We start from the raw sequence: 71,894 nt of genomic DNA, 5'->3' as shown, positions 1-71,894 counted from the left end.
GACACACCCCAAAAATAATTAGCCAGGAACAAATCTCAGCAAAAAATCTCAGTGAGATACACAGGAATACTGAAAAACAATTCAGGATATGAATGAGAGATTTACCAAAGAGAGATATTTCATAAAAACGAACCAAACAGAAATTATGAAACTGAAGAATTCATGGAATGAAATACAAAATACATTCCAGAGCTTCAACAATAGACTAGATCAAAAGGAAGAAAGAATCTCACAAATTGGGGGCAGGTATTTTGAAATAATCTAATCAGACAAAAAGGAGGAAGAAGAAAAGAAGAAGAAGAAAAAGAAGAAGGAAGAAGAAGGAAGAAGAGGGAAGAAGAAGGAGAAGGAGAAGAAGAAGAAGAAGGAGAAGGAGAAGGAGAAGAGGAGTAAAGCCCAAGTGACATACGGGACACCATAAAGTGACCAAATACTTGAATTTTCAGTGCCCCGGAAGGCAGAAAGAAAATGAAAGCATTAAAAACTCCATTTAATGAAATAATAGATGAAAACTCTTCAGGTCTAGCAGGAGATTTAGACATCCAGATACATGAGGCTCAAAGAGCCTCAAACAGACACAATTCAAAAAGATTTTCTCTGTGGGACATTATAGTGCAACTGCAAAAAGTTATAGGCAAAGGGAAAATTCTAAAAAGAGGAAGAGAAAAGCATCCAGTCACTTATAAAAGAACCCCATCAGACTAATGAAGGATTTCTCAGCAGAAACCTTACAGGCCAGAAGAGAATGGGATGATATATTCAAAGTGCTGAGAGAAAAAACTTCCAGCTAAGAATACAATACCCAGCAAAGTTATCCTTCATAAATGAACAACAAGGTAAAGACACAACCTGTGAATGGAAAAAAATATTTGCAAACTCTTCATCCAACGGGGGACGAATATCCAGAATATACAAGCAACTCCAACAGTAAAAAACCAAATAATCCCATTAAAAAGTGGGCAAAGAGCATGAAGAGACATTTCTCAAAAGAAAACACACAAATGGTCAATAAGTACATGAAAAAATGCTCAACATCATGAATCGTCAGGGAAATGAAAATCAAAAATCAAAATAAGATATCATCTTACCTCAGAGTGTCTATAATTAAAAAGCCAAACGATAACAGATGCTGATGAGGATGTGGAGAAAAGGGAACCCTTATACACTGTTGGTAGGAATGTAAATTAGTACAGCCACTATGAAAAACAGTATGGAGATTACTCAAAAAACTAAAAATAGAACTAACATACGATCCAGCAGTCCCGCTACTGGGCATTTATTCAAAGGAAAACGAATCAGTATATCAAAGGGATACCTGCACTTGCATATTTATTGCAGCACTATTCACAATAGCAAAGATATGGAATCAACCTAAGTGTCCATCAATAGAAGAATGGATTTAAAAAATGTGGTATATATACACAATGGAGTATTATTTAACCATAAAAAAGAATGGATCCTTTTATTTTAAACAACATGGATGGAACTAGAGGTCATTACATTAAGCAGAGAAATAAGCCAGGTACAGAAATGTAAATTTCACCTGTGCTCACTCATTGAGGTAGAGAGTAGAATGATAGATACCAGAGACTGGGAAGGGTATGTGGGTGAGAGTGGAGTAGGGGAGGGAAGAGAGGTTGGTCAATGGGTACAAACATACAGATAGATAGAAAGTATAAGTTCTAATGCTCAGTAGCAGACTGGGGTGACTATAGTTAGCAACAATGTAGTGTGTATTTCAAAATAGCTAAAAGAGAGAACTTGAAATGTTCCAACACATGATAAATGATAAATATTCAAGATGATGGACACCCCAAATACCCTGACTTGATCATTACACATTCTATGCATGTAACAAAATATTACATGTACCCCATAAATATGTAACATGTATCAATAAAAAACTTGAATGCCTGGTAAACTAAGAGATCCATAATTCGGGGTAAGTAAAAGGCTGTGCTTTTTTTTTTTTTTTCCTCTTAAACAGAAAGTAATAAACTATGCTCTGGATCCAGCTAAGGTTAATCAATGACTGTACATAAAGTTTCAAAATTTAGCTTAAACCCTTGTCAAATGCACAGTCACAAAATGAGAGTAGAACAGAGCAACAGAAGATCTATAACATTTAGAGCAGGTGGGCTTGATTTATGAAGCAAAGAGTCCTGGGTTTCAATTGAGATCTAATCTTTGTCATTCACCAAATTCATGCGTCAAGTAATTGTGCCCAGGAATCCACTTTAAATCCTGGTTCTGACTGCCATGTTTAAATTTTCTCACATGGATTATTATTTTTTTTTCATGTTTACATTGAGAGGAAGAGGTTCTTTATTTTGAGGCAATAAGGAAGAAGATTTAAGTGTGACAAGATCTGATGCGGATGCTTTGATTTCAAGTGGTACCTCACACATAGGGCCATTATTTTAGTTGTGCCTTGTTTTGTTAACTGCCAGTGTTTTTCAAACCATAAACTAGAAACTATAACTATGAATTCAAACGTATGGGTATCCACAAAGTAAACTCAAGAGTTAGGTTAATCTTTGGGCTATTTTAGAGACAGTGGAGGGGAAGGATTCTTTCTTGAAATTTTTCAGAATACTGATCCAAGTGCTATGAGTCCCTAGAAAACTCCTCAGGAAGAAATCTTTCCTGACTGTTAGGTGTGAACTTATTGCTAACTCCTAATGTGTCCTCTAAAGGGGAGGCACCTCTAAACAGAGCACAACTACTGGCCTTTCTCTGCTCCTCACTCATTCCCTCCTTTTTAGGAGCAGGAATCAAGCATAAATGGGTCAAACTACCCTTTATTTTTTCTTCCAGGGATCTTCTACCTGTTCCAAAAAAACATGTGTTCTAATATGCTTTCAGCAATGAAGCAAACTTAGCAATAAAGGCTCCCTATGGGATAGGGGAAGTGAGGATGACGGTTCCCAGAACGGCTGTGACAGAGTGGCGAGTCTACCTAATTCTTTGGGTTCATTGTTATTACCATAACCCTAAGCTATGTCCTCCAATCTAGTTTTAATCTGTAATAACTCCTTATTTATCTCTTGGTTGGCTGAAAATTCAGCTGGAGGAAAAGGAGGCATATAAATTATGGATGCACTGAAACCCACTATCAATATGGAGTTCCTTCTAGTGCAGCACAAAGTTTTACTTGCTTAGCTACGTCAGTTAATGGCCTATGTAGGATTTTTAGGTAAAGGCAGGATTGCTTGACTACTATTATTCAGAAATAGTCCCAATTTTCCACTTTTTGCCTCTGTAGATATATCTGTAAATGTATATTTGTAAATAAAACTAAATTGTTAGCTTTTAACTGACATTTTAATAACCGAAGGTAGTCTTAATTACTAGTTAGAAGAGACAAAGTCCTAATGGAGGTAGAGCTTAAACTTCACCTTGAAGGACAGTAACATATAGCTAGAGGGAAACACAAAGAAGGAAAAGGAGGCTGGAGTTTTTCATAAATTTGATATATGGAAGAGAGAGTAAGGGACAAGGTAAATCTGAATTGGCATAGTAGGGCAGAAAGGTAAATCTGAATTGGCATAGTAGGACCCAGAATATGTGAAGTCTTGAAAGCTAACCCAAGGCCTTTATCCTACAGGCAATCAAAGAACCACTAAAAATTCTGGAACAGAGAAATAAAATGCCGAAAATAAAAAATTAGAAGGAATAAGTCAGTCACAGTGGCTCAAACCTGTAATTCCAGCACTTTGGGATGCTGAGGCAGGAGGATCGCTTGAGGCCAAGAGTTTAAGACAAGCTTGGGCAACACAGCAATACCCTGCCTCTACAAAAAAAAATTTTTAAAGTTGGCCAGGCATGGTGATGCATGCCTCTAGTCCCAGGTACTTGTGAGGCCGAGGCAGGAGGATCACTTACACCCAGGAGGTAGATGTTGCAGTGAGCCACGATCATACCACTGTACTCCTCGAGCCTGGGCGACAAAGCAAGAACCTATATTAAAAAAAAAATAAAAGGAGAAAGACTAATTTAATATTTTTTTAAAAAAAGCAAGATGGACAGAAGTAGCCAGAGAATCAATACAATTAAGCAAGAAGTCTGAAGTGATGACAGCCTCAACAAACCACCTTCCCTTCCATGTCCATGTGTCATCAAGTTTATTTAAAGTAAAACCTATGAATGGTCTGTATTTGGTCTGCTACTATGCACTCCTTGATCTGCCAAAATAGGATTTCCGCATCTGAAATGGTTCTTGCTAAAGTATCACTGACCTACTAGTCACCAACTCAAGAGGTGTTTTTTTTTTTTTTTCATTTATTATCTAACCAGAACAATTATTAGTAAGATGGGCCAGATACATAGTGGGTCATGCCTGTAAGCCTAGCACTTTGGGAGGCCAAGGTGGGAGGATCGCCTAAACCCAGGAATTTGAGAAAACCTGGGCAACATAGCAAGACGTTATCTCTGCAAAAATTTTAAAAAATAGCCAGGTATGGTGGTGCGTGCCTGTGGTTCCAGCTATTTGGGAGACTGAGATGAGAGGATGGCTTGAGTCCAGGAGGTCAAGGCTGCAGTGAGCCAAGATCACACCACTGCACTCCAGCCTGCTTGACAGAGCAAGACTTTCTCTCAAAAAAAGTAAAATAAAATAAGCAAGATGACTGACCACTCCCTCTTATTAGTTTGTTAGGGCTGCTGTAACAAAGTATGACAACCAAGTGGCTTAAACAAGAGAAATGTATTGTCTTACAGTTCTGGAGGCTTGAAGTCCAAAATCGAAGTGTGGGGAGGGTTGGTTTCTTCTGAGGACTGTGAGGGAAAGATCTGTTTCAGGCGCGTCTCCTTGCTTGTAGATGGCCGTCTTCATGTTCACATGGCATTCTCTCTGTATGTGCATCTCTGTAGCCACATTTTCCCTTTGTCTAAGGATATCAGTCATACTGAATTAGAGTCTACCCTAATGATCTCACTTTAACTTGACTGCACCTATAAAGACTCCACCTCCAAATAAGGTAACATCCTGAGGTATTGAGGGTTACAACTTCAGTACTTGAATTCTGGAGTGCACAATTCAACTCTTAACACCCTCCTTGAAATTTTACTCCCCTGGCGTCCTTAGGACTCTTTCTCGTACATCTTGGACCACTCTTTCTCATTCTCTTTTTCTAGATTCTTTTCCTCCACCTGCCCCTTAAAAGTTAATGCTTTCTATGGTTCTATACTCCTTTTTTTTTAGTTTCTGCTTTAAAAAATTTATTTTAGGTTTAGGGATACATGTGAAGGTTTGTTACATAAACACGTGTCATAAGGGTTTGTTGCACATATTAATACATCACCAGGTATTAAGCTCAGTACCCAATAGTTACCTTTTCTGCTCCTCTCCCTTGTCCCTCCCATCAAATAGACCCAGTATCTATTGTTTCCATCTTTGTGTTCATAAGCTCTTATTTAGCTCCCACTTATAAGTGATAACATGTGGTAACTGGTTTTCTGTTCCTGTGTTAGTTGGCTAAGGATGATAGCCTCCAGCTCCATCTATGTTACTGCAAAAGACATGATCTCATTCTTTTTTATGGGTGCATACTATTCCATGATGTATATGTACCACATTTTCTTTATCCAGTCTGTCATTGATGAGCATTTAGGTTGATTCCATGTCTTTGCTGTTGTGAACAGTGCTGCAATAAACTTATGAGTGCATGTGCTTTTATGGTAGAATGATTTACATTCCTCTGGGTATATCCAGTAATGGGATTGCTGGGTCAAATGGTAGTTCTGCTTTTAACTCTTTGAGGAATCACCACACCGCTTTTCATGATGGTTGAACCAATTTATACTTCCAGCAACAGTTTATAAGTGCTTCCTTTTATCTAAAACCTCACCAGCATCTGTTATTTTTTGACTTTTTAGTAATAGCCGTTTTGACTGGTGTGAGAGAGTATCTCATTGTGGTTTTGGTTCGTGTTTTCCTAATGATCAGTGATATTGAGCTTTTTTTTCATATGCCTGTTGGCCTCATGTATGTCTTCTCTTGAGAAAAGTGTGTTCGTGTCCTTTGCCCACTTTTTAATGGGGTTGTTTTTCTCTTGTAAATTTGTTTAAGTTCCTTATAGATGCTGGATATTTGACCTTCGTCAGATGCATAGTTTGCCAAAATTTTCTCCCATTCTGTAGGTTGTCTGTCTACTCTGTTGATAGTTTCTTTTGCTCTGCAGAAGCTCTTAAGTTTAATTAGATTCCATTTGTCCATTTTTGCTTTTGTTGTGATTGCTTCTGATGTCTTTGTCATGAAATCTTTGCCCATTCCTATGTCCAGGGTGGTATTGCCTAGGTTGTCTTCCAGGGATTTTATAGTTTTGGGTTTTACATGTAAGTCTTTAATCCATCTTGAGTTGATTTTTGTACACATTGTAAGGAAGGGGTGCAGCTTCAATCTTCTGCATATGGCTATTGTGCTCCTTCTGTTTTTATACCACATGCTATCCCTAGGGCTTCATGGCTGCATGCTTTTAACTGGCATCTGTATAGGGATGCCTCTAAAACTTGTATTTGAAGGCCAATATCTTGCCTATGTCTTACCTAGGCATATATATTCATTTATTAACCTAATACATATTTATTGAGTGCTTATGTGAGTTACACATTATTCCACACAGTAGGCAAAATAGACAATGTCCTTGTTCACATGGACATAAAGGGGGAGAAGTAAAATCTAATAAATATATAATATCAGATCATGATGAGCTATATTATACCCCAAAACAAGGCAAAATTAAGGGGATAGAGGGATGAATGCTATTTTAGATAGGGTTGTTAGGAAGTCCTCTCTGATGAGGTAGCACTAAAGAGACCTGTACCTCCAAAAGCTAAATGAAAACCTTTCACTGGATAACCCCCAAGCACCCCAAACTTTGTCAAGTTTCAGTCCAAAATGAAACTTGTTGTACACAACCCCCACTAATCTAATCTTCCTGTATTTCTGATTCTGGCCAGTGGCATAATCACTTTTCCAGAAACTTCTGAATCACAATTCTACTATATCCAATTAATTAGTCACTAAATCCTATCCATCTATCAATTTAACTTCTGAAATATCTCTCAAATATAAGCCTTTTTTTCTATCCCCACATTGACTACCTTGGTTCTTACCAATTCTCATGTAACCTATTACAATAACCTTTCTATACCCTGCTATACTACTAGCAAAGTAGCCTTTCTTAATGAAAATCTTGGCATGCCGTTCACCAGCTTGCACAGTCCTTTCACCCTCTCTTAACAATAGACTTCAAAGTACTCAACTTGATACTCACAATCTACTGGGATCTGCACCCCTTCAGCCTCAGTCCTCATTGCCAAGCCATTGCACCCTAAGTTCCAAAAGTGAACGGACCAAACACTGTTCCTGCCCAGAGGGTCTCCTACAAATGTTATCATTTAGCAAATACTTAGGTCATTTCTATGATGGTGCTTTCTTTCTCTCCCTATAGAACTATCTACTCCAACCTTTTCTTCCCACAAATCTGTAACACGTATCATATCTCACCACTATTCATTTCCACTTATTAAGTTGTCAGCTTCTTAAGGGCAGCACTCTAGTTACACCTTTGTAATCCTTTTATCTATATAATACCTGGTACACAATAAAAATTCTATAACTGAAACTACAAAACACTTGTGAAAGAAATTTTTAAAAATCTAAATAAATGAAGAGAGATTCCATGTTCATGGATTGGAAGATTCCACATGGTTAAGATGTCAGTTCTTCCTAACCTGATCTATAGATTTAACATAATCCCAATCAAAATCCCAGCAAGCCTTGTAGTACCTACCAATAATGAATGCAAATATTACATGTAAGGTAAAATACCTAGAATAGCCAACGCAATACTGAAGTAGAAGAAAAAAGTTGGAAGTCTCACACGTTCTGACTTTTTTTTTTTTTTTTTTTTAATGAGATGGAGCCTCCCTCTGTTGCCCAGGTTGGAATGCAATGGTATAATCTTGGCTCCCTGCAAGCTCTGCCTCCCGAGTTCACACCACTCTCCTGCCTCAGCCTCCCAAGTAGCTGGGACTGCAGGTGCCCCCCACCACGCCCGGCTAATTTTTTGTATTTTTAGTAGAGACAGAGTTTTGCCCTGTTAGCTAGGATGGTCTCGATCTCCTGACCTCGTGATCTGCCCATGTAGGCATCCCAAAGTGCTGGGATTACAGGCGTGAGCCACCGCACCCGGCCATGGTCTGACTTTAAAAATTACTATAAAAATACAGTCATCAAGACAGCATGATATTGGTGAAAGAAGAAACATAGATTAAAAAAACACACACACACAGCAGAGAGCCCAGAAACAAGCTACAAAGATAACCAACTGATATTAGACAAAGGAGCAAAGGCAATTCAAATGGAGAGAATGTCATCTTTGCAGCAGATGGTGCAGGAACAATTGGAAATCATATGCAAAAAAACTGAATGCAGACACAGATGTAAATATTCACAAAAATTAACTCAAAATGGATCATAGGCCAAAATGTAAAATGCAAAGCTATAAAACTTCTAGAAGAAAATATAGAAAGCCTTGGGTTTGGTGATAATTTTTATATACAACACCAAAAGCACAATCCATAAAAAAAAACTGGTAAGTTGAACTTATTACAATTAAAAACTTCTGCTCTGTGAAAGATACTGTTCAGAAAATATTTGTAAGACATATCTGATAAAGGTCTTGTATAAAAAACACACATAGTATTCTTTTTTTGTTTTATTTTGGTTTTTTGAGATGGAGTCTCGCTCTGTCGCCCAGGCTGGAGTGCAGTGGCATGATCTCGGCTCACCACAGCCTCCACCTCCGGTTTCAAGCAATTCTCCTGCATCGGCCTCCAGAGTAGCTGGGATTACAGGCAACTGCCACCATGCCCGGCTCATTTTTGTCTTTTAGTAGAGATGGGATTTCACTCTGTTGGCCATGTGGCTCTTGAACTCCTGACCTTGTGATCCGCCCACCTTGGCCTCCCAAAGTGTTGGAAGTCCAATTTTTAAATGGGCAAAAGATGTGTATATTTTATCACAATGAAAAATATGACTACATTTTCATCTACCTCTACATCTATATCCATGTTCTGTATCTAGTATTCACTAGGATTGTTCACAAGGTTTTGATTGTTTACAAGTTTTCTCTTTTTTGGGCCAATGGTAGAATTGCATCTTCCCACAGCAATAATCAGATATGGCCATTGCACTTGGTTTGATCACTGAAATGTAGGGGTAAGTATCATGTGCCATTCTTAAGCAAAAGCTTCCAGAGCAAACAGAACTTCCATATGTTCTGTTTTCCTTCTGGCGCAGCAACTGTCAAAGTTCTAGATAGTGGCTGCATTGACCTAGTTTAAGAAGAACAATTATGTATGAAAAAGAGCCCTCCGCCATACCTCAATGAACATTTAACATGAGTAAGAAGTAAACATCTTCCTAGAAGTTTGGGAGGCTGAGTGGGAGGATCACTTGAGCCCAGGAGGTCAAGGCTGCAGTAAGCCCTGATTGCACCACTGTACTCCAGCCTGAGCAACAGAGTGAGACCCTGTCTCAAAAAAATAAAAATAAAAATAAATGAAAAATAAAAATGTAAGAAGTAAACTTTTGATGTATTAAAGTAAAAAAAAGCCTGAACAAATGGTTTACCAATGATGATCTGAACGACAGTTTACTGATTAAAATATGTAGATGGTAAATTAACATAAGAAAATATACTCACCATTATTTGTCATTAGGAAACTGAAAAGTAACATATCACTACAAACCTGTTAATGGCTAAAATTAAAAAACTAGCAATACCAGTTGATGTGGAGCAATAGAAAGAAACTTTTTTTTTTTTTTTTTTTTTGTGAGACAGAATCTTGCTCTGTCACCCAGGCCGGAGTGCAATGATGCAATCTCAGCTCACTGCAACCTCTGCCTCCCAGTTTCAAGCAATTCTCCTGTCTCAGCTTCCCAAGTAGCTGGGACTACAGGCGCGTGCCACCATCCCTGGCTGATTTTTGTATTTTCAGTAGAGACGAGGTTTCACCATATTGGCTGGGCCGGTCTCGAACTCCTGACCTTGTGATCCGCCTGCCTTGGCCTCCCAAAGTGGTAGGATTACAGGTGTGAGCCACCACGCCCGGCCAGGAACTTATTCATTGGTGCTGGGAATACAAAATGGTACTTTTTGGATGACAATGTTTCTAACAAAGCTAAACATAATCTTACTATATGATCCAGTAATTGCACTCCTACCCATTTGCCTAGCTTATTTGAAAGTTTATGTCCACAAGAAAACCTGCATATGAATGCCTATAGCAGATTTATGCATAATAGCCAAAAGTTGAAAGCAACAAAAATGCCCTTCAATAAGTGAATGGAAAAACAAACTATGATAAATCTACAAAATGGAATATTATTCCTCAATAAAAAGAAAGGAGCTATCAACTTACAAAAAAGCATTAATGAATCTTCAATGACTATTACTAAGTGAAAGAAGCCAGTTTGAAAGGGTACAAGATATATGATTCCAACTATATACAATTCTGGAAAGCAAAACTATAGAGATGGTAAAATGATCAGTGGCTGCCAGGGGCTTGAGGCCAGGGGAGAAGTAAATAGGTGAAGCACAGGGGATATTTCAGGGCAATTAAACTACTGGATGATATTGTGATGGTGGATACATGGCATTAGGCATTTGTCAAAACCTAGAGAATTTACAGCACAGGAATAAACCTTAACATGTGCAAATAAAAAAAAATTCATTTAGGGGCTTAAGGGGCTCCCAGATAAATACAAAAAGTAACCAAAACTCTAACTGTATTACAAGTACATTTACAACCTCATTTAAAGGGGTTGGGGGAAAAGTGTTGACCTCTGTAACTATGAAAATGAATGAAATTTGTAAGATTGAGGGCAAAAGAAACTGTACATAAGCACTGTACTTTAGTTGACTGTTATTTCCCATGGGAATATTGGTTAACAATTCTGATACTGCTATACACATATGGTGGAATTGAACAATTATGCAAATAGAGGATGGCGGGAGCCTGGTTTCACATTACTGGAGTGGGAGGTTACAGACAAGCAAGGAAAGGAGGCTAGAATGAGCCATGTGGTAATGGATTAGAGTTTAAGGCATCAGTATAAAGTTAGCTTAATGTAGAGACAAATGGTCACATGTAGAGATATTTATAGATATGCGTATATATAGGGGTCAGTATATACAAATGTTTTTCCTTGCTCTGTCAGTTGACAAACACTAGAAGCAATGACACAGTAGTATGGAGCACATTTAGCACCATTCTCCCATAAAAGAAACCAGGGCTCCTTGGAGAAATGACTCATTCTAGGACTGGGGCAGGAAATATACAAGATGAGCTGGTAGCATCTTATAGCGTCAGAAAGCAAGGAAGTGCTCAAAAACCAAACGAAGCAAAATAAAACTTCATGACTGGAGTATGTCAGAGGGACACAGAAGTCAACTGAAAGAGCTCCCAGTGGCCAAAGCTGGAGCAATTGGAGCAAGAAAATAAATAACATAGTATTGAATTATAACCCAAAGTATAAAATAAATATCCATGAGTCCATATTGATATAAATAAACGTATAAATTAATAAATTGGAGACACAATCTCCTATGCAGAAGTCCAAATAAGTGATGTAGTTGCTTCTGCCTCAAGGAAGTGAGGCATAGCTCCCCATTCCTTAAAAGCAGACTGTGCAGAGTGACTTCCTCCAAAAAATACAGTAAAAAAAAGGGGGGGGGGAGATATCTGGGCCAGGTGCATAGATGAGAGTTTATTAAGTAGTATTAACTCACATGATCACAAGGTCTCACAATAGACCAAGGAAGCCAGTCGGAGTTCCAAAGTTGAAGAACCTGGAGTCCAATGTTCCAGGGCAGGAAGCATCCAGCATGGGAGAAAGATGTAAGGCTAGGAGGTAAAGCCAGTCTAGCCTTTTCACATTTTTCTGCCTGGTTTATATTCTGGAAGTGCTGGCAGCTGATTAGATGGTGCCCACCCAGATTAAGGGTGGGTCTGCCTTTCCCAGCCCACTGTCTCAAATGTTAAACATCCTCACAGACACACCGAGGATCAATACTTTGCATTTTTCAGTCCAATCAAATTGACACTCAGTATAAACCATCACAGCAGGTCTTGTATATTATGTAGAAGGCTGAACGTTTATTTGAAGTCTCATGTTGCAGATTAATACTTTGCCATCTGACACTTAAGGGGTGGGCATCACTTGTCAGAAATTCAAATACTTTTTAATGCAATATGCCTTTGATAAGAAATAAAGCCTCTAGACACTATTGGAACTTTTCATAAAACTTCACCTTGTACTCATCCTGTATTTGCTTATTTGAGATCTAATTATATCTTGCCTATTTAGAAAGTCCTTTTTGAATATTCCTTATTTTATTAAAAAGGGAATGGGAAAGAGAACAACCATTTAATTCACTATAATGGTTAATAAGAAAAGCGATGGAGACAATGCATTTTGGTCATAAACTGTGCCTTAATAAAAGATGGGTTTTCTTTCAAAGTGCAAAAAGAAAAATTTAGTAACAGCAACCAAAAACACCGTAAGCCTATACGCTGTGCTGAAATACAAAAGCATAAGCCAAAACTAAGAGTGTCTTTATTTTCTATTTGGATGCAAGCCAAAATCAAACAGAAGTGACATAGCACCATTCTGCCTCCCCCACGAAGGAAGGAAGGAAGGAAGGAAGGAAGGAAGGAAGGAAGGAAGGAAGGAAGGAAGGAAGGAAGGAAGGAAGGAAGGGAGGGAGGGAGGGAGGGAGGGAGGGAGGGAGGGAGGGAGAGGGAGAGAGGAAGGGAGGAAGAGAGGAAGGGAGGGAGAGAGGGTGGGAAAAAGAACAGTTTGCGGGAAAAAGACATCAAATAAAAGCAAAGGAATGCAACTTCCAAAGACATCTCCAGTTCCTTACTGACTGTGAGGAAAAAAAACTTCTTACTGGATTAGTCCTGACATATTAAGAATTAAGAGCAGCCTCTAGTGGCAGATTAAAGATTTTACAAAGTAGCCTTGCAGAAACCAAAATGCCTTCTATTTCTTTTACTACTTGCTCTAAGCAAGCTCAGAGCCAAATTAGCTCATCAACTTTAGCAAGTATGAATAATTTCATCCGGCTTTGAGTGTCCTTAATACTTATATTCTATTTTATTCTTTTTTATACATAGTTTAGCTAGACTATTATAATATCATGGTGGGGTGGGATGTGGTGGGGGAGGATTTTATTTCAAGGAACAAAGGATTGACTGAAGCCTAAATGAAGACAGATTTGATGAACTGAAGTCCAGTTCTCACTTAGCCTTTTCTATATCCTTAAATGAGGAGTGATCAAAACTAGAAATATCCTAAGGAAAACAGAACTACCTGAGAAACAATGAATTTCCCTGAACTTCATCTTTCCAAAAGGAGTGCCTTTCTCCAACACTGAATATGCTAAATGTCTCGTTTTACACACCTGCGTTACTCCTTCCTCTGAACTCTATCATCCAAACCCTTGGTTTCTCATCACTTATGAAATTAAAAATAAATGAATAAATAAAATGTACTTCCTCATCAGTTATTGTTACAAAGACGCTGTTATCTTGGGATAAACTCAACACGCCGTGATACGGTGTGAGGATTGCCTATCATGGCAGCTGTCCACTATCCTCAGAAACAATCAGAAAGTTTTAGGAACACCCAAGGGCAGGTTCTTTTTTTTTTTTTTTTTTTTCAGATTTTCACAACGGACAATACCAGGGAGCCGGGGGAAAATTGCTGAAAGCTGGGACACAAACTGGCGACTCAGAGTGGATAGAAGTCACCCCACCAGAGAGACCAAGGAATTTCACCTACCACCAACCACTTCCCTGGACTTTTTTTTGTCTTGTTTTGTTTTTTGACGGAGTGTCTCCCTGTCGCCAGGCTGGAGTGCGGTGGCCCGATCTCAGCTCACTGCAACCTCCGTCTCCTGGGTTGAAGGGATTCTCCTGCCTCAGCCTCCCAAGTAACTGGGACTACAGGGGCCCGCCACCACGCCTGGCTAATTTTTTGTATTTTTAGTAGAGAACGGGTTTCACCGTGTTAGCCAGGATGGTCTCGATCTCCTGACCTCGTGATCCGCCCGCCTCGGCCTCCCAAAGTGCTGGGATTACAGGCGTGAGCCACCGCGCCCGGCCGTTCCCGTGACTTTTAACCAGACTTTTGGAGAAAGTGTGGACTAGTAAAAGGCGGAAACTCTAGCCTGCCTTCCCCTGGTGTGGACACCCTTCCCGGTCCTCAGGAGCCTCAGAGGATCACCCTCTCCGACCGTTCCTCTGGGGCCCCGCTTGGGAGCGCAGCGCAGGCGAGGCCCGACCCGGGACGCCGCAGCCCTGGCCCACCAGCACTCCCGACCCACCTGTTCTCAGGATCCTGTGCATCCAGCGTTGGGCTGGTGCATCCTGCAGGTCAGAACGCGGTTCCACCTAGGATGCAGGAGCAACAGATGTGCACGGAAAGGCTCCACGGACGAGGACGAAGCCTCAGGCTTCTCAAAATAAATGGCGCGCTTGGCCTTGGAGGGAAAGGAGGAGGCCTCCCGGAAGATGTAGAGGAGACCGGAAGTCCTGACCAGCATCGAAGTGGGAATCGCCGACCGAGGTTTCTGCCTGGAGGAACTTGCGGGGCGGCCACATGGAGCCTCATGCGCGTGCCCAGCGTGCGGGACAGGAGGCTTCTGCTGTTGGCGGGGTCCAGTGAACCCCAGGAAGGGCTGGGCTGGGTGCCTGGGGCGACGGTTATTCTTGGCCTGGGACTTGATCACGTCTCCGTGGAAATATTGCTAATTGTTCCTTCACTTGAAAGATGAGACTGTAGACGAAGTATTTTTAAACCTTGATGAGCCTGTTACTCCCAAGAGCTTCTCTTCAAATTACTTGGAGGTAGAATGAACCATAAAATAATATTGCCTTATTTCATATCCTTATATAATCATTTATTTTTTTAGAGCTTCTCTGCTTCTCTTACACATGTGCTTTCAAGTAAATTAATCTAGATTTTATTTTTTTATTAAAAATTCTTACCTCTTCATAGGAATGCTACAATAATGAATTAATATTTGCTAAGCACTTGGAAGGTGAAAACTACATAAAATTTGGTGGAATTACTCTATTATTATTGATACAGGAAAACAGTAACTTGATGGGACTGGTAACCCGGGCCATCTGCTATGTTGAATGTAATCATTATTGTAAAAATGCTTTGCCTATTCAGGCAAAGTGGTGGAGTACAGAAATAATTATCCGGGTAATTCAAATTCCCCCAGAAAATGCAGTCCTACTTGTAAGGAAAAGTGGATCTCCTCACTGATTTTGTTTTGTTCATCTCTATTATTATTGTCACATTTAAGTTAATCAGTTGTATAAATGGAATCACCTGGTAACTTTTCCATTTTAATTTCTCTTTCCTGTGATGTAAAATGAATTAAGGCCAGATCTGCATTAACAAATTGAGAATTAAATAATATTTGTCCTTTTACAGCAGCCCCACTATTTTGATTTATATTCTGGTGTTGTAACAGCAGTTTAAATACAATTCCAGTAATTTCAAATATTTTACATCTGATGATTAGTTGCACAATATTTCTGACTAGTAGAGAGGAATAAGATTGATAATGTCTAATTTTTCTTAGGTATATGGTAACCAGAGCAAAGACAGGCATTATAGCTAATATTAGATTTCCAGTTAAACTTACTTCCCCCAGAACACTTTTAATTATTAGGACAATTGCATTAATTCTCCTCTTTACTCTGCTAATGTCAACTTTGTCATAGCCCTCAACATCACATAGTACCAATTGTGTTTCAGAAATAATCTCAAGAGTTTTAGAAATAAATTATTTTTTCAACACAGGGTTTTTAAATGTAATGTTCCAAAATATCCAGTAAGCAGCTGTAATCAATCATTGTTAACTTTCCTGTCTTCAAGCACAGAAAACATTAACATTTAATATCACAAAAGTAGGCCAGACCACTATCATCAACGTAATAGTCATCATCATTTATATCACTTATTAAATTACTCAGTACAGGAGTGCCAGGAAATGAAATAATATTGTGACTTCACTAGAGGGAGCAATTCGTTTTAGTAAATTGTATTACTTAGCTCTATATATTTAGTAATCCTAGAGTGGATCTAGACATTTAACATAATTTGAGAATTAAAATGTACAGAATTCATGAGAGATCTCAGTGAAGATGTACTGTCCTTTCAAGAGTTGTTTAGAGGTTTTCTTAAACTATCTGAGGAGAAAAGCAGGGCTTGGGAACACAATATGGAATAAGTCCAAGGTAGTGATACTTTAGCTGAACATCTGTCAGCATTTCCATTTTGTTTTAATTTTCACACATTTGTACTTTTAGAGAAGAAATTACTGTCCACTAAAATTGATGCAGCGTGTAATTCATTAAAAGTTCAACAACAATCGCAGCAATAATAGCTAGTTTCCAAGTATCTGGTTATAAATGCAATAAACTCCAGACTCAGTTGAATAAAGATACTTATGCTGGTTAACCACTTAAGTGACAGATGTTCAGGCCTAGTCACATTTCTGCTATACATTTCTATTACTAGCTATTTATGACAACCTCAACAGTTCACTTAGATTTGCATCCTATTTGATATGTTTCATACTCTTGGTTTTAGCCAGGAAAATGTTTTTAAGCAAAAATTAATATGGAATTAATGCAATTAATAATATTGCTACAAGTATGACTAATTATATTGTTTTGATTACATGTTAAATGTTAATGTTTAATGATATAGATCTGGCCTTTGAAAATAAAGTAAAATTTGAGTTACTATCATTGAATTAATGCCAAATCTAAAAATACAAAAGAAGCTACATTTTCAAAAATTATGGTATTATTTTATTTTAGAAATAATTCATTCAATACATATTTAGTAAATTTCTGCCTAATGACGGATACTGTTAGGGTCTGAAGACACAAAGATAAGTAAAGATCCATCTAGGTTCACAATTTAATGATCCTTATAAAATATAATTGTTTTCTAACAATTTAATTCCATTTATGTTTTTAAAAACCTATGTTTTTAAAAGCTTCCTCAAGTCTTTTACTGAAAGCAGTGGCTTTTCTCCTTTTCTAATCACTGAGAAACCATGACACGGACTCAGAGGTTAAAGAAAGCTTTAGTTTTCCAGTACATGAGACATGTTTAGAATATAAATTGTCAATTCTGTCTGCTCCAACTATTTACTACTATTTGTTTATATGTCTATGGGCTAGATGTTCTTCAGACTGCATTTCCCAAACTTTTCCCTAAAACCCTTCTCAAAAAAAAAAAAAAAAATGCAGTCTGAATTCTTGTGCTACTGCATTGATGGTTTTGATCTTGATTTTTACCTAGGAATGCAGAAAGAGAGCAGGTAACTGATGAATCCCTGGTAATAGTGTATTCCACATGAAATCTATCTTCTTTCCTCATTATATCACCTAAAATATTTTATAGTCCCACAGTCTTATAACAGACTGAGTTAACCATAGGCTTTTGTGAAATACAATGTATCAAGGTTTCTATGAAGTTATATTCCAAAATATTGAGATGCATATTGTTTGTTGCACTGATAGTGTCATTTCGCATATTTTTGTGCTGTGAATTAAAGTATAAATATCAGAGCCACAAAGGGAAAACCATGACTGAAATATATTAGGGCTAAGGATTACACAGTGGAGATGGACAAATTTTCTTTTAAGTGAAATACTGTGAAAACTCACTTTATGACAAAGAAAAGGAACACTGGATTTAAAAAATGTTCTATATACTTATAATAATGAGATATTTTTATATTGGCATGTAATTTATGGAGACAGTTGAGAAAACAGAAATCCATTCATTTTACATTTTAAAGTTTATCTTCTTTTAAAATTATGTGAGGTTAGTTATCATTATAGTAAATAAGTACCTATCAATAAAAATTATACTCCATATTGAAAAACATTCTGGCAATGTGTTACTTGTTTATGCTATAATGTTCTTAAAACTAAATCTACAAACATAATGTAAAAGTCGCTTTAGAAGTTAGAAGCCCTAGCCCTTTCAAAAAGGGAGCTAAATACATTAATTTTTTTAGTATTTTAATATTTAACATTGAGTCACACATAACCATCCAATATGAAAAGTGAGGTCCTCCTGTCATCATCAGAAATCTACTTTCTTATACATTTTAGATTCTAAACTCAGACCAATTGAGTTTGTAGAGAAACTTAATTTAATTGCAGTATGTATTGAAAATGAGAGTTCTCCATTCTCCTTAATGATGATTTGTATTACCTCATTTTACCATTGCAAGGAAAAGATATTTATGCCTATTTGGAAATCCTTGGCCCTTGGCTTTTTGTGTATTTGCAGTTTACAAATGTTAATCCCAGTGGATCCTAGGGACTGGTAAATGCTCATAGGCTAGGAAGGTGCTTTATAAGAAGTGAAAAAAACAGACATTCCCTTTCATTTATAAAGCAAATAATTTAAAAACTTTAAGCTAGAATTTAAACACCTTGGCATAGTAACTAAGGTTTTGAAAGGCAATTATACATAATACATGAATGTTTTTACACATATTTCGCTTTATATTTTTTCTACTTAATCTATATTAATAATATAAAACAAAAAGAAATCTGCTGGACAAATAAGGCTTAGCCTGAAGAAGCAATGATAAGAAAAAGTCCTGAACATAAGATTTTTTTCAAGACAGCAATTGAAGAATGGGCTTTTATATGAGCTAGGCTCTTGCGGAAACAGCTCAGAACACTGGGGCTCTATAATGTCAAAGAGAAGTTTACTTCAGACTTAAAGTCAGCATTTTCACATATGTTATTCTACTGATAATAGGATTAATGTCTTAATAACTTTGCAAAATGAAACTATTAACAAAATATTTTACAATTACCAGGCTCTTCATCTTCAATGCACAATAGATAACACATAAATGTTTGTATAACATTTATATATGTTCTACATAAATGTTAAACCCAGTTTCTATGTGGTAAAACTGAGAAGAGTCTTAACTTCAAAGACAACTGGTAAAAGACTATGGCTTTATTTTCCACATTTCTATTTAAGGAAATATTATTACATTAGGCAAAATTATTGATATGCTTTGGTTCTGTGTCCCCACCCAAATCTCATGTCTAATTGTAATTCCCATATGTTGAAGGAAGGGCCGGATGGGAGGTGATAGAATCACAGGGCTGAATTTCCCCCTTGCTGTTCTTGTGATGAAGTTCTCAGGAGATCTGGTTGTTTGAAAGTGTGTAGCACCTCCTCGATCATTCTCTTCCTCCTGCTCTGCCATGGTAAGATGTGCTTGCCTCACCTTCATTTTCTGCCATGATTGTAGGTTTCCTGAGGTTCCTAGTCATACTTCCTGTTAAGCCTGTAGAACTGTGAGTCAGTTAAACTGCTTTTTGTCATAAATTACCCGGTCTCAGGTAGTTCTTTATAGCAGTGTGAGAATGGACTAATACAATTATCTAATAAAGAGTATTGCAGATATATTGCTGTTCTTATATTATCCCTACAATAATTTCTAAGTTGTTTTTAAGAATTAGGGCATGAACTCGTCTTCTCTAATTCTTTTTATTATTCAAGAAAAAAAAACTATGTCTTTTAAGGGACCCCAAAATTGTGAGTATTACATAGAGAATTAAGAATTTAACATCCTGCCAGGGGCTGAGTGTGGTGGCTCACGTCTGTAATCCCAGCACTTAGGGAGACTGAGGCAGGCAAATTCCTCATGCTCAGGAGTTTGAGACCAGCCTGGGCAACGTGGTAAAACCCCGTCTCAAAAACAAAAATTAAAAAAAAAATTAACTGGGCATGGTGGCGCATGCCTGATACCTGTAGTCCCAGCTATAGACTGAGGCAGGAGGTTGGTTTGAACCTAGGAGGTGGAGGTCACAGTGAACTGAGATTGTGCCACTGCACTCCAGCCTGGGTGAAAGGGAGAAACTCTGTTTCAAAAAAAAAAAAAAATCCTGTCAGGGATGGTGGTTTATGCCTGTAATCCCAGCACTTTGGGAGGCCGAGGCAGGAGGATATCTTGAGCTTAGGAGTTCAAGACAAGCCTGAGCAACATAGTGACCTCATCTCTACAAAAAATTAAAAATTAGCTGGTGTGGTGGCATGTGTTTGTAGCCCCAGCTACTCAGGAGGCTGAGGTGGGAGGATCACTGGTGCCCAGGAGTTCAAGGCTGCAGTGAGCCATGATTGTGCCACTGCACTCCAGCCTGGGTGACAGAGCAAGACAAGAAGAGGAAGAGGAAGAGGAAGAAGAGGAAGAGGAAGAAGAAGAAGAGGAGGAGGAGGAGGAAGAAGAAGAAGAATTGTGTAATTTTGGTTTACTGACTGAAAGTTTAACACATGTGTGGCATATAATGGACCGTCCTGATAAGCCTCAAACAGTATTAAAGAAATGATTCTCAGTAAATGATTTGTGCTTATCTTCTTTGTACTTTGTGATATGCAAGTTAGCTTTAGATTTTAGAAATCATTCTAACACAGAGTGTTTTTACTTTAAAATGAAGCCAAAGTTGGGAATCTGAATCTTAGCTTCAAGAAATACGTTTATCCTGGAGAAGCCTTAAAAAAAATCTTTAGACCAAATACTAATGAGAGGTATCTTCCTCTGTAATGGTCTTTTGGTCTTTCTGCTTCGTATCTAGATGCTGGTGTTAACTGGGAAAACACTTAAATTACATTCCATGGATCTGCAGAAAGTTCACTGTGTCACCTAAGATGGTACTTCTACAAGGCTTTGGAGCTTTGGGTAAGGGAGTGCCTCTAAAATTTGCTGGTTTATTGCAGAAAACTGAGTGTATCTTAGATTAAATGGGAAAGCAGCCTTATGGCCATTTTGTAAAGTTTATCCAACATTCCAGTCTAGGATTTTTCTGAACTACCTTTTTTATAGGTGGTAATCCTGCCTATGTTTCAATTTTTCCAATGTGGAAGTCATTATTGTGTTAAAGAATTTGAGGCCAGGCGTAGTGGCTCACGCCTGTAATCCCAGCACTTTGGGAGGCTGAGGCGGGTGGATCACGAGGTCAGGAGATGGAGACCATCCTGGCTAACATGGTGAAACCCTGTCTCTACTAAAAAAAAAAAATACAAAAAATTAGCCGGGCATGTTGGCGGGCGTCTGTAGTCCCAGCTACTCGGGAGGCTGAGGCAGGAGAATGGCATGAACCCAGGAGGCGGAGGTTGCAGTGAGCTGAGATAGTGCCACTGCACTCCGGCCTAGGTGACAGAGACTCTGTCTCAAAAAAAAAAAAAAAAAGAATTTGAAGCATCAAAAAATGCTTCCATATATTTTGTTGAGATCTATGATTCTACAACATTTAGCCTTTTGTTCTTTTTCTCCCCTTTGAAGAAACATAGGATATGCAGAACATATCTATTATTTCTTCCCTGCACTACTGCTTTAAATAGATGTATAGATACCATGTCATTCCTTAGTCTACTCAAGGTTAAACATCACCAGTTGACTGAAGCACTCCTCATGTTATGTTTTGTTGTTTTCACTATCTTGATAGTACTTTAGTGCTCTCAATATTTTTACCAATGTCTGTTATACTATATGACTCAAGCTATAAACAATATCCTACATTGGTGTAAGTCTAGAAGTGAACTATTAATAGATGATATGAAACCTTTATTCAATTGATGCAGACAAAAACCACATAATAGTTTTAAGCAGTCTTACCATTGCCTCATATTGAGATTGCTGCATAATAAATTACCCCAAAACTTAGCCTGGTGTCACGGTGCCTGTCTGTAGTCACGGCTATTTGAGAGGCTGAGGTGGGAGGAACACTTGAGCCCAGGAGTTCAAGGCTGTAGTCTGCTACTATCGTGCCTATGAATAACCACTGCACCCCAGCTTGGGCAACATAGTGAGATCTTATGTCTAAAAATAAATAAAAAATAATTTAGAAAAGTAGTGGCTGAGAACAACAATAAACATTTACTATCTCACACAGTCTGTATAGCTCAGGAATTTGGGAACAGCTTGGCTGGGTGATTCTTGTTCAGTGTCTCTCATGAGATTGTGGTTGGCATTTCAGCTGGGGCTACAATCCTCTGAAAGCTGTCTGAGGCTGAAGGTCTGCTTCTAAGATGGCTCACTCACATGGCTGTCAAGTTTATTCTAGCTCAGTTTCTCACCAATGAACTTCTCCATAGGACTGCATGAGTATCTTCATGACATTATATGATGGCTGTCTTCTCCCAGAGTGATCTGAGAGAGAGAGAGAAAGAAAGAGATCCAAGCCACAATCTCTTTTATGTGCTAGCCTTTGAAATCACACATTGTCATTAACATAATACACTATTGGTGCACAGGTCAGCTCTATTCAGTATGGGAGAGGGCTACACAGTAGCGTGAGTACCAGAAAGCAAGGATTATTTGGAGGTCATCTTGTAGGCTGGCACTAGAGTCTAACCTCTATCTCCCGATGACTAACCTCCATCCCACATGCAAAGAATACTTACATATTCTCAAGACCATCAAAAATCTCGTTCCATTACAGCATCATCTCAAAGGCTACAATCTTGCTGTTCCAAACAGACCCAGATGTGAATAAGGCTTTTTGAGTGTGGTTCCTTGAGTATAGCTCCTTGAGTAAAATTCCTTGATCTGAAGATCTATGAACTAAAGAGATAAAAAGTATGCTCTTCTTTACCCACATACACACCCAACATGTGCCATAAATAAAATAACCACTATAGACACTACTGTTCAAAGTGTGGAAAACAAAAGGCATATAAGAGTCACTGATCCATAGCAATTTTGAAATCTGGCTAGGCAAATATTGAACTAGTATTCATTCCTACTGCTTCCTGGGGATGATTCTCTATGACTCTTGGTTTAGACCTTTGAAATTTTGGCTCTATCTTCTGAACCAGCTTATTTTTCCATGAAAAAGGTAGCCTAGGTTTGCAGCTGTATATTTTTCCTAGTCTGGTTCCTGCCAGTAGAAATTTGGAGGTACAAAAGCCTCTTTTATTGTGTTCTCTTCAGTCCAACCTGTTGATGTTTCTAACAGGGAAATACTCTTAAAAACTTTGTAAGTCTCCTGTGAATCTTACTGGGGTTAATTTCATTATACAAAAGCCACACCTGCAAATCTGTTTGAAATAAGCTCTGCTCTACTTAGAGCCTGTGCTGAGGTTATTCTTAAGCTTCTTAGAACCTCTAGTGTGACTCAATGGTTCTCTGAGGTACAACCTTAGATCTTTCTAAGGCCTTAGCAAAGGATTTTATAACCACATCCTCAGCTTCATTTTTACACCATAGTTGTCTGACATCTGGCAGTGTCTGAGTTTGATCTTTGTCCAGAAGCCATGTCTTTATTTTAGCATTGTTTCCCATCTTGAGAAGCTAGCAATTTTCAAGGCCAGCAAGTTTCAGCTTCTTTTGGTTTGACAATCTGTCCTTTAGCTTATCTTCTTCTCTCTCACATTTTACTATAAACAACAAGAAGAAACCAAGTGGCACCTTCCAAACTCTGACTGGAAAGTTTTTTACCTAGATCATCCATTTTATTAGATACAATTTCCAGTTCCACAGTATTGCAGGTAACTGTATTGCTTAACTTTCTGCCACTGTATTAAAACTATCCCCTTTTCCTCCGGTTTCTGATAATGATTTCCTCAGCAGAAGCCTCCTCAAAGATGTCAGGCTTATTAATAATAGTCTATTGAAGACATCTTCAGCTGTCACTAACACTCTCTTCAACATCTTTCAGTTTCTGCCATTGCCTAATTCCAGTGCCTCTCCTATATATTTAAAATGTGTTAAAATGGCAGCAACTCACTTCCACATATATTAGTTGTCTATTCATGTGTAGGAAATAACCACAAAACTTGATGACTCAAAACAATAACCATTATCTCATTCCTGAATTTGATAGCTACTTAGCTAAATGGTTCAGGGTGTCTAATAAGGTTGGATTCAAGATATTGGCTGAAATTGCAGCATCTAAAAATTTGACCATGGCTGTAAATTCTGCTTCCAAGATGCTCCCTCACATGGCTGTTAAGTTCATGCTGGCTGTTGACAGGCAGCCTCAGTTGCTTACCACATGGACATCTTCTTAGGGCTGTCTGTGTGTCCTCATGACATGGCAGCTACCTCCTCCAGAGAGAGTGATCAAAAAGAAAGCAAGGCAAAAGTTGCTGTATATTTTACGTGCTATCCTTGAATGCCACACATCGTTATTTCCACAATATTCTATTAGCTACATAGGGAAACTTCATTCATTGGAGAGGGGGTGGGGCATGACATTGCAAGGGAATGTGAATTATAGGAGCCTGGAATCATTGAGGCCATTGTGGAGGCTGGCTACCATATTCACTGAAGTCCCTGATAATTTAATTTTGAGATGCTTCATTCCTTTTGGTATTAATTGATTTTTTGAAACCTAAACTGTACCCCAATCTATCATTAAGTTTTAGTTGTAGTTTCAGTTCTGTATTTCAACCTCTTCAGATTTTTTTGAATTTTACTTCTGTCATATCAATAATACTCTTGAGCTTTGAATTATTAAGCATGCTAAGTTATAAAATTTTTGAAATCCAACTTATTAATAAAAATGTTGCTAAACACTTGTGTCTCCAGGCCTATATACACTTACAAAGTTCATAAAATAAGTACATATATCTTTACCTCCACCACTATAGAAATGACACACACACTAAATTCAGTTTTTTGTTAGATATAAATAGGAGTCTAGTTCCCCCATGCACTATGATAATATAGTATACTAAGCAGTGGGCAACTCCAGGTTCACCAGGAACTCTAATATATTTTTTTAAAGACTAGATTAGTTATACTGACAAAAACCTTAAGAACTGAGTACTAAAGATTATAAGTTCTAAATTTTCTAATTTGGAAAACTGAAACTTATAATCGAATTGCTAGAGTTGTACACAAAATACTAGCCTCTGGCAAAATTATGAGGTAGGATAAAGTCATCAAGAATAGAGATGATATGGTTGTTTTGTCCCCTTGGATTTAGCAAGGTGCCTTATTTCCAGTAGATCTTTAGCAAATATTTCTTAATTGATGAACTTGTTAATAAATTATTGGCAGATTATGCCCTCAAGTCTCTTGGTATCTGTATTAGTCAGTTTTCACGCTGCTGATACAGACATACCCAACACTGGGTAATTTACAAAAGAAAGAGGTTTAATGGACTTACCATTCCACATTGCTGGGGAGGCCTCACAATCAAGGCAGAAGGCAAGGAGGAACAAGTCACGTCTTACATGTATAGCAGCAGGCAAAGAGAGAAGGAGCTTGTGCAAGGAAACTCCTCTTTTTAAAACTATCAGATCTCATGAGACTTATTCACTATAATGAGAACAGCATGGGAAAGAATTGCCCCCATGATTCAGTTACCTCCTACTGGGTCCCTCCCACAATACGTTGGAATTCAAGATGAGATCTGGGTGGGGACACAGCAAAACCATGTCAGTATCCAATTTCTCCTTCCCCAAAGAACCTTCCCTTGGCACCCTAAAAATGCCCCCAGTGTTCCAAACTGAGAGTCTTTTAAAATTTCCAACTATACAATCAAACTTTGACTATTTCTGATAAGGAAAAAGTTGGACATTCTAAGAAAATTTAGGGATCATTTGTTGTCAATGCCTTAATCTATAATAGACTATCTAATGGTGTAGATTTCCTAATAAAGCTGACAAATAAAAGTTTGAGGCAAGCTTCTGGCTGCCTTGCAAACCATAATAATTGTCATTTCTTGATCTCTCAGTAAGGTCAGTCTTAGATGAACATGTTGATTGTTTCATTCTTTACCAAACATCTGGACTTCCTGATGCTGGGATTCTAAAACTTTATTTCTTTTTAGCTGCCTTGCCATGAGTGATTCCCTTTCTTGTTCATCCAACTTAAGAAACTCCTCTGGAAATAAATAGCATTTCTGAGTTTTGTTAATAACCTTCTCATTCAGTCACATAAGTTCAAAAACTTGAAGTTACTTGTTCTTTCTCTAAACCCTGTCATCCATTATTTTGGTGGTCTTCCTCAGCGTTGTCTTCTTTTTTTCTCTACCATAATCCCAGTTTAAACCCTTTAGTTTAGTTCTTGTTGCAGTTCATCTGGCCATGTATTCTTGCCCCATTAACTCACTAAAGCACAGCATCTTTCTGTTTATTCACTGGTCAGAAACCCCAATGGCAATCCCATATCCTCACTGCCTATACAATAAACTCTAAACTTCTTAGCTTAGTTTTCTATGTCTGCCACATTCTAGCCACAGTTTAGCGTTCCAGACTTATCTTCTACTATTACTTCACACTGGATTATTCTTGGTTCACCAAACTCATCCCACATCTACCATCAAGTCTTGATTTTTTTTTTCTTTTCTTCTTTTTTTGTTTGAGATAGGGTCTCACTCTGTTGCCCAGACTGGAGTGCACTGGTGTGATCTTGGCTCACTGCAATCTCCACCTCCCAGGCTCAAGTGATCCTCTCACCTCAGCCTCCAGAGTAGCTGGGATTACAGGAATGCCAACACACCCAGCTAATTTTTGTATTTTTTGTAGAGATGGAGTTTTGCCATGTTGCCCAGGCTGGTCTCAAACTCCTGGGCTCAAGTGATCTTTCTACCTCAGCCTCCCAAAGTGCTAGGATTATAGGAGTGAACCACTGTGCCAGTCTTTACTATGCTTTTGTACTCTGCCTGAAATGATTTTCTGATGCTTTTATTAAAACTCTGCCCGGCTGGGCATGGTGGCTCATGCCTGTAATCCTGTAATCCCAGCACTTTGGGAGGCCAACATGGGCAGATCACGAAGTCAGGAGATCACGACCATCCTGGCTAACACGGTGAAACCCCGTCTCTACTAAAAATACAAAAATTAGCTGGGCGTGGTGGTGGGCGCCTGTAGTCCCGGCTACTCGGGGGGCTGAGACAGGAGAATGGCATGAACCCGGGAGGCGGAGGTGGCAGTGAGCCAAGATGGTGCCACTGTACTCCTGCCAGGGAGACAGAGTGAGACTCTGTCTCAAAAACAAACAAACAAACAAATAAATAAATAAAACCCTGCCCATCTTTCAAAGTCAAAATCAAAAGAAATCTCAAACATGATGCCTTGATCATCCCAGCTAGAAGTATTCTCAATCGTTTCTGAAAGCCCATCATACTTTGTACCACTCCTAAGGTATTCACTGAATTCTAACATAAATTTCAGTTATTTGCCTACATGATTTATCTCTTCTCGTGTATTTTAAGCTTCCTGAGAGCATTGGTTACCATTTTACGCATAGTGGTTAACACATTTGCCTTACTTAAAAGTGGTTCTTCGTGAGTTGGAATCATGAAATGAGTTGGCTAAGTATTATACATTGGTTTGGGGGTGCTGGGTAGGAGCAGAGTATAGTGTGGTTAAGAGAAAAACCTTTAGAGGTCAAATGATCCCAGATTTAAATTCAATTTTACTAATTCTTAACTGAATGATCTTGGACAAATTAATTATTAATCTCTTGGTACCTCAAATTCCTCATTGGTAAAATGGGAATAACAATGCCTATTTCATAGATTTGTTGTCAGAATTAAATGAGATATAAATTAGGTACAAAATACTTTTTTTTTTTTTTTTAAGAAAAGGTTTTGCTCTGTCACCCAGGCTGGAGTGCAATGGCATGATCACAGTTCACTGCAGCCTTGACATCCCAGGCTCAGGTGATCCTCCCACCTCAGCCTCCAGAGTAAGGCATGCACCACCATGTCTGGCTAATTTTTGTAGAGATTCGGTTTTGCCATGTTGCCCAGGTTGGTCTTGAACTCCTGGGCTCAAGCAATCCTCCTGCCTCAGCAATCCTCTCCAAGTGCTGGAATTACAGGCATGAGCCACTGCACTTTGCCAAAACACTTATCTTAATGAATAATTATGATTTTCTTATCCTCTATTGTGCCTAGCACAGAGTCTTGTAATAGTGCTCAACAACTTTTTATTAAACAATTTAGAAAACAAAAACATATTATTAATTTTGATACATCTTAAATATTACGTGTATTTAACAAGAAAAATCTTAGATATAACAGAGTGGATAGAAATGGCAGGGTAGATAACGGAAATAAGATGCTGCATTTTTTAAAGTGAGTGAGAAGAAATTTAATTTTTGACACAGACTGTGTCATCGTCTTAACAACAGAATATGCTGGGAATTCCTTAATATTTTCTAATGGGAAAATTGGAGAAAGCCAATTACCTATTGTTAGTTCTAATAGTTCACATCTTAAATTACATATAAAAATGTTTAAATACTGAAGCTTATGGGAGGCCTGGGCAGGCTTCAGATTCTCAGCCAGTGGGGAATTTTGGTGCCAGACCACCCACTGCAAAAGTGAAAAGCTGGTACCTTTGCCAGTGCGGATATCTCTTCAGAGGAGTGCTCTAGGCTGTTGTAACCGTTTCCCCCAGGAAGACTGAGGGGAAAAGAATACATGAGAAATTACTGGACAAACACTGTCCAAGCTTCAAAGTAATAACCAAAACTGGAATTAATGCCCTTAACATCACCACTCTCCCTAACCTAAATCTGTTTACATAGATTTGGGATGACTTATTTTGAGTCTGCTTCTTTTGGGGACACAAACTTATACGAATAAAGCTAGAATTTCAAGGCAAGTCACGCTATTTAGTTATAGTTTGATTCAAATTTTTTGTTTATTTTTAATCATCTTTCTCAAAAATGTCTTTAGAAACAAGTCATTCAAGTAGTAATGCTAAAATGGCATTTACATTTGAAATTCTATTTCATTTTTGGGGGATAAACTTATAAAAGCAAAAGAGACATCCAAATAGTGGTAAGTTAAACCTGGAAAAGGTGTGGAAAGGTGCACCTAATCTTTACTCATAACGTTTACATTTTGTAAAGACTAATATTTAAAGTATTTTATTTTAAAGATATCATCTCATCTATAATTAGGAACAGTGTGAAAATCTAGTGTCTTGGACTAGTGCAGAGCAGCTGTTTATGAAAGTGCCTGAAACATAATAGACCTTCAATAAATATTATTGTGTTGGCAAAAAAGCTTAACAGGTGTGGGTGTGTGTACACAACCCTCCTTCCTCACCCCCTCAATAATTCCCAGGCAGTGTTAGTAGAGGACCACTAGAAGATGAAATTTTTCTGCTTACACATGAGCATCTGAGGATCCCAAAAGACTCTCTCAAATCCTGGCTTCAGGGGCACTTTTTCTTACTCTCTAGGGGAGAGACTATTTATGGAGGAGGGAGGGAACACTAGTCTATTGAATCAGGAAACCTTTTCCAAGTGACAGAAACCCAATTTGAACCACCTTAGGCAAAACAGGAAATATGCTGACCAGAGTAGCAAAATCTCAGGAAGGACATTTAACTGGACCTCCAGAATCATAGTAACGGACAGGAGAGAGAGCAGGACTCTCTCTCCCTCCAACTCTCATCCGCGCTTCTCTCTGAGTCTGTCTTAACAGAGACTAAAATCTTCTGCCCTGGAGAACCTGGACTTCTGACAACTCATCTCTTCATCTTGAAAAGCACTGCTTCTCTTTTCGAAATTATCATTTGAAGATTTCTGTGGAAGGACACAAAAGGCAGCCAAGCTCACGTGCCTACTCTTGTGAATACAGAGATCAGTTCTAGAATTGGCAGCATCCGTTAGAACAATGTAGCACAAGAGAAGAACAGGATCCCCCGAAAAAGGACAGTTCTGTTTCCAGAAAGGGGGACGTGTTAGGGAGACAAAATAAGTATTTCTAAGATTATATTTTTAAAAACCAGAATTATATTTACTAAATGTGAAACAAAGGTATCGTTTTCAATTGCTTTCTATTTTACATAAAATGTTTTTCTTTGCCTTCTAGTGCTTATCTCGTCTTTCTTCTGGCACAAATGCTTTTCTTACATAGCATCACTAAGTCCTACCCCTTCCCTCCTCCAAATCTGCACTTAATATTTACCTCCTTGGACTTCAGGTAAAATTTGGTGAATTGATTACGTTTGTTTCTCTCTGTTTTGCCCAGAGTGCTATTAAAGTGGCAGCGGAAAAGAAAAAATAAATAAAACCCAAAGTGCAGAGGAGGAGAAAGACCATAACAGATGAAAAGTGATGAAAAATTTGGGAATATAGAATGCAGGTGGTGAAGCAACAGATTAACCCAAAACGTAGCATCTTAAAATGATAAATATTTGTTATCTCATCCCAGTTTTAAGGTTGAAGAATCTCACAGCAGTTTAGCTGGGTATTTCTAGCTCAGAGACTCTCAGGAGGTTGCATGTACATTGTTTTCTGGGGCTGCCATTATTTGAAGAGCTGGAGAATCTGCTTCCAAGCTCACTCACATGGCTGTTGGCAGGAGGTTTGAATTTCTCACCATAAAGCTGCTCATGAAATACTAATTACGATGGAAAAAGCATAATGTTAATAGAGAAGCCATCAAATAACTTTTAAATATTAAAGTAATGAAGCAGACACCACCTTAAGTAATGAATTAACATAATCAAGTATTGAAAAATCACTATGTGTGCCTCCTGATATGATGGCAGCAGTATGATATCCTGAATATCATAAAAATATATAATCTGAGTCTAATCATGCAAAAATAGCTCAAAGGGCAAGCTGTGAGATGCTATGAAATTACTGATCTCTAATCTTCAAACGTGTTAAGTTCATAAAAGTGTGTTAGGTGCTTTGGTATGGTTATGGAAACACACAGGAGGGGCATGTTGACCTAACCTAACACCAGAGTGTCAGGGAACATCTAAGCTGAGATCTGGAGTTAGCCTTAAAAAGGGTCAATAGGGGTGGAGAGAAGCAAAAAAGGAGTGAACAGGTCATAATGTACAAGGCCAAGGAAAAAAATCACTTGATCTTATGCCAACTGATATATGTGTATGTGTGTATATATGTGTATATATACATAACCATACATATGTATATGTGTATATTTTTGTAATTATATGTATATATATAAAGAAGGTATGTGTATATGTGTGTGTGTGTGTGTGTGTGTGTGTGTGTGTGTGTGTATCCTTTTCTTAATATCAGCAAGGTGGCTGCTTTTCCTATCATGTCTAAAATGTCACGTCAAACTGCCTTGACAAGTTGTCCATTGCTTTAGTGTAGGAAATGTGCACTGAAACACATGTGAAAGAGTAAAACATCTTTACCTTTGATTGGCTGGGTTACTATAATCTCTACCCTTTTCTTTACTACTCATCTCATAAGATAACTAGGAAATACTATTTTCATAGCACTTTTAATTTATGAGTCATATTTTCTAATCACATCAGCAGAAAGTGATACAGAAGACTAGCAATTCTTTGGTCCTGTCACATTGTGCATAACTTGAGTCCTATTCTAGTTCTGCCTCTGACATTCATTACCCAGGCAGCCTGAGGCAAGTTACTTCTGAGAATCAGTTTTCTTATCTGTCAAATAAGGAAATAATATTATCTACTTTATAGTATTCTTGTGAGAACTGGTTGAGATAATATTAATATATAAAAGGCACTGGCGCAATTCATGGCTCATAGAAAGTACTCACCAAACTATCTTCTGCATCACTGTATATTGTTATACTTAGAAATGGTTATGAATAAAATAAAGGTAAAACATGTTAAGAGTACTGTGAAAATAATATTGACCCATTGCTTTATGAGAGTGTAGACAATTTTTTAAATTATAGTGACTGAGACAACCAAAGAAAATGTGTCAAATCTGTTACCTTTTTGTGAGTTTCCAGTCATCTTCCCCCTAGGTTTCTGGAATCTCCAGCCATCTACCTCTCCCTGCAATGCCGACCCGAACTAGTGGTTTTCCACTAGAGACTGGGGTCTTTGAAAGTTCTGCAGCCATTGCAAAACCCACTGCATTAAAATTCATTAAAATTTCTCTACCATTCCAGTCCCTATCATTTTATTTATTTGTTTGTTTATATATGTATTATTTACTTATTTAGCACAATGAGGTGAAACTTTTTTTTTTTTTTTTGTATATGTTAAGAGTTACCAAAATGTTCCATGGATGTTTCATCAAAGGTAACACCATTCTTCCCACTGTTTGCAGTGAAGTGTGTCTAGTTTGTTGTTTAGGTAACAGCTGGAAAGTAGAAGTGGATATGGTTAGTGTTCTAAGGAATATTCTACCACCCATAAGTTCATCAAAAATGTGTGAGGCCTACTGGACAAAAATGAGTAGAAATAAAAATAACTATAACTTGTTTGGTCTGTGACCCTAATCAAAGTCTGATTGGGTTAAGTCGTTCTTTTTCTTTCTTTCTTTTTTTTTTTAGACAGAGTCTTTCTCTGTTGCCCAGGCTGGAGTGCAATGGTGAGATCTCAGCTCACTGCAACCTCCATCTCCCGGGTTCAAGCAATTCTCCTGCCTCAGCCTCTCAAGTAGCTGGGATTATAGGTGTCCCCCCACCACTCCTGGCTAATTTTCTGTATTTTTAATAGAGATGGGGTTTTGCCATGTTGGCCAGGCTGGTCTTGAACTCCTGGCCTAAGGTGATCCACCCGCCTCAGCCTGCCAAAGTGCTGAGATTACAGGCATGAGTCACCATGCCCGGCCTGGGTTAAATCTTTTTTGTTGTTTTTGGATAAATATTTTTAATTTCTTAGGTTTTTATGTCTCTAAGAATAAAAAAAAACTTTGTCCATAATATATTTTGATACACTATATTTTACTACAAATTGTGAGCAGTGAAATTTTAAAAAGCATAAAGTAAAGGAGAATTGGACATCATAATCCCTTAACTAGTAAAATGACTCTAGAAAATTACGAGCTGGAAACTTCTGTTACCTATGTGTCTCCTACCTTTTATGCTTCCCTTACCACACATATTCCCGAAACTAGATTTTTCAAACTTTCTTTATTTTGATAATATATTAGGAAATACTAAAATTTGTTCAGTATCTTATGAACCCTGATCATGATTCACCATCCTGAAACTGCTCTGATGTAGGGAAGATGCTAGCAGTGTTGAAAAACATTATGATGGAATTTCTGCTATAGAATTCTTTTACACATCTAGTTCGTTGGGAAAAGGATTAGAAATTAATTAGAATTAAGCTGAGATTTAATTTATGCCAATTCAATAGATTTTAATGTCTTTGAACTTTTGTTTTTGTGAACAAAGATTTTAATTGTAACATTTAATCAATAGGCATTTATTGAACATCTACTCTGTTACAAGGTATTGTGCCAGGCCACCACAAGAAGCCAAAAAAAAAAAAAAAAAAAAAAAAAGACCCGCAAAATCTTAACTCATAATAAAACACCCCATATGGTAATTGCCAAAGGAGTAATATGGATGAAAGTTAGTTTGGGAGTATGGGAACAATAATTGCCCAGAAATAAAATGAAAAAGTAAAAAGGAAGACAGTCATGAAATTTAGAATTAACCTCTAAGTGAGATTATGGAAGAAGTTAGAAAGGAAAAGAAGGAGCCAAAGGAGGGTGAAATGTGGCAGCCCTTCTGTGAAGTTAAAGATATGTTTCAACCAAGTTCTAATCTAATGAGTAGCAGGATGACAATGAAGGTGTTTCTCAATTGTACAAGGAAGATACATCACAATAAAATACTGCCGAGCCAATAGAAAGAGTATATAGCACAAGAAAAACAGATGCATTTGTGTGAAAAGATGTGTAAAGTTTAGTACATAAACTTTATGTACTAAAAAACAGATGCATTTGTGTGAAAAGATGTGTAAAGTTTAGTACATCAACTTTACACACTTTTCAGTGTTTTCTTGGAACACATGAATTTGACAATGCGTGTGAGTCCACAGATGGTAGTTTCAGGGAAGGAGGAGCTTTCAAGGTGAGAATGGCAAACTGGAGATTTCTCACTTTGGTGGTCATAATGCCAACGGTCATGTTGCCTGGGTGAAAGAAGCCTGCTCACTCACTCTCCCAGCCTCTCCAGCATGCAGTGGGGCTTTATTAAAGAGTGTGCACAGTCCTTTTTGTGCTCTGAAAAGACAAGCTATACAATATTGCATGCTTTACTTATTCTACCTGAAACTTTTATTGTTCATAGAAGCACTCCGTATTCATAAGTACAAATGGTTTACAGGTAGACTCTTGACTGAATAAAATAATGTATCATATCTGGAAAAGTGAACACTACAAACCATCTGAAGCCTTAATTCAAAAGAGAAGATAAGCGGGGCATAATCCAGGAGCAGCCAAAATTCTGGGGACAGTCGCCTGTTGTAGAAGAAGGGCAATAATAAAGGAGGAAATGAAGAAGGTAGAAAATAAAGGGAAAGTAAAGAAAAGGAATGGAGAGAGAGACTTAAATTTCTCTCATCCATGAAACTGTGTTGATAGCTATTCCTAATCCCCCATTCTCTGACAAGGCATTTTGTGTAAATGCAGGGTCCAGCAGAGACTTTGTGTTGCCAGGCTGCTCCAGCCACTGTGGTCTCATCCTCTCTCCACCTCCATGGTGGCACCCCACCCAGATTCCTTTCTTGTCAAACTTGTTTCCAGTCACCCAAGCCCTCTAGTCTGTGACCTCTTGGTCAAACTGTCTGTTACCCAGGACACAAATAGATCGAGGGTGTCAGATAACATGGTAATTTGGTGGAGGAGAAGAGGGTTTGAGTGAACACTGCAATACCCTTTAGAATACTCCTTTCCCCAACTACTCAAACCCCTAAAAGTAAATTGCCCTTTCTCCATCTACGTTTTTCTGTTTCCAAGTCACTGAAAAGCAGCTGAGTATGTGATTCATAGTTCTTTGTATTTATTTGCTTCGATGCATTCATTGTCTCTCTAGAGCTAACTTAGTGGAACATTTGAGTCAATTCTATTTTTCTTGGGAGAGTGGAATAACATCAAGTTGGGTGCTGATGAAGTTGAGCTGTATTGCTCTATAGGAATGACATAGAGTATTGTGTGCACTGAAGTTAGAGCAGTGACACTACATGAAGTGATGAACACTCTGTAACCACATCTTAAACAGAAAGCCATTTTCACTGAGAACGAACTGATGGGTGATGTCCAATTAGTACACATACACAGCACTTGTCACATTGTTGATGCCTGCTGAGACTCTGGAAAGCCTTGTTTACTGCATGTCTCTGCTGCCACCCTCCAACCCCTGCCAGAAATTCTCAGGATCACTACACAGGCTGTGAACACACTGAAGCAGGAGGAGTGGCCTTTGAAGAAGCTAGGATGTGACCTTGAGAGTAGTGCAACGATGCAGAGTTCTCAGCAGACATGCACACCACCACAGCCACTTTCTCACACCCCTAAGTACAGAGATTTGAGTGAATGCTCTCAGCAAAACTTCTGAGAGCAAAACTTCTGAGAGTAAATATATATATATTTACGAAGAGGTTATAATGAGTCAGGCATGCATTTAAATAAAGCTATTTTGTATAAGAAAAAAACGGTCTTCTTAAGAGGTACAGGAATTGCTCTGTAGGTTGATGGGCAATTCCTGAAAGACCTAATAACATCACATCTCCCTTTTGCTTGCACCCACCTTATCTCAGATTTTTCTTCAATTTGCGGGGGCGGGGGGGGGGGGGCGGTGGTTGTGGAGGGAACAGAGGTTAGGCAGAGGGAGAGAGACAGATACAGAAAAAGAATCATCTTCCTATTCAGGAATTTGCTGAGTGCCTGAGTCAGTAACGTTTCCAGGTGAGGGCACAGGAACTTAGGATGTGCACTGTCTTGAATTCTTCCTTCAGCTCTGTTATCTTTTGGTAAATTCTGTATATTTTGACTGGGCACGTGAGCCTAGCACATAAGTCAGTGCAGACGTATCATTTTACTTTCCATTACTTATGTTTAAAGAAAAAACAAATAGGTCAGAGTCGGAAGGAGGCAGGATCCAGACCAGTTGTGGGTGGGATCGGATGGGAGCCTAGGATTTCAGCGCAACCTCAAGCCAGGACTTCTGCGAGGTCTCAGGTCCGAGGGCTCTTGCTGCCACTCCCCACCCACTGAGCCCTGCCTCCCGGGATCCCACCCCAGGCGCCAGAGATGGCAGCAGCACGACAGTTCTTGGCCCTGTGGACAGCCGCTCCTCCTCGACTCCAGCTTTCCCCCACTAACCTTTATAAGAGATGAAAAGCTGTTCACACTTTCTCAAGTGTGAAAGAAAAGGAAATGCTCTTGTGTTCGAAGCCCTGAACCTCAAACTCCTCAAGGAGAACGGTTGACTCAGCCACCCCCCTCCTCCAGCCCCTCATTTGTCCTCTGCTTCCTGCGGCGGAATGGTCCTTGATAAGTGGCCTCCAGAAGAGTCGGTACTTTGGGCCAGGGACACGGCTGGGGCTGCTCTAGGTGCAGAGCTCTCTATAGGTCCTCTCTCCCAGGACCGGATAGATGATTCATTTTTATACGTAACGTTTTACCCCAGTCTATAGCCGCAGCTGGTTAATGTTCAACCCCCGGGCTTCGAGAGGCAGCTCCAAGGAGGCAGGCAGGCATGACCCGTTTAAGGTATATGGCTGCTCAAGGCCCGAGAAAGGGTGAGAAGGGATGTGGCAGGGGGCTCCTCCCACCCTGGACTCCCTGGGTGGACTAGAAGAGAGCAAAGAAGCTGTCACATCTGTGGGCCAGCCTGGCGCGCGATCTTTGGAGGCGCAGCGGCAAGGCAGGGCCAGGGCTGAGTCCAGACCGCCCACGAGGCGGCCCGCCAGGCCGGGAGCTGCGGCGCGTGCGGGGTCGTCCCGAGCGCAGGCGCCAGGGTCCCCGCTTAGCCCCAGCTGGACCCCGCGGGCGGTCGGTGCAGTTCGAGCGTGTGGGCTGCTATGCCCTGCCTGAGGCTTCGGGCTAGGGATGCGGGCGGGAAGTGGGGGTGCGGCGGCAGCTGCAGATTAGATTCTGGTTTTGTTGGCCGGAGGGACGCGCAAACTTCGAGTGCCGGGCCAAGAGGGCGACCCCGGAGGTGCGTAGGTGGCCCTCCGGGTTCCCGCTTCTCCTAGTGCCTCTGAAAATACCGTCAGGGTAAAGGGAGACAGGCAGTAACTCTTACCACCACCGCCCTTCCCCCATGTCATTGGCCAAAAAAATGAACATTAAGATAAAGCAGCTGTTTTAGTAAATGGAAAGCGGTAGGACGAGGTTGTAACTGAAACCCTGTTTAGACGGCCAGTGAGGTCCTAGGAAAAGCCGCCCCTGGGGGCACGTTCAGGTGGAGCGGCTGTACCTCGGGTCGTTCTAAGGGATGGACTGCGTGGTCCCCACGGAATTCATGGGTCCAAAAGGTCCTGGTCACCTGTCCAAATATCCGTACCCTGGCGCATGGCGGATGACAAGATGGCCCGGCCACCCAGAGGAAGGAGGACCCGGGATGGGGAGCTTCGCGCCGGGAAGCTGTAGCTCAGAGCTGCAGCCTAGCATTCGCAAGAGAGTCTTCTTCTTCTTTTTTTTTCTCTCGTGTTCAAAGAAACAGATAAACAAGACACCGCCTCATCAGATAAGAACGTCTCCCTCGATGTCACGGATTTCAAGAGGTAGCTGGAGAAGCTGAAGTCAGGAGTGTCTTGTGAATGAGCATCGCCCGAGGCCCAGCACCCACAGAAGAAGGGTTCTATTTTACTCTACTTTGCTTGATATTATTTTATTTTCTAACAAAGTGATTCGTAGTCTGCAACCTCAGGCTCTGAGAGGGAAAGCCCATTTCTTAGCGCTGGGGATGGCTTGCAGGGCCTCCACCTCTGTCCTCTCTCTCCCCTCAATCCCCCACCCCCATCCATCCCCTGAGCCCGCACACAGCGGGGTGAAGCTGTCAGGGAGACTAGTGGGCAACCAAATGCGGGCACCCTCTGAAGCAACGCCGAGAAGGCCCTGCAGTCGATGCATACTGCAGGAGGACATAGAAAGATGCCATGAAGTTCTATTGGGTGCAGCAAGCCGCTCCCCACACACACTCCCTGTGATACGTGCCCAGAGAAGCAGAAGCAGTTTCGAGGGCTGTTGACACACGCAGAGCGGGGAAACTCGCCCAAGAATTGGGCTGCCACTGGTCTGAGTCCCAGGTCACATTCAATAAGCTGCCCACCGCTTTCCGGGGGACAGCAGGGATGGTTCTAGATCTCATCTTTCCAGAGCGACGAGGATAAAAGTTCCTGCCCAGGACTGTGTGCGAGGTTGTCCCGCACTGCTGCAAACTGTCAGCGAAAGCAGAGAGGCTTTGCTGTTTCTGGAGAGAGGAAGCATTGGCAGAGGGAGTCTGGCTGTGAGGAATCCACCCCCAGGCCTTAGCGTGGGTACATCAGGTCCCAGCATCAGCGGGCCATTTCCTCAGTTGCATGAATGGAGGAAAAACAAAACAAAACAAAACAAGACAAAACCTTGGCTGTGGACAAAGAAAATAGGAGAGGGAGAGGATGGAGGAGAAAAAGAGCACGAGGGAGGGCAAACACCTTAAACATTTTTTGCCTGAAGACTAGAAGAACTAGGTCTGGAAAGATTCATCAAAGTCCCAGGGTGCAGACACCCACCCTGCCCAGGGAGAGGCCAGTGTGTCTGCACTTCTGTTAGTCCTTCTGAAGGAAGGAAATTTAAAAAGCACCCCCCGCTACCACCCAAAAGTAAACACTTTTACCATGTAGTCATTACACGTTTTTAAAATTTTTTAATTGTAAGGAATCTGGATGGCTTTTATAGCCATTCTTCTGCAGAGTAACTTAAGCTTCAAATAGCTCCTGTTTTCCACAGCTACTACTGAACTGTTAGCAATGTATTGTTACAAAAGGAGTAGAAATGATTTTTAAAGGTAATTAAGTAGATTTAAATATATCTTCAATGGGGTATTTCATTTCTTGCAGGATTTCTCTAATCTTCAAACAAAATCTAAAATCAACATTTACTTTTTAAAAATGCATAAAATACTCAGCACAGAAGTGAATGAAGTTATGCATCCCAAACACAGTAAATTCTGTTTTCTATCTTTTCGGATAGACAGTCAACAATGGGAAGTCCTCCCTTTGGGGAGGGGGCAGGGAAGGGTGGGAGGGGCCAAGGGTGATAAATTTTTAAGATTAGAGTAAAATTTCCCTGGGCTCATCTGCTAGAACCTGAAAAGATAAATCAGTTACATGTTTACAATGGTGTTTCTACTTAACCCTCTTTAAAAAAACTCAAATTACCATTCCCTCAAGTTCTGTTAATGCAATTGTTTGGGAAGCTGGGGAAGAAAATCTATTTTTTAAAAAATATTCCTTCTGAAAATCTGCTAACAGAAATTCCTCTCGTTTACTTCCAGACTTCTTCAGTCAGCCATGTTTCTTGCTTCCCGGTGCGCTTAGATTAACTGCAGTTCGTCAGGGGGTTTATAAATCAATCAATAGGGAGTCTATATTCATAAAGGCCTCTGATCTAATTACACCCCCTCCTTTTTTCCCCCTCTCTAAAAAAGTTAAATCACGGAGCCAAGGACTCCCAGGGTAGCTCCGTCGATTATGGGCGGCCGGAGGCTGGGGAGTCCCAGCGACGACGGCGGGGGCGCCCGTGGATTAGGATGTGGATTGCAGGACAGACCTTTGTTTGGTCACATTCGCGACAGGGATTGGGGGAAGGGTCGTCCTCCTTCGGAATCACGCTGGATTTTTATAGACTCGCCTTTAAAGGGCTCACTCTTCACAGGGTTAATTTATAAGGCTTTCGAGGAATATTAGGACTTTGAAGACATTGTTCATATTTTCCCATTAATTTTTTTGTTACACTCCTAACCCCCACCCCTACACCCCCCCGCCCCCCCGCTTCAGCGCCTAATAGAAAGTGGGTGGGGGTGAGAGAAAAAGCAGGGCAAGGAGGCGAAGAGGATTTTGCCTTCTAATCAAACTGCTTATTCGGCCCAGGCTCTCCAACGTATTTTTAAAAATTAAATTTCTAACCAAGTCGTAAACACTAAAACTCAGATTTAGGAATTGGGAGGAAGTTGAGACAATCATGGCCTGTATACACACCTTTTCCCAGGTCTCCACCAATCTGAAATCGGTATTAGCGGAATGAAGAATTTGGGGCCTTGGAAATTTTTTAAGAGGCTTACTTTTTTTCTTTTCTTTTCTTTTTTTAAAAAATAAAACAAAACCCGAGGATAGGCCAAAGACACCGAGAGAAAAAAAGGTGCCTGAGAGTAACAGGTGAGGGATGGAAGGGGGTGGCGGGAAGAAAGCCGCCAGACGGCGGATCGCCTGCGCGGGGTTCCTGCCCCAGGCCTGGCGAACTTTTGAGCGCTCAAGGAGCGGGGCGGCCGTGGGCTGAGGCCAGTGAGGTCTGGGAGCCTCCGGGCCCAACCTCGAGCTCGCCATTTTTGAACTCAAGCGGGGAAGGTTGGTGCTCACGCTATAGATTATGTTAAAGGTTTCTTTAAGCACTTTAATACACAACTAGCTCAGAAATCATTAAGAGACCTAGAGAAGAAGAAAAAATACCCTCACACTCACCGGTAATAAGTGTTGACATGCAGCAAAAATCGATTGAGTGGAACCGAGGTGGTGGATGCAGCGACGGCTGGAGGGGGACCCGCTCAGGGGCGGGAGGGGCGAGGGGACTGACTGCACCGGCTCTGGGAGCTAGGTTTCTCTCGCAGGATGGGAAAAGAAGATGCGGAAAGGGGCAGGCGGTCTGCAGGCTAGCGGGGATGAGAGTTGGGGGGAGAACAGAGGAGAGAGTAAAATTATTCCTTTTGGAAGTCCAAGGGAAAGGAGCTGAGGTGAGAGAAATGGCCTCTCTTAGGTCCCAAGTCTCCGCCCCCAGCCTGCACCACTCAAGTCGGGGAAGTGACAACTCTTCCTAAACCTCGACTTCCATTTTTTGTTTCCTGCAGATTGATTGATTTCCTCGCGTTGTTCTAGTTCCACAACCAAACTAGGCCGAGGTACACCTCCTCTACCCAGAGCTCCCAAATCACTCACCAACCTGCAGGAGAATCAAATCCTCCCGGCAGGTCTCGTTAGCGCTTCCAGCCCCCATCCCCAAATCCCCTCTTCTAGCTCCTTCCTTCCCCTCCCCGCTTTGCCCCTCCCCGCCCCCCTACCAGGCTGAGAGGCGGAGGTGCCAGGACCGCAGGGCCCTGCGGCTCCAGAAGCCAAAGTCCGCCCGTGGGGACCGTTTTGCTCTTCACTGCTCTCAAGCGAACAACATGGACGGAGGTGACCCTCGGCCAAAGGGCTTTTATCTGCCCCCCACTGCTGCGTGATCCCTCCGCAATTCGGAGGCAGAGCTTTAAAAAGAAAGAAAGTTAATGTGCGTTGAGCACTGATCTTAAATCGGGGACATTATCTGCGATCTCTTTAAGTGGCAGCAGCAGTTTCTTGCAGAACAAAGACTCAGTGTCTGAGCTCCAAAAGCTTCTAGGTAAAGTTTCATTCAGATGAAAGCAACTAAAGCGCGAAAACAATGATATTCTCGGCTCCAGAAAATCGGAGGTTACTTTTTGCTCTAAGTTCCCCAGCGTGGTGTTTGTTCTCGCCCACTCTGGTTGTGCGCGGGGTTGACAAGCATAACAAAAGATCTCAGCACATCCCTCCCCCTACCTCCACAACGACCCTCGTAGCACCATGAGGATGAATTCTCTGGGTCTAAGTGGTATGTGCTTCTATTTGTTATGAAATCAAATTTCACATTTTTTTTTAAGCTGAAAATCGCTGATAAAGGAGGATCGGGTGCTTAAAGTTCATTTAAACACTCACACCGGACTCATTCCCTGTTTAGATGTCAGAGGATGGGAGGGAGGGCCAGGGCTGTAATTCATCTTGATTTGCTTCATTGTCCTGCAGTTTGCAAACTATAATCCTGTATAATTTCAGGAACAAGCAGGTTTAGAATTAATGGGTCAATATTATTTAAAACAAAACACCGGGAGCATGACCTTTGCCTCAACTACATATTGCTCGACAAGACTCAGGAAACTCCACTCTAACCTCTCAACCCCTGGGCTCTTTGAGAAACTGAAGGGCTGTAGTTATTAGAAATCGTCTTTGTTTCTTTTAATGTCTCCAAAGGATTTGGAAATAGTAATGCAATATAACATGAAGGATCTCTCTATTAAGCCTGAAAGATAAACGTGGAGGCCTAAATATTTTGAACTGGAGATGTTTCCTTGTAAATTTATTATAGATGTATTCCTCCTGAGAGAAATGCATATAAACTGTACATGTATAAATGCACAAATATTTCTCCAGAACAATTTACTAGAGGTGTTGGTTTCCTCATAAAGGAGTAAACTTGAGAGTCATTCTAAGCTGACGGACTTGCTAAATTTCTTTCTCCTTTTTTCTTTCTCATATTATTTGCTAGCCATAATGGAATCCCCTGGGTTTAAGCCAAAGAAAAATTGGAGAGACAAAATTAGATTTTGCAGCCTTTTTTCCCCCCAGGAATGCCTTTTTTTTTTTTCTTTTTAGTTTCTGACGAATGGCTATAATTTATTTCTACTAAATTTAAATAAGGATTGCTGCCTTGTATGTTTAACTAGGCAGGCAGAGGAAACTGGTTTAGGAAGCAGTGACTGAGATGCCCTGGCCAAGTTAGTGACAGAGGAGGGCAGAAAGAATCCAGACCAATTTGTATGCAGTATATTTTACTCCCATGAAATAAAACACATTTTTTTCATATTTGCTGAAAAGTAAAACAATAATATTGTACGAAATGTTATACACAGGGTAGGTTGTACATAGCAGTTTCAGAAACATCATTGCATCCACCAGAGAAACTATTCTAAAACTGATATTCACACATTTTTTATAATAATAATAATATGTTAGAAACATACAGTGTGGCATTTAGTATATACACTCCCTTGCTTGCAAGCGAAAAATCCTAATCGCTTCTGTATAACATGCTTTATTTTAAAGCCTAACCTTTAAAAACACTGTTGTGATATTACTAACAACTGCTTTTATAAAATTAATTTGACATTTCGATATATATACATCCTTTCAGTCATTTAAATGTTAACAATGCTAAACTTAAAAAATAACAAGCTTATAGTAATGTTAAAATGTCATATCCAGTCAAACATTTGTTTGTGTATGTGTCCTTGCAACTGTTGGAAATACTTGTAGTGAAAGATGTCAGACACTGAGGACATCCCTTTGAAATCAAAGGAGCTCTCTCTTTGATTCAGTGGTTTCCTTTTCTCTATATAGCTTCTCTTTCTCTCCCTTTCTTTAGTGCCCACGACCTTCTAGCATAATTCCCAGTCTTTCACGGGCGGAGTTGCCCCATCCGGCACGGTCCTAGGATCCCGGCGCTGTGGCTGCGGCTCACACGGGCCGGTCCACTGCGTACTGGCAAGCACTCAGGTTGGAGGCCGGGTTCTGCACGCTGGCGTAGCCGAAGCTGGAGTGCTGCTTTGCTTTCAGTCTCAGGCTGGCCAGGCTCGAGTTACACGTGTCCCTATAAACATACGGAGGAGTCGGCGGCGCGTAAGGACAGGCAGGCGTCGGCACCGCGGAATTCAGCGACGGGCTGCTCAGGTTGTTCAAGTTATTCAGGCTGTTGAGACTGGAGCCCGGGACGCCCGTCACTGCTGAGGGTACCATGCTGGACGACATGCTCATGGACGAGATAGAATTGGGTGGGGAGAACATGCTCTGCGATGACAGGGGGTTGACGTTCATAGAGTTGAAGAAGGGGAAGCTCTTGGTGGATAGGGAGGCGGATGTAAGACCCTTGGCGGCCCAGTTGTTGTAGGAGTAGCCTGGGTACATGTCATCATAGGGCTGCATGAGCCCATTGAACTGCGGCCCGAAGCCATTCTTGCACAGCTCGGCCTGCTGATTGCGCTCCCGCTTTCTCCATTTGGCCCGACGATTCTTGAACCAAACCTGGGAGCGGTTGGGGCAAGGGAGCAAACAGATGCCACAGTGCAGATTAATAAAACTTCCATCGGAGGCCAACCCCCGCCCTCCCCCGACACACACGCTAGCACACTCACACACCCTAGCCTCGCTTCACTGCACCGCCCTGCACACCAAGCTACTAGGGCCAGCTTTCGGTTACTGGCTCGGGTCTCCACCAACCGCGGGCGATCTGGTCTGCTCTGGCCTGCGAGCTGGGACTCGGAGCTACACCACAAACCCCAGCCGAACGCATGGAGACCTGCGGACCGCTTGATCACTCAGCCAGGCTTTTCTCCAGGCCCAAAAACACTTAATGTAAAATAAACGCAGGGCAGCAGGCATTTCCAACCCTTCTCAGGGCACCTTGCAAAGTTGCTTCCATTCCGAAGCCACAGACCCACGGATGAGGAGAAGGGGCTGGAAGGGCACTAGAGGACCCTCTTCCTCCCTCGCAACTCCTCCCTCCCCTCCCTGACCTCCACTGTCGTCCCCCACCTCCTGGTACGTGCTCCCTTAATAGGGACTAGGCCGCCGACACCCTTTCTCGCCTAGCAAAACAACCAAATAAAGAGCAAAAGACCAACTCTCCGTCAGCTCGTTAACTCCAGGAGCTTGGCATATTAAACTCTGGGAACCCGGAAAGAGTAGTTCTGCAGATTCCCCCTCCTTTCGCTCTGTCCCCTCTTTACCCTAAGCCCACCACAAACCTGGCCCGCGCGCCAGGCCCAGCCCGGTCGTTTGGCTTTGCAGGCGGCCGCCCAGGACGGCCGGCCCCCACCCGTGTCCGGTGGCCCAGCCGCAACCCCGCTCCCAATCCACATCAGGCCTGCCCGTCGCCCCAGACGGCGGCTTTTGTGTATTGGAGCGAGGCCTGGCCTGAGATCTCCGAGCTGACACCGGTGATGTTTCACATTACACATCTCCGCCGGGTCCAGCCGCGTAATCCTTTTCTCTTTTTCCTTTCATTCTTGATTTCCTTTTTATCCCCCTTCCTCTTTGCACCCGACTGCTATAAAAAGCACGCCTCACTCCCACTTGGCTCGACAAGCAGCCGCCCTGGAAGGAGAGGCAGCTGCAAGGAGAGCTCAGCGCCACGGCTACAGAGCACTAGGGTGGAGCTGCGGAATAGCTGGCGGGGTGGGAGGGCGTTTTCGAAGGATCCCAGAAAACCCATAGACTCTGTCTTTATTTTAATTACTTGCCATTTCTACCCCAGACCATCTAAACTTTGCCCAGGCGAGAAGAGTGAGAGGCCTGTTCCCCTGATGCGCAAGTGAGCTAATGAAAGACTGACCTTGCTCAAAACCACGCCGCCCAGGACCCAGCTCTGGCTCTGGGCAGTTAAACTAAAACCATTTTCAACTTCTTTCCGGCCTTTTATTCACCAGCATAGCCTCATGCCTTGCACAAATGCCACCCAGAGAGTGTCTTCGTTCCCTCTGATTTGGGAAAGCATTTCGGTCTTTATTCTTTTTATCATTGTTGTTTTCTTCTTTTTGTTTTCTCTGCTCTAACTGGGGGCTTTACTTTTCCTACCCAGAGCACTTAACTTTTTTTTTTTCTTTTAACAGCAAAGCCTCTGGATGCCGCTTGATTTGCTTGATTCTGTTTTCTGCTTCCAGAATCCTAACAAATTTGGAATCTTCCACCGACCAGCATAAACCAGGACGTTGCTATTGGGTAATTTATTTAAGCTCATTTTTGCCAATCCATAAAGTACACATTTGCTACAAAGTTAAGGTAAGCCCTTTTTACAAAACTACGATTATAATTTAGAGGAGGGGGTGTGAGTTTCAATCTCCAGAGTTCAACTCCTGAAATAAGATAAATAAACCAAGCTGAAAAGTCTTTTTTCATTTTTTCTTTCTCCTTCTAAGAGGACTAGCAGTTGTGTATTAAAACTTGGCCCCCAGAGATCACAAAAATAGGAAGTAGGGTGTATGGGAGAGACCTGAATGACCGAAAAAAACGTAAAGAAAGTGTAAGAAGCGCGAATCCAGGAGGGAAAAAGCTGGGACAGGGCCGGCACAAAGGTTTCCCAGGGAGGGCCAACTCCTGTGTGTCTCTGGCGGGTTTTCCTTGTTAAAGGCGCACAGGTTGGAGCCTGTTCGCGGCTCTTGGCCTGGTAGGGATTTTATTAGCTCTGGTCTGGCAATTGCAAGCCAGGAACACAATGCCGTGTGCAGGGGATTGCCCACGAAGCTCGCCTCGTGAGGTCGCGGGATGGCGGGGCAGTGAGCCGGTGCCGCTCCGGGAGCCTGCGCCCGGGCGGCAGTCCTGTCGGCCTCGGAGAGGGAACTGTAATCTCGCAACCAGGCCGCCGCGAGGCCTTCTGCCTTTGCAAAGCTGCGCCCCACCGGCGCCCTCCCACATTCCCTCCTGGTCTACTTGGTCTGTACGTCCGCAACATCCTCCCCCTTATCCCTCCCAGACTCCGTCCTGGCTCCTACCCGGACTCGGGCTTCCGTAAGGTTGGTCCACACAGCGATTTCTTCGCGTGTGGACATGTCCGGGTAGCGGTTCCTCTGGAAAGTGGCCTCCAGCTCCTGGAGCTGCTGGCTGGTAAAGTGAGTCCGCTGCCGCCTTTGCCGCTTCTTCTTGGACGGGTCCTCGGCGCCCACGTCCTCATTCTTCCCCTGCTGGCCCTTATCTTTCTCTGAAAACGAAACACACAGTTTCCCGTCAGCATGCCCACCTGCAACGCAAACGCCAACTGGACCGGCGGCAGAAGCTGTGGAAGAACTGGGCTGCCTGGCGCCGGAGAAGTGCGCGCCGCGGCTCCGGGCCGCGAGGAGCTCTGCGCCTGAGGGGTGTGCAGGCGCGAGTGTGGGTGTCCGCGCCCCATCTCCTCCCCTCCCCCAGCGCCGCACGTTTTATTTACATGTTTATCTCACTGCAGCGGCACATTCACTTTTACAGCCTGTGCTTTCAAGTATATTTATACACCTTTGCGCAGACACACCAAATCTCCTGGGACTCGCACACGCGCGCGGCTTACAGACCCCCTCCCCCCTCGCAGAAAGCTCAGATTTCGATGCGGTTTGGGAAGGCTAGGAAAAGATGTGGGGATTCGGTTGGGCACCCAGGTTCGCCGGCCCTTTCGAAGAAAAAAAATAATGCCTCTTCGCGAAGGGCATTTCTGAGTGGTTTCAGACAATTTCCTAATGAGTGGAGCTCCTCGGGAGCTGAAAGCCGAGAGGAAAACAGGGACAGATGTGGGGCGGCCTCTGAAGGTCCTCGAATCGAGATGCTGGGATTTTTGTGACCCAGGAAACAGAAGGGAGGCCAGGGTAGGAACAGAGAGGGCTGCAGAAAGGCTCGAGCCGTTAGCGCCCGAGGAGGTGGGCCGGTCGAGGGAGAACTAAAGGGATGCGGGGTAGTCAAAATTCCGGCTCCCGGAAGTTCTGCGGAGAGCCAGGCGAACGACCACTCCCACCACGCCTCCCCCAGGAGGGGCTGACTTCCTTGGGGCGAGAGGGAGCGGGTGGCGCGGGGCAGCTGAGCTGGAATGTCTGCAGGGCGGCGCGGCGCCTTACCTGCGGCCTCCGGGCTGGAGGTGTCGGAGATGGTGTGCACCTCCAGTCTGTGCTTGGAGGAGTCCAGGGAGCGGGGCTGACCGGGAGCCAGAACCGAAGCCATGGCTAACGGCTGGGGATGGTGACAGGAGGAGGATGAGGAGACGGCCGACAGCTTGGTCCCCGCTGCTCGGTGCTCCAAGTGAAGCGGGCCTTTCATGCAGTTCATGGACGAGGGAGCGCTCCGCTCTACCAGTCCTGGGCTGCTGCCCCGCCGAGCCCCCGTAGCCGCCGCTGTCCACTCCGGGTCGCGCTCTAGGCGCGGAGTTTCCCCGCTGCGGGCAGAGCCAGGGGACGCAACCCCCGCCGAGTTCTCAAGCCAAGCTGCCCCCGTCTCCTCCGGAAGGCTCAAGCGAAAAAGTCCGGAGACCGAAAGTCAGCGGGCAAACGAAGACATGGGATGTGGGCAGAAGGGCACCACTCGGAGAGTCTTTAGGGAGCAGGCTTCCAAGCTCCAAAGCGAAATAAGAGTGGGCAAAGGCCCCCTTCTTCTCTCCCTCCCTCCCCCAAAAACCCCTCCAATAAGGAAAGCTAACGCAGACCGCGCTCTGCCCACCCCCCACGCGGCAGCCCTGACAGCGAAGTGTCAAGAGTGACAGGGACAGGTAGCTGATATTAGATCCCCTGCGGCAGCGGCAGCCGCTGTAGCAACGACGCTGCCCTCGGAGCGCACCCTCCGCAACGCGCACACGCACACCCCTCGGGCGGTCGAACAGAAGCCGGGCCTCGCCGCAGCTCAGCTCCAGGCACCCAGGCGAGCGACGGACCAGATCTGCGGCTCCGCGCTTCCCTGTTGGCCTAACATCTTAAAACCAGAGGCGGGCTTCCTGGTGCCCAGACGTCACTCCGCCGCGGCCCTCCCCAGCCCTCTCCGCCTCGGCCTCCTCCCAGACCCTTCTCCGGGTGGGAGTGACGTGGCTCCGCACCAATCAGGACGCCCCGAGACGCGGTGGAGGGACTGTCCTGCCTGCACCTATCAGCAGTGCGGGGCCGGGCTAATGCCTCGCCGTGCCCACTGGGTCTACAGAGGCACGCTCCCGGGAATTCTGCTCCTGTCCAGCCCAAGGCGATCCGGCTTTTAGTACGAACCCAAAGGTGAAGAGATGAGGCTAGGAGTCGAAGGCTTGGGAGAAGAGAGTGGAAAGTTCAAGGGCTGAAAGGTACAAGGATCAACAAACCCCCTTTGTGTCTCACTACATCCATTTCCAATCCCCTACCCCATATAAAAAGGAGACATGCTACTTAAAATTAGAAAATTTGAAAAACAGTAACAAATCACCTCTCTGATCTTAAATTTTCCAAACAGCCTGTCAAGTGAATGCTGCGCTAATCTGAAGAAGCTCGACTTTAATTGCAAAGAAGACAGCCCTGAAAAGGCAGGCTAATAAATTAGAAATTGAGAAGCAAATGGACCCGTCAAAAGAAAATTACCTTGACTTTAAACGAACAACTGTTTGGTGGTTCACTCTGGATTTATACAAGAATAAAAAGTCGCCTCAGATCACGTTCTCTGTGATGCTTATTAGTCCCGAGACAGAAAACACACAATAGAATAGAAACACTAACCCAGCGTTTTCAAAATGCTGAAAGCTTATCCATTCTACTTAACGTTGATTAAGACACATATCCTAGATCTTTCAAATTCCTTGTACACTGTATTAAGCTCGTCCTAACCCGAGAGAGGCACGCTTTAAATTCGACTCTCTTGTTTACTTTATTATCAATCAGATTCAAATCCATAAAGCCTGTAGAATCAACAACGTTGAGCTAATTATATATGAAATATGCCTTAATGAATTTCCATACAATTAAGAATGTTGCCAAATAACCAATTTCAAGGATAATTTTTAACAGTCCTTTTCTTTCCCCAGTAAGCTCAAGGCCGTCTTGAGCTGTTAAAGTCCAAGCAAGCAGCAGGGGTGTGTGTGGGCTAAGGGCGAAAAGCCTAGAACAGCTCTCAACTAGGAAAAGCAAAGCCTTATTTATTTATATAAAACAAACAAAAAAAATCACCTTTAGAGACATCAACTCTTTATAGCACTGTTTCCAAGTAAATTTAATTTCCAAATAAATTAAAGAAAGAAATCCAAACGTATTCAAAATAATTTTTGAAAGTCCTTTTGTCCCCCAGCATAGGTCAGCTGGAGAGGACAAACTAATCTCCCTGGGTTTCTGCATTGGCGATTGTTTTATTGTGGAGTTAGTGTTATCATCTCTGAATGTGTATTTGTTTGACGTTACAGTCAATGATTTGCAATGCCAGCATGAAGTATCTTTAAAACACTCCCTCCTTGTCCTTGTTCACAAGATTGGGAAACTTATTCAGTGTGGAACAAAGTGGATGAAGCAGACTACAAATATATTTGCAATTTATGTGTCTCTCCTTTGCCCTGTCCACCCCCAAACCCTGTCTGCAACTCCTCCCCATTTTAAACTTGTAGTCCGAAGACCCAAATGAGAACTGTTTTTCAATCTTTCTTCACCAGTACCATCCCACTTTAAGAGTAATTTAGCTGCAAGGGAGGAATTTCTTCATAGTAAGATTTAAATCAGCATTTCTGCTTTTAACCTTTTATTCCACTTTACCCCATTCCACACATACAGACACCTGCTCAGAGTGGAACACATCCTCTTGTGACAGGTCTGCATTAGCTGAGACTCATACATCCAGCTATATTAGGTCCTGCAATCTTATCACTAAATTATACACATTACACCAGCAGCCTGTTGGTAAAGAAGGTTAAATTAATTTACATTCTGCTCATTATCTGGTGCTTAAATGACGCATTTTATCCCTGAGATTTGGCGGAGAATCTCCTTCTCAGACCCCACAGCATTTCACTGAAGACAATGCTCTTACATTTGTAGTGGTTTTTAATCTGATAAGACTCTAATTTGCTTAAATCTTTTAAATAAGGGTTTTAAATGTTTCTAGCCATTTTCTTATTGAATTTCCTCTAATTCCCCCAAGATCATAAAGTATATGTGTAAAGTAAATATTTCCTCCCATCGCACTGCCAGCCAATGACCTATAACTAAGTCAATAAGAATCCAGCTCTTTTCTGCCCAATGTGTTTACTAATCATATTCCAGTTTCTTCTTTTAAACCTCAGAATGGCTCTGGTCCCCACAATACCATGCCCCTTTAAAGCTTCGTTTCATGAAGGGACTCCATCACATTAAAGAATGAAAAGAATCTCCACTGTAGTTTGTATACACAGCCCCTCACTCCTTGTTTTTCAAGATCCAAACCCCAGAGCTGCAAATATTTTTGGAAGCTTGGGTGTTAATGTCTTATTTTAGAAAGCCGAGAAGCTCCACAGAGCCATATAGATTTCTAAACCCGTCTCTCATAAACCCACAGAATTTTGATTTAAGCTCTGGTGGCTCCACTCTACTGATGGAACTTTCATCACGGCAAATATACATGTATGAAGGACCTCAATCAGCCTCCAAAGTGGTTGAAAAACCCTAGGGCACGTGACCGCTCCTCATAGTACCAACGTGTGGGAGACGTTGGAAGCACTGGGGATCAGCAGGCAGCCTAGATGCCTAAAAAGATAAGGAGTCCTAACTTGTGTGGACCTGTTGAAGTCAAGTGGTGAATAAAGACCATTATCTAGAGAATTCAGATTACAGTAAAAGCAAAACCATATCTATTTGTATATATATTCACATCCATTTTATAATACAGACACACACACACACACACACATACACACACACATACACACACACATACACATACTGGCTCTGTAAACAACTGACTCAAAGTGAGGGTTTTCTTTGCATTTTTCCAGCAGGAGTTTCAACATTCTCCTAATCTCCTAATCACTTTACACACTCACAGCAGCGGTTATTGGGTGACATTCTTCTCAGGCCCCCTGTGTGGCAGTACACCAACATGATAAGTCTGCATGGGGAAAAGGAGGTGTGTGGTGGGAACTAAGAAACACTGTCCAGTGAAAACTCTGTGGCATGGTGGTGGTTGATTTTATGTACATAAGACTTGTGGATGCACAGGCATAGGCAGTATAGATGAGAAAGGGGCCAGAAGTCAAGAAATCTTGTGCATTTTGTGATTATAGCACTGCTGTGACCTCTGGCTAAGTTCTTCTTAATTGGTTTTAGAAATTACTATGAGTTCAGCCTCTAACACAGAAGTTTCCAATACGGAGAACATCAGTGGGATCCTTGTAGGAAAACTGGAGGTGCTGCATGGCTTACATGGAGCAAAGAAGGAAAGCCCAGTGCAGGCGTGAGGTTTTGAGTCTCAGAGACATCAGGGGTTGTCTCGATTGGGGTTTCTTGCTTATTATTTCAAAGAAAGACCCTAGAGGAGGGAAATGTGTGACACGGGGTCAGCCATGTTTTGTGCTGGTATTTACCACTGATTAGCAGTCTTAAAGTCTTATTTAATTTCACACTCTTCAGTGTTAGTTGTGCAAAGTCCCTGTGGCCATGGTGGTGAGTGGATGGGCTGTGCTGCCAAACTCTCCGTATCAATGACCCAGGTCTGGCCTGGGACTCAACCAAGTGATCTCTGACTTTTGGAAAGAGTCTGTCTTCAGAGTTCACCAGGAAGATGGCTTAATCAGATATCTCCCTGAGCTGTCAGGCCTTAGAGGGGTGGGAGTCCTGCCTGGCCCAAGCCAGCTCAAGGGCAAGGCCTGCCTGGACTCAGCTTGGAGCCATGTGATAGGCGTGAGTGTGTGAGCTCCTGGTAAGGCACAGAGGTCAGATGGAGACCTTGCACCCTGCCCGAGAAGTGCCCTACCCCCTCCACTATCTGGCTTTTCTCTGCATACAAACCAAGCTGAAAACCGTCCACTACCCACCACCCCTCATAGCCACGGAACCAAATAGCACAGAAATTAAAAGCTTCACTGTAGCTGCCCTTTTCCCCATTCCCTAAATGGAATTTAAAAAGCTCTGACTTGTCAAAAGGGGAAGGTTATTTTCTGAATAGGAACTCTGTAGATATACTGAGCAACAGCCACCCTCTCTGGGTCCCTGCAAATGGTACCCATCCTTCCATCCCACAGCTCTAGCTGCTCAACCGTTTGAGATTTGGGGTAACTAGCTGGGGAAACAGTGTTCAGATGGCAGTGGGAGTTACCACCTCACACTGGCCTGGGGAAGAGAAGGGAGATTAGAGGAGGGGGCATTTGCTAGAATCACTCTATGAACATGCTGTTAATGCTTCCTCACATTTGCATGTTACCGTCAGAGTTTTCCTAGGCGTCACTGAATCTCCAGAATGCAACTACTCGCCAAACTAAGTAAGATAAGGAGAATGGTATAGCACATGTGTTGGAAGAAGGGGAAAGGAGGGTGGAATATGAAATCGAGCATAGTTATCCAGGTCAGGAAAGAAGGAAGTGGCAAGGGGCTAAATGAAGTCCCCTCTCACTTTTTTAAACAACAGTTGGATTAAATGCTCATCTACCTTCCTCTTTTTCTCTTTTCTTCCCTCTCCAGCACATGTCCATCTCCCTTTTCGATTTCTTTTGCTCTTCCTTCTTTCTGTTTTCTCTCTCCCAGACATGCTGGTAGCTAACATTCAGCATTAGTTGTCATGGTGACCATAAATCACATAAATCCAAAAATACCCACCTATAATCTGAGATGAAGCTTTTATTTCCCTAGCGAAATAATATTTTAAAAGCTGTCAGCTGACAAAAAAAAGGAACCCACCTCATTGTAGTAACCCAAGTAATATATTACTTCTAAAGGTTTAAATTAAAATGTCAGCCTGTTAAAAACATGCTGGTAGAGTCTTGGACACTCTTCCTGTCAGATCCTCACAAAGAAGTTGACTCTGCCATTCCTGGTCTCTCTTTAACATACACACACAATTCTGTATGCTCTCTCCCTTTCTATTAATTTCTTCCTCCCCTACCAACTACTTTAGCTCTTAAAGACTGTATGTATCGGTTTCTAAAAGAAAGGAATCTCCTCCTGAATCAGAAAAGGGCCTCATTGGTTGCTGAAGTGAAAGATGTGGGGTTTGTGGGGAAAGGTTATTAGGACCATAATGGCGGTGGTGGTAGGAGGTCATCCTAGAGGAGTTAAGAAGAAAAAAAAAAATGCAGGGAGAAGGACTGGAGGTGTAAAGACAGAGTAACAGAAAACTGAGCAGGGTGGTCAGGTGCTGTGGTGAAGTCTAGCCCCGAAATGGAAGGTATATATTCTCCCACTCCTGCCTTTTTCTCCTCCGAGAGAAAACTTTCCCAATCAGAGACCCTGGGGGGTAGGAGGCGGGCAAACGCCGCTGCAGTTGGGCCTTTTGTCTTCTACCTTGGGCTTGTTGTCTTTTGCCTATCTTGGATTACAGGGTATTCGCCTAGATGAAGAGCCATTAATTACCCATTCAGTCAATATTAGGAAGACGACAAAGCTTTTTACATAGGATTAAGAAGACATCAGATTGTTCCATTAGTATATTCCTGCTCACGAATAAGCTTTCGTTATACATTTCCTTTTCCCCCCGAGCCGCTCTAACAACTGCTGCATATATTAGCAGCGGGCGGTGCTGTATAACTGCCGAACCAGCCTTAAGAAACTTTGTGTACCGAGTCAGCAGCGAGGAACGCGACCTGTAAAGACCACCTTTGCGGGTAGGGATCCGCAGGGACCGACTACCTTCGGACAATTGGTACAATTTCCCCCGGTGGTGAAAAACCACAAAGCGGTGGGGCACCTTTCCAGTGAGCTGCAGATTTGCCTGGGGGCGGGCGGGGGGACAGGGACAGGGGAGAATGGGATGGCGGAGGTCGGGGGGAGGAAAGAAAATGTAAAAATTCTCCTTACCCCTATTTCGTTGCTTTTTCCTCAAGCCTCATGCCCCCTTCAGCAAGCACCTGTCCCTTCGGCGCTAGCCACAGTTAGAGTTCTCCACCTTTTCTCTACACATCCCCTTCCTTCTGACAAGGCTCAGGACTTTGGTCACTAACCCACGCACCACCATTTTGCGTTTTGCTACAGATGGTCTGGGTTGATCTCGCTGGTGTCCGTGTTAGGATTAAAATCGCTTCATAACGGCGAGGAAAACGGGATTATTTGCTTTCAGGGGGGTATATTAGGAGTCCACGTAGTATATGCTCCGCAAACATTCGCTGATTGAATGAGAGGCGCGGGGGCGGGGCGGCGGAGAGAAGTCTGCGGCCGCCGAGGCGGCCAGGGTTAACCCAGGTCCTTCGAAGAAGGCTGGGACCGAGCTGCTGCCGCGTGTGAAGGTGTGTGTCGCGGCTGGAGGTGCCACAACGGGCCGTGGAGCCCACCTCCCAGAGGGAGGAAGTCTGTGCACACCAGAGACTTCCGTCGAACACTTTCAGCCCATCCACTGGGCCAAAGCTATTTAACAATGTGTTCCTGGGGGAGGCCGGGGGAACAGGCGTCAGGTCCAAAGGGGCTGCAGCGCAGTCCGATTTCAGCACGGAACCCAGAGCCGCCGCCCTGAAACTTTTTGAGCCAGTGACAGGGGAGGGTCAATCCGTCCTCCTCCTGAAGGTAAAGACCATTTTATGAGTTCCACAAGATGAAGGCACCTTTCAGGACCCCCAAAGCAAGAAAAGCCAATGAAAGGCCTCTTTACTCTAGGGGGTCATTCTCAACTGGCTTCTGCACCATCTTCTGCTAGCTGCGTCCACCCTCTCAAACCTCTGGCTTTTAGGGGTCTCCAGTCGCTCTCGTGCTACCCCCGTTTCGGGGTTCTATCCAGGCTGGGCATCCGCCCAATGGGTATCAAGGAGACTGGGACTCACTTGGGAAGGAAGGCAGAGCCTGGACGGCTTAGAGGTGGACTCTGCCTATACAGAATGTTTAGTCTTTAACGAGAACATGGTATTTTGGGGGGTTGGGGAGCAGAGGCGGAGAGGGTAGCGTTATAGACTATCACGGCCCTTTAAAGAAATCATATGTCATTGTGAACTTTTTTCTCTTTAAAAGAAAAGAAAAACTTAAAAAACTACAAGAAATAAATCCTTTTGTTTTACAAGCAGTCTGTGGCCAGGACTTTGGATATTCCATAAGTTAACTTATAATCAGGGAAGGATAGGTACTCCGTCAACTTTTCCTTCAGCAGTGCTATAACTTTGCCCATTCATGTGTGATTTTTTTTTTTTTTTTTTTGGTTTTGTCTACTAGTTCCTTAAAAGCCAATTAAATCAAGATTTTCAGCATTTCTTCTCATTACATGCCTTTTCTTAATTAATGGCATTAAACGTGTTTGGGCAGCAATTTTTCTTTTCGGTCTAAAAGTAGAAAACAGACACATTGAGTGTAGTGGAAGAGCCTTTCACGTGCACTAAAATAGTGCGGGCCTCAAAGTAATGGTTAAGAAAGCAATCATTCATTATTTCTAGTTCTTTATTAGCTAGTTACCGAAAGAGAACGACTGGGGCGCCTGCCCGGCTTGTGACTGGTGCAAGCAAGACTCCTCGGCTCTTAGCCGTTTCCTGCTGACATACGAGGACCCCATCCCACCGTAGGCTTCTCCACCTGTCCTCAGAATGCATTCCCCATGTCTAGGAAACCCGGGGTGGGGACTAGGGGAAGGAGGAGACATTTTGTGTCTCTCTGGCTCCCCGCACAATAAGAAATGTCAGCCTCGGCTTGGCGACTGCAAGCCCGCGCTGCGCGAAGTGAGATTGAGGAGATCCTCTAGTCTGACCGGAGCCAGGGCTGAGCCCGCACAAAGCATTCTCCCCAGAAGTCATCGCTGCTCTTGATTTTTAACCATATCCCAAACATACTACGGTCTAATAATTTATTTTTACTACCGATTATCAAACAGAAGAAGAATTTAACACAATCTAAATGACAGAAATCACACGACGTTATCTCTGCATTGCCCCCATTTAACCCCATGGGGTTAATCCAGGACAAGTGAGCGTTTAACTGGCCCAGCAGGGCGACTGGCGATGTAGTGCAGTGTCCGGGCGTGAAGCACCAGATCAATTTAGACGCTCCATTTCAACAAATGATCATTTTCTCTCAGATTCACGGGGAAACTCCAATGCAAGACCTTTGTTTTCTTCTTAGTAATACGATTTGTTTTTTTGGCCGGGGTCCCAAATCGTCCCCCTCCATCCCATATTACATTTGTATTCTTACACTTTAATCCGGAAAGAGGGGGTTAGAGGCCGAGGGCTGTGGTGGTGGTGGTGGGGGGGGGCTTTATCTGCTCACATTATCAAAGGTCAACAGCCTCCTAAGGCTAGGCACTTATTTACTACGGAGCCAGGAAAATAGAGGAACAGTAAATTTGAGGGTTTTTTTTCCCCCATGTATTTGAAAAGAAAGGCATCTTCCCTCCTCCATCCCTTACACACACACACACACACACACACACACACGCACACACACACCCCTACAGAACAAGTTTCAATTCAGGAAAGGCCTGTGGCATAGGTTGGAGACTTTTTTAACTTTTTACTTAAGCCTGCAGACCTCCTCTGGCAATGTCCCTCGACTCCTCAAGAGTGAAACCAGCCAATCAAGCAACGATATCGCCAAAACCCAAGGTCTGGCAACCAGTACTTCAGGCAGGTTCGCTTCGACAGGGGCAAACCTCCATTCTACCCTGGGCTGTTAAGCACAGTGGCTGCCCTCCAGCTCTGCAGGAATATTGTCAGCCCGCCTCCCCTCCCTCAACTAGCCAAAGCAAACCTTCGCCAACTCAAGTTTCGCGTGTTTGCCTCCCGCGATAAACCGCGCACCCACAAGTCTGGGTGGGGCGTGGCTGAAAGCCTAAGGGGCTGAGTAGGCCCTGGTGGTGCTGGGCGCAGTGGGATATGACGAGCGACAGAGGTCGCTGTTGGACCACTTTTCCACGCCAGCCAAGGCGCCGAGGTTTGCTGGAGAGTGGGAGGACATCAGACCACAGGGAGAGAACGAGAGGGAGGTGTTGGGTCTCAGGAGTGCAGTATAATTTGGGGAAAGGAATTAACATCCCTGGGACGGCTGCTTCCCGTCCCACCCAGAGGCCGAGTGTCTAAATTCAAGCAGCAGGCGCGCCAGGTCTGGCGGCCTCGCCTCTTTGCGCTTCGCCCGAGGCCCAGAGTCCCAGAGGCGGGTGCCCAGCGCGCGGCCTGCGCTTCCCTCCCGGCCTTACCATTGGCGCCAGGATGCTGCCGCGGGAAGAGCTTGCTGCTGGCTGCCTCTTTTCGGCTCTCAGGAGAGTCCGTGAACTCGACCTTTTTGATTTCGGAGTCTTTGGAGAAGAGACATTCAACGGCCGCCGGCTGCACGCCTGGGCCACGCGCGCGCCCGCCCCACGTGCGGAGAGAGGAGCCCCGGACCGTGGCCGAAAGGAGCCGGGGACGGGAGGAGGGGGAGGGGCGAAGCAGGCCGGAGGAGAAAGAGGGACAAAGAGCAAAGACCCAGTTAGAGGAAAGAGCGGACGGCATCCCCGTCCCCCGGACCCTCTGGCAACCCAGGGCAGGATGGCGTACTCTCTCTGCGCCTCCCCGGCTGCCCGCGATTCCAGCCGGGAGGAGTAGGATGGGGGGCTTCGGTATACAGCGCGCCGCTGCCCCCTTGTCCACCGCCCCGCCACAGAGAGAGGTCACTGGCGATTTGGTTCTGATTTCCTTCCTGCCCAGGCTGGCCCCTCGGGGAAGCCCCCCTCGCTGGGGCCTCACCGCAGGGCCGGTGCCCTCTTGCCGCCCTCACGTGGCGCGGCCTCCCGTCCGATGACCCGGGCAGGAGAAGGGGGCTCTTACCTAATTGCACACACGCCGACACCAGTTTGCGGCAGTTGGTCTCCATTCCCAGTTATCTGCAAAACAGAAGAGAAGGAAGGCTATAAGAAGCGGCGACCATCGAGTGCGCAGGGCTCAGATGGGACTACCCGTTACACTAGCTGTTAGGCGCCTACTGTGTGCTAGCCTTCGGGCGTGTTTTTCCGACCTGACAGTCTCTGTCTGTGCAGCAGTGTCTCCAGCCTAGCCTCGGGCCCATGACATCTAGATTTTATCAAGAGGGGATCTCCCTCCAGAGTTGCCGCAAAAGGGCCCAGAGGTTAGAGGACTCTAAAGCCACAGTGTGCTGGAGAGGCTGTGGACCTACTTTCAAGAATCTCGGTGCTGGGGTTAAGAACCTATCTGAACGCGATGGCAGGAGGAGTGGGTGGGTGGAGAGGACTTTTCTCTTTGGGAAGCTGTATGCAAAGACCACCCTTCAGTGCTTGTCCATTAGTCGGAGCTCAGCAAACATTTGTACAAAGTCAGAGCCAACGTGCCCCTGTCCTAGACAGCAGTTTCCCTCGGCTTTCCGTAATTCTGAAATGCACCGGCTCTTGGCCTAGGTTGTTCCAGCAGCGAGCAGACTTCGGGCCTCTCATCCATCAGGAGCCGCTTTTCCATATTTAGCCACACTTTCTCCTAGAGATACTAACCCGGCCATTTATTTACCCTAAAGTATGATTTAAGATCGCAGAGAGAGAGAGACACCGGGTGGACTGAGCGAGACTGAGGAGAGCAGGGCAAACGTTCTTGGAGGGTTTACTGCCCGACGAGGACGGAGAAAGAATTCTGGTATAACTGCTACCTAGTTCTCTCCCTTTCTCTCCCGGGCAAGCCAAATCTTTTTCACGTTTTCAACCACAACGCAGCAAGCCAAGCATTTAACGCGCTCCCCCTTATTTGCCACAGGCAAGTTGGGAGAGGTGGGTCTCGAGGGGCTCCACCGGGTGGGTAGAAGAGCCGCGGTTGCTTTAAAGACAGAAGAAAAGAAGGTCCAGGGCTCCCTAGGCCCCTTCGATCTCAGCGCCTGCCTCTCTCCACGCTAACCAGGGTACGCCGGCGACCGGAGGGCCCACTTCGCGCGGGTGCGGGGATTGGGGTGGGAGGAGGCATTGTTGGGTTGGCGGAGGCACAGAGGCGGGGCAGGGAGCTGTGGGCCTGCCTGTGGCCTGAGTCGCGTTTCCCTGCGTCCCGGCCTCTCCTGAAGGGAGCGGGTCCCTTGGAGCCTCTGGCCAAGGTTGCTGCCTACAGGCGGGGCCGCCTGGCGCTGTGGCGTGGGGATTCAGGGTGGGGACCGCCAGGAGGTTCCCCCACCCGCTAGCGAGAACGCGGGCGGGGACTCTGCCGATTCGATCCTTGTGGGCCCGTGGGCCCAGAAGTAGCAGTTTGGCGGCTCCAGATTTAGTGATTCTGCAGTAAAATCACAGGATTAGTCCCTGATTGAGATGTCTGTTCGTGAGATATTACAAAATTCATTATCACAGCTTTCTACTAACTCGATATGAAGTAACACAGATGGGATTTTATTAGTCCAGACTTCAAATGTTTACTTATGATAATTTCAGAGGAAATTTGCATGTCATCATCATTTCGATAATCTTTTTTTTTTTATATGTCTGAACTGGCTGCATTATTAGCTGGTAGCCGGAGCACTGCAGATGGTAACTGCAAATAGTTTTTATTTATTTATTTTTTTAAAGAATGAAATATACAAAAGAAAAAGATTGGGTTGCTCGGTGTAAAGTCAGTCAATTATTACACATTCTTCCCCCCACTCCCTCCTGCTTCAGTGCTGAAGACCAAACAAAGCAATACAAAACAAATCTTCAAGAACTCAGAGCTCCACTCTAAGGACTGAAAAGAAGGTCAAGGCGTGTTCCTTAGCTCACTCCTACATGTCCTTGTGACTTGGAGATTTATTTTGCAGTCAAAATGAGCCTTGAGACCTGCATTTTTATGCTTCATTTAATGACCAGGCCTACTAGAAGAACTGAGTCTAAATAACTGGGGAAAATAATTTTTTAAAGAGAGACCCCCAACTCCCGCCTGCTGATCCTTAAACTTGCCCTATCAAGACAAGTCGTCTCTGATAAATTTGGCTGCCAGACTTCGGTACTGGCTTCAATGGCTAATCTTACAAATTGAGATGGGAGACTTTTCCTAATGGGAGGTAGTTCTCACTCCCAAAGTTCATGTTCTGGTTGGAATGTATATGCCAAGGAATCTTGTTTGGGCCAACTTGGGTTTTATATTGTGAGCACGCAAAAAGCACTATACGGCTAATGGAGGACGTGGAACCATGGCAAAGCAGGCAGGCAAGCCCTAAGAAATAAAATAATTTGCTTAAAAATAATTTCTGATGACTGCTGCAAGAATGAAAGTGCAGGAAAAATACAGTTCGAATAATCCCAAATCCTTTCACAGCTCCTCTCTTTTCGTTCACTTTGTTACCCTATAACAAAATGTTTAATGGAAAGTTTAAAAATAAACAGCACAGGAGCATGTGTTTTAAATGAACTAAATTGTGAAATTAGCCAGTAAATTAATTTGTAGTAAGTAATTATTTAAGGAAATTAAAATACTGCTCAATTCAGTTACGTATTTTACCATGTGTACGCGTTCTTTATAACCAATTAATATAAGTGCTTTAGGAACATTTGAAGACAAACACGCTTAACTTAAGGAACAAAGCACCTAAATAATTGAAGTGTAATTTTGCTGAGTTAAAGTAAAACATCCATAAATGAAATGGCTATTTAATTTTTTAGGGAAAGTTTGATTGTTGAAATCTTGTATGATCATGTTACATCAACAAAAATCTTCAATTTATTTTGCTTATGTGCTTTGTTTTCTTGATATTATTGGTATTTGAATTTTAGATGGATTTCTGCCAAAATGATATTTTGTGTGATAAAAGCATCTTTAGTTTTGATTGATGGACTAAAAGGAATGCAAGGAAATTTCTCTAAATCAGATTAATTTTTCACAAAAATATTTTAGAATGTATGAATTCTGATATTTAAATTTATAGTAGTAAAAGTTTTCTCCGTTTAGTTTAGTAAGACAATACTCACACAAAAGAGTAAAAAAAATCACAGCACCCTATGATAGTTTGATTTCTAAATTGCTTAAGAAAGTAAAGTGATTAAACTGGAAAAGAAGAACATATTTCTGAGGTTTAGAACCGAATTTTTTTTTCTTAATCTCCAGTTGGAAAATAGTTCTCTGCATCCATTTAAAATGTATCTCCTGAAGTGCGAGATTGGAGTTGACTGGTGATCAATTTAAAGGAGTTATAATCCAAAGAAATGGTGCAAGCTTGGCATCCAGGCCTGGCTCCCAGGTAATTCGCTGGGGCCTGAGAGGTGACTAACTGCCAGTTAAGATGGAATCTTTTTCTTTTCTTTCTTTCTTTCTTTTTTTTTTTCCAATGGATAACAATGGGAAAGGGGCTAATCTTCCAGTAGCTGAAACTTTGTACCCAGCCCTTTATCTTGCGAATGCTAATCCTTGGCCCGAGGATTTGTTCCTGCAGTGTTGGCACCGAGATTTAAGGGAAGATACCTCGTTTTAAATGCCAGCCATGGTCGGGCTTCCCACTCGACTTCAGCACCCGGTAGATTGTTAGTGTCTATGTCGGGGGACGAAAGGAACAGGGCTTTGCAAGGTCTGTTTGCCAACTGCGTTACCTTGGGCGAAACGTAGCCCCAAAAGCCACAAATCACCTACGGTGAAGATTCTCCGAAGTGGAACAAATTTCCAGACTCGCATTATCTCACATCCCTGCGGGATAGATGGCCTCCACTTACCGGCTACCGGGAGAGAGCTGCTGTCTCCGCGTCCCACTGCTTCCCGGGGCGATTTCCAGCGAGCCGAGGCTCCGGCTGCACGGCAAGCGCCCGAAAGCCGGGCCTGAGAGGACTGCAGGGCTCCTGAGGGTGCCAAGTTCCGAAGGAGTCCACGGGTGCACAGGGGCCTCCGAAATCTAGCCGCCACTGGCAGTTTCTTTCTGCTCCTCTCCAGCTTTCTCGCTCGGTCTCGCACTCTCTCTCCCCTCCCTCCCTCTCATCCCTCTCTCTTCCCTCTGCTCCTGCTCCGTGTGGGGAGTGACGTGACGTCAGCAGAGATTCCACCAAACTCCACTGCACAGTGGCGCGCGGGCGGCCGGCCGAGCCCGGCTGCGCGGCTGGCGATACTGGAGCGAGCACAGCGCCCCGGCGAGCGCCGGGGGGAGCGAGCAGGGGCGACGAGAAACGAGGCAGGGGAGGGAAGCAGAGGCCGGCGGCCCGAAGAGTCGGGAGCCGGAGCCGGGAGAGCGAAAGGAGAGGGGACCGGGCGGGGCACTTAGGAGCCAACGGAGGAGCAGGAGCACGGACTCCCACTCTGGAAAGGAGGACCAGAAGCGAGGATGGGATGGAGAAGAAAAAGGAATCTGCGCCAACCTGGCAGCCTTAATAAATCAGAGGGGGAGCGCCAGGGCAGCGGGGAGACAGAAAAGCACTTCTGGGGAGCCAAATCAGGACGGGCTGGGAGGAAGCGACAGGGAAAGTGGCCAAAGAGACGGAACAAAGGACAATGTGCATGGGTTTGTTTGGGACGAGGCGCGTGGAGTGTGGGTGTGAGCGTGCGTGTGTGACCTTCTTTCAGGCCTGCAGAGTTGAGGAAAGAGGTCACAGCAAAGAGGGACTGCGGCGGGAGGAAAGTGAGGGACCGATAGAGGGCGGGAGTGGAGGTGGGCGCGGTGGGGATGGGAGAGGATGAGTGAGGAGAAATCTGAAGAATGGAGTGAGCTAGTGGGAGAGGGTGGGAGGGCCACAACCGTGAGCAAGCGAGCTAGGCTTGTCAGCTGGGTAAGGCCGGGACGCTGGGCCCAGCTTAGCGAGACACCGCGCCCGAGGTCAAGGCGGGTGGACTAGGCACGCTGAGAGTGTCGGCGCGCAGGTGGGCACGGCCACGCACTGACCAGTGTTCACGAAGGATTTGCGCTTGACAAGGCTCAGACGCTCATAGAGTCTAGAATTTCCTCTGCTGTACCTACATTCAACAAGTTCACCCTGGGTCACGGATATCTCATTTTTTAAAATGACGAGGTTAAGGTTCCTGACGAGGATGGTATTAAATTGCACAGGATGGAAGTGGGGGTGGGGGAGAGAGTTTCCCTCAACTCCACATTTGCTCCTGTAAAGCAAAGAGTATGTGAAATTACAGGGGATATTCTCACCCGAAAAGTGTGCCTTACTTCTGAACCCTGATTTTCTGATTTCTTGACTTGAGCAAAGACGTGTATTTCGGTAGTGAGCAGGATATTTTGGCTCTGTCCTGCCTTTGAGTGGAAGGACTATAAATATAAATCGCCTGGAGGACCAGGTGTGAAGGCTTCTGCCAGGCATATGGGACAATGTTTTTTCAATCTCAAGGGCATCCTGTTAATGTATGTTTTTGGAAAGTGTCGGAACACAGCCATTGCTCCTGGATTCAGGTTTTCCCACTAATATTAATTCCTGCTTGGGAGCAAAACTCAGGCCCTCTATTAAAAAGACCTCTCTTTGGTCCCTAATTGAGAATAAAGTTCCCTCTAAAAGTTGTGTCGCTCTTCCTACATCAATATATCAATACTCACAATTTTAGGAATATATAATGACTCGGGAGAATGTGCATAAAATAGATACATTTTAAAAAGCCTGGTGCTTAAAACTAACCCTAGTCACTATATAGGTGCTGGCTTTCCCTACTTTTGGGGGCTGTCTGGAACATGTTATGTGTTTTCTTGAATTACTCCGTGTTTTGAATTCATTTGAGTTAGCAGTCAAAACAGGCAAACAAACTTGCTCAATTTGTTTTGAGTGCTAAATCCCTTCACTTTGAAATAGCTAACAGTCGACAGATGGACTCATTTTATGGAAAGGGTTAGCCTCTTCAGCCACGAAGAAAACCGATGAGAGATCTACATTTTAAGCCATTTCTAACCTCCACGTAACATCCGTGAAAACTCAAACTTTCTCTCTTTACCCAGTGGAAACTCAAAGCAGTGTTATTTAAGGGGAGAGAAATGAGGGGGAAAATGCCCACGTGCTGTTTAATTGTATTTCCTCTCTGACTCTGAGAATTTCTATTTTTGGTTTTTGAAATCTCGCCGAGGCAAGAAAATCAAATTTATTCAACAAGTCCCACAGCTGAACTCTAATTACAGGACACCGGAAAATGCAGTCCGAGAAAGACATTTTCACCTCTGCCCATCGACGATTTTTGCAGCCTCCCCGCTCCTCTGAGTAATGGGCTAATATAACCCTCTCTTTTTTTTCTTTTCATTTTGTAGAGATTAAGAGGCGCTAGTTGCAGAACGGCCTCGCCTTCAGCTGGTGGCGAGGAAAGGCGATCTTACGGGAAAGTTGGAAGAGAATGAGAAAACCAAAGACAGAAAGATTCAGAGACCCAAGGAGAGACACAGGGAGAGGGAAGGGAGTTGCAGTGGAAAGACGCACAGATATGCGCGTGCAGCTCCCTCCCCTCTTTCAGGTTTCAGAGGTCTGCAAACCAGGGCTGAGAGGAAGGGGCTCTGGAAGCTCACGTTCCCCTCGGCCCCCTTCTGTCTGGAGTCTCGCCCGCCAGGGGCTGGTTAACCCCAGTCCCGGCCGCCGCAGACACTGCACTGAGCTTTTGGGTCCTCGCCTCGCCCAGCGCCAGTGCAGCTGAAGTGAGCAGCTGGTGGGAAATGCAAATGGCTCCTGGAGAAATAGAAGATACAGAATGATTCTCATTCCCTCCTCGAGTGTGTGGAAGGAGCTGGACATACGTTTCACGCTCCTAATCCTCCTTTTACATTTTTAGTCATACTCCTATTAAACAACTAATTAATGCCCAGAATCACCAGGGAATACATTAGGCATGCAATCGTAGAAGCAGGGTACTGTGGGGCTACAAACCACCGAGCTGATTTAAGACGTGGATTTCAGGTTTTTCCCTTGTCAAAGCAGTAAAGGAAGAGTGGGCCGTGGCGACTGTATTTAGATTTCGATTACTTCAAATTAGAAGGGGGTGGAGGGAGCGTCCAAGCAAAGCAAGCAATTCTCTGCCCTGCAGATGTAAACAAGATTGTAGCATCAAAGGTACAAGCTCCTTTAGGGCAAGATCGCCTGGACTGAGAGCCTGGGGAAGGAAGACACTAACCTTACCTATCTGTGAATTTCAAGGATGTTACACTTTTACATAAACAACTCCAGTGCGGATCCTCTGGTAATCCCTGGGAGTAATCCCACCGTTCTAGAATATTAAAACTTTTTTTCCTCCTCAAAGAGTATATCCTTTTTATTTCCTCAAAATCTTGAACTATGTCTAAAGGTAATAGTCTTCCAGTAAACTAGAGCATTGGACCATTTCCTTCACCCTTTCCTTCAGACATTTCGATGATCTGATTTTAATGTGTGGGTGGCACGGGGAATTAAAAACAGCCCACAAAACTAAGCTTAGGTGAAACAGTGCTGGCTAAGTGGGTTCAGATAATTTTTAGTGAGAATCTCATTTACACTCCTCCCCCCAATATGTTGAGGCAAGTGACAGAACTGTTAGAGCGGGAATCAAATTGGAAAGCTCAGGGAGGACGACAATTTCATGATCAAAGTGGGGCAAAACCGTGGACAAATATGGGGTGACCTCCGCCAACTCCCTCTCATCCAAGAGTCAGGATGTGGGAAAGGTACAGTATTATTTCAGAGCCCGCTGTGACGGGCTGTGCGCTACCATTTACTTTCTTCACTCTGGATTATGATCTCAACCCTGGCAAGCAATTTCCCCAGCTCCTTATCTGACAACAAGCGAGTATGTAAATACCAATGGCTAGCGATGTTTAACTGCCTCAAACATTATTGATTTGTTGGCTGTTCTAAATTGTCTTCCTAGTCCAGGTCTTGTTTCCGAATTGTCTATTCTAGAGGTTTGATCCATGCCTCCGATGCTACAATACAATAATTGTTTTTTTTTTAAAAAAAGGCATTTAAGATGAACCAATTGATTTGCATATAAATTAAAATTAGTATGCGTTGCCGATTCCAGTGTTTTATAATCATTTCGAAATTAGTACTTAACCACTTGAGCTAAAAGAATATATAAATGTCTGTATTGACTCACTAATGAATTACCCAATTAAAATGTCCGGGAAATGCTGGGCGCTGCAAAGATTGTTAAATCAAGACATATTACAGGAGGGATGAAGATTAGAAAGGTAATAGACCAATATCTGGAACTCAAAACGGAGTTTCCGGTGATTCCTAGCTTTAATTATGGAGCAGGGGTCTTTCTCTTCTGTTGTTAAAAAGATTTTGCGCTTGTTTGTGAGTGCATTCAAGTGGAAGGAGCGCTCCCAAGGCTACGGTGGCTCAGGCCCTTTGCTCGGACCGGGACCTTACAGTTCTAACCCAGGGGCGTTAAACTCTGGAAGACTCCGGGGCAGCCCTGGAGGTGCGTGGCCCCGCAAGCCGCCAGGCCAAGCTTCCTCTTTTTGTCTGCCCCTCCGGCAGGCTGGGCGAGCTATGGCAGTGAGCTTTCCGCGCAATCCAAGAGCTGGAACCAGAGCCCACATTTAATAGATATGCTAACTGAGCACTTACCTTCGTCCTGAGAATAGGAATAAAAGGTAGCTCTTCTTAAGAGAGGCAGTGCAAAGGCACGCTATAGGAGTTCAGAAAAGACTGGCGGCGGGAAATCTGTAGCCTGGGGGCTAGTCAACATCCCCTTTCATTTCAAGCACTTATTGATTTGCTGTTGTCATCTTTGGCGACGCAGAAGGACACTTGAAAGAATTTCTGATGGGGCTCTGATCTGAGAAAGGAGGTGACCTGCCCAGGCTCCCACCAAATTCTTAATTACCACATCAACTGCTTTTTTTTATCCCCCACCCGACCTCCTTCCCCCATCGCAACTGAGTTTGCTTATTCTTAACTTTTTAATTATTCAGAAACTCCTTACCGCTCAGTGGCTTCCCTTCTTCAGCAGTTTTCTATTCGAACCTTTTCCCCCTTTCTGTGGTAGGGCCTGTATATTGATCCCTCTGACCTTTGGCACATCTGGGTCCTCCAAAATCTCTCAATCTTTTCAGATTTGAGGATGGAAGGCTCCACCCTCTCCACTGTGTGCACACATTCAGAGATATGAAAACTTACACAGACTGCCTTCAAACCCAGGGGATCTAACAGATGTTCCCTTTCCAGTTTGTCTCTTGAAATCTGAAATGCCTGCCTGATTCCAACTTGGATACCACTCTCTTGCCCTTCCTTTTTCAAAGCAGTTTGGACATGTGTACAAGTGTGCCCAGAACATCTCCACCCATATTCTTTACCAAACTGTAAATAAAGAAGAACTAATGAAGTAGATTGGCATATAGATTGTATCAAGAACCAGAATCCCCGGTTTCTGGATTCCCCATTCAACTCTGGCTGTCATCTACATTGAGAGAGTCATTCCAAGCAGAGGCCCGTAGAAACCTGCATTGTGGGACAACAGGTAAAGCCACAGTAAAAAGTGGAATAATTTTAAAGTCATTTCATTAGAATGTAAATTGTATTTCTGGGTTTTGTTTGTAACCACCTAGTTTTAGCATATCCAGAATTAGACAGGAAAAAATAGGTCAACACAGTTATTAGTACTAGAGAAGGCAAAGTCCATGGGCTCATCAGTGAAAAGAAGATCCCCAAAGTCTATAACTTTTGATCTTTTAATTTCGTTTATAATTGTGGGAATGAATAAGACACCAACTGCTTTATGTATTTCATTTACATCGATCAGTTTGTGTTTCCATCAAAAGCAGTTATATAGAATTTCTTTTAACTTCTGGTAGCAAGTTCAGAAAATAAAGCTTACAGCCACTCAGAACTGGATACATCTCTTGAGCTGACCATTCCTGTAAGTGCAGGAATATAATATAGTTCTTCTATGGTCTTTTTGTACTCTTTCAGGCTTTGCGAGTCCTTATCAGATCTGATATCACTGTTTGGGTCTACATTCATTAAAAGCAAATTTGATTTCTATGCTGATTTTAAAAAAGCCTATTTGGCCAGCACAATCTTGGTTTTCAAATTACAAAAACCTTTTAATATACAAAGCTCCCAGTTTTTACCTCCTTTAGCTCCTTACTCCTTCAAAACTTCTATTTTAATTGGTGTAAGTAATAATAATTTGTATTACTATTTGTACTTCTTTTATTTTTTTGGAGATTGGGCTGGATTTCAGAGAGAACACCAGCATCACCACCACCACAAACAACAAAATCTAGAAGTGAAGCCCTTTCTTGCATGATAATTGGTACTTGGAATGCTTCTGACTTACTCAATGTCATCTTAGAAAGGTACCTTGTAAACTTTCTTGGAATTTCTAGCAAGAGTTTGTAGTAACTGGAACAACTTCTCTCTGGGAAGATATCCTCTTTGATGGGCTTTCAGTTTCTGGAGGAATAGATTGAGAGCAATTAGGGAGGGAGGGGACGTTGGAAGTTGGCAGCTACGTCAGCTGAAACAAGCCTGGGTTCAGTGAGGTGATTGATGCTGTGGTTGATTCCCCACCCCGAGTTTCTCTTTAATTGGGGCACTGACTTTTCCCACTATGGGATCCCAAGGCACTTGGTGTGTATGCAGATTCCTCCCTCGTGGTCTTTACCATGTGGTTTCATAGCAGGTCTCTGGTTCAATGATGTTTTATAGTCATAGCCCTCATATTCATTATCATGATCTCAATGTTTAGGCTTTAATGTATTTATATGAAAGCTGCTTTATTAGTAAGCCGGAGTACACAGGAGAGATGGGGGCAAGTAAGGACTCAGCAGAACTCAAATTCAGACATGTTTAAATGGCTTTGACTGTGTAAAGTGTGGCAATGCTTCCTGCTCTCCTAGCTTTCTACTCTAAGCTTCATCTGTCCTCTGGCTAATGAAGTGTGATATAGGCCACATGGTAGGAATAATAGTATTTGTTGAGAACAAAGTGAAGTCAGGAAACCTGATATATACAAAATGCATCTAGTAATTTGAATTAGTAATAATGGTAATAACAAATATTTACAGAGTGCTTAATTAATCTAGCTATTGTACTAAACAGTTTTGTATTGACAATCACACTTATTCCTACTACAAGGTAGGTACTGTCATTTTACAAATGAGGACAGTGAGGTTTGGCATGATTGTGTCACTGACCCAAGGTCAACCAACAAGCTTATAACCACTGGAGGCCACAGTGGATAGAATATTGCTTCAGGTCACATAGTCAGTAAGTGGCACAGTGGGAATTTGAATCTAGGTTTGTCTAACTCCAAAGTCCAAAATGTTAACTAGTACACTGAACCAACGGCAACCAGAACCAGAAGATCAGGGGCCTCTGGGGGAAAGAAATATAGAACTTACATATGGAATATTTCATAAATAAAAGAAAAATGCAGAGGCAGGAAAAGCAAATATATTTCTTGAGGGATGGAGAAAGTCAGAAATGTTTTAAATGCTAAAGAGGAGGAAATGAGAAATGATTGGATGAGAAATGATTTGTCCTGGGCAGTTTAGGAAGAGAAAGGTTAGCTCAGGGATATTCCTGAGCCATAGGAAAATGAATGCTTTAGTTTGGCCTTAGCCTAATATAGGATCTCAGGAATGTGGTTTACTAGAACTGTTTCCCAATAATTCCAAGGAAGAATAAAATCTCTGAGTTAGGTTTAAGTAGTTTTATTCCAGAACCAAGGAGAGATAGAAGTAAGATCCGAGTAATAAGAACATCTATATTGCAAAAACATGCAAGTTGAGTAGGAGCGAAATCTAGAAAAACCTGTTAGGAATCTTTTTATTGTGTTAAACCATGCCACACTTTAAGTAGAAATCAGATTTTTATTATCATTGCTTACCTAGATATAGTTAGCAACTCTATTATTGTAGCAAAGTCATTTGAAATTTTAAGAGAAATGACTTCTTGTGCTGAAGAAGACATCTTGGGTGGAAGGGTGTCAGGACACAAATGCAGTGCAAATATAGTGATTTCAAGGACATAGCCTGTGGGGAGCAATGCTGGACTACGTACCAGTTGTTGGTGGTAGAATGTTAGCTAGGGGAGAACACCAGGTAGCTTTCTACAAGGTCCATTTTATCACAAAAAGACAGTGACTGATCTCAAAGGTTATTCCCAATTCAGCTTTGTCCCATTATTGAAAATGATCCAAAACTGGCTTCATTTTGGCCTTTTCCAGGAGGGATGGATAAATATAATTTGTATGTATGGCTTTTCAGTTTTAGGAAGCATAGGAGGAGAATGAAAGAATCAATCTAGTCTCCTGTTTTCTGGTAGAAACTCTCATACCTGTGCCATTGCAGGAATTCAAGACCATCTCCTCCAGAATGCTGTGGTATTTTTGAAAGTAAGGCTTGAGGGCACACAGAGCCTTATTTTCTGTCTCTACACCATGGATCTCATTGTATTTTTCTAAATGGGAAAGAGAAATTAGAATTCATAGAAAGTAAGATCTGGAAAGGATCTAGAGGGTACTCCTCTCCCTCAGCCTATGTTTAAATTACTTCCAGAAATATAGCCAGCTACCCTTTTCAGCAAAGAGCCTCCTATGTCCCTTGGTAATGCATTCTCATGCTTCATAATTTCACAACTGCACTGTATATCTCCTGACTGAACTCCAAGTACTGAAGAAAATGATGTCACATCAAAAAGCTCTAATTAGCAGGGGGCATGTTTTCCAGAGTTCTCCAAATATTTCACGTCTTTACCCTAGAAAAAATGAAAATATTATTAGCCTCATTTAACAGATGGAAAATTGTGTCATAGAGACTTTTAGAGAGTAACACCTGGTTATGCAGCGTGATGCCTGAAAGAACTAAATTAAAAACAAAGTCAGGAAATTCTATGTTCAGGGCTTTCCTAGCAGACACGTCACTTCTTGGGGGCTGGTTATTATCTTTCTGCCTGAGTAAAGTACATGTTTGATTGTAACTCTATCTGTCCTTCTGTTTGTCTGCCTGTGAGTAGTTTATCTTTTAATCCACCAATTTATCTCCTTGCTATTTTTCAAAACACTGTAAGTTAACCAATGTTGATAAAATTTCACCCTTACCATGAGTGCTACTTGAGCTGATTGAGATGGTTGTCATGTTTTTCAAATATCACGTGTAACAAACAGTGCGGCTACTGTTTTGGCATCAGGACTTTGTTCTTATCTGGAAATTGTACAAATACTACACCTTTTGTCATGACAGGGCCACTTCCACTTATTAGGACTTTTGATATTTGTACTGTCACTTGGGAGAATGTTGATCATTTTGTTCATGCCACTCTTGAGGTTATAACAACTGCTTTTTTGTTTAGCTGCGTCTTTTTTTTCACAGGTGAATTTAGTTTTGTTCTCATGCTTGATTTCAAGAAACTGGTGCTTCACTGAAAGATGTTTAAATTTCCTGAGAGAAAATGTTGGAACAAGAATACTTTGTCATGTACTGTCCTTATCTGAGTATTAATGTTCTTTCAAATTCATATGTTCCCCAACTTTTTGAGAATTTCTTTTTCCTGAATGTAATTTATGAATCAAATGTGATCGTAATCTTCAAAATATCATGTTGTCCACAATAAACATATACAATTTTTATTTGTCAATTAAGAAAAGCAATAGGGTTCTTACCCTTTTTTTTTTTTTTTTTTTTTTGATATTTGC

General features: G+C 42.9%; 1 protein-coding gene and 1 long non-coding RNA gene across 4 annotated transcripts; both read right to left on the bottom strand.

Annotated features, from left to right (window-relative positions):
* Positions 1 to 22,006: 22,006 nt before the first annotated feature.
* Positions 22,007 to 40,705, bottom strand: LOC126954963 (uncharacterized). The gene is made up of 3 exons (XR_007725768.1): positions 40,493 to 40,705; positions 22,553 to 22,712; positions 22,007 to 22,298 (listed from the first exon to the last, which is right to left on the bottom strand). It is a non-coding gene; the product is annotated as an uncharacterized LOC126954963 (long non-coding RNA).
* A 1,908-nt stretch (positions 40,706 to 42,613) lies between these two features.
* On the bottom strand, positions 42,614 to 62,598 carry PITX2 (paired like homeodomain 2). Of its 3 annotated transcripts, XM_050791035.1 has the most exons (5): positions 62,027 to 62,302; positions 58,197 to 58,252; positions 57,587 to 57,724; positions 46,345 to 46,550; positions 42,614 to 43,879 (listed from the first exon to the last, which is right to left on the bottom strand). In XM_050791035.1, exons 2-5 carry the CDS (start codon positions 58,240 to 58,242, stop codon positions 43,316 to 43,318), a joined length of 954 nt encoding a protein of 317 aa, XP_050646992.1. In that variant the 5' UTR covers positions 58,243 to 58,252; positions 62,027 to 62,302; the 3' UTR covers positions 42,614 to 43,315. The 3 variants fall into 3 exon arrangements, with proteins under 3 accessions (XP_050646992.1, XP_050646993.1, XP_050646991.1); XM_050791036.1 differs by lacking the exon at positions 57,587 to 57,724 and having other exon boundaries at positions 62,027 to 62,598; XM_050791034.1 differs by lacking the exons at positions 57,587 to 57,724; positions 58,197 to 58,252; positions 62,027 to 62,302 and adding an exon at positions 47,431 to 48,272.
* Between the last annotated feature and the right edge of the window lie 9,296 nt (positions 62,599 to 71,894).

This window comes from Macaca thibetana, chromosome 5, assembly GCF_024542745.1.
Source record: "Macaca thibetana thibetana isolate TM-01 chromosome 5, ASM2454274v1, whole genome shotgun sequence".
Lineage (NCBI taxonomy): Eukaryota > Metazoa > Chordata > Mammalia > Primates > Cercopithecidae > Macaca > Macaca thibetana.
Note: the sequence above shows the minus strand (reverse complement) of the source record. Positions and strands in the feature narration are given on the sequence as shown.

Bases quoted from the DNA above. Each gene is read 5' to 3' on its own strand.
- PITX2 (XM_050791034.1), bottom strand. From the start codon at position 47,638: ATGAACTGCATGAAAGGCCCGCTTCACTTGGAGCACCGAGCAGCGGGG. The intron at 46,551-47,430 runs GTAAGGCGCCGC...TTTCGTTTTCAG, and splicing joins CTCCAGCCCGGAGGCCGCAG to AGAAAGATAAGGGCCAGCAG. The intron at 43,880-46,344 runs GTAGGAGCCAGG...AACCGCTCCCAG, and splicing joins TTACGGAAGCCCGAGTCCGG to GTTTGGTTCAAGAATCGTCG.